Here is a 70,923-nt window from a genome sequence, read left to right as displayed (position 1 = left end):
CTCTTAGGAACTGCTGCTTTGTTTTCTCATTACACTTGCATGTTTTCAACTTCTACCCTAGTTTAGTAAACATTCTTTGCATGGAAGAAAACAGATAGTTAACTCAACCTCTCCCAGGACTTCTGAAAGAACTCAATAGCATAAATTCCTCAGGTCCTCCCTAAAAGGCATCTGTGTTTTTTAATATCAATCTGACAATGCTTTGCTGTATTGCCCCAATGCTTTACATCCCTTTTAAAACATGTCTATCAAAATTTCAGGCTTATTTCTCTTAATGGTTTTGCCAGTGCCAATATGCAAGCTAAAAAGCAATGAAATACTAACATACCTATGTCTAATTTGCATGCAGCCATTTCAAAGTCTATTTTGCATTAATGACTCCCCTCCATCCAGACTGTCTTGCCTTACCAGTCTGTCCTCACCGTAACGCAGCATGCACAGATATCATTCTATTACCTATTTACTTGCAGACTGTAAATAGAAATGCTGCATTGTGGCTGTTTCTAACAAAAGCCCTCAGCAGATAAGGATTCCTTAATCAATAGCTAGAATGAGATCAGTTCACTAACTCTTATCCTATCAGCTCTGAACAGCTAACTCTTGCAAATCACAAACTCCTGTGAAGTTGAGTACCTCTTGTCCCCCAAATCTACTACACCTACGCAATTACTTTTTCCAACCCTAGTGCTTCTACTTAAGAAACACCACACGGCTTGTTTGCTAGCATCTGTTTTCCTTTAAGCCATATTGACTTACACTAATACATTCCCATCCTGTAAATCTTTATGGAGTAAATCTCATTTCACTTTTAATATATTTTCCCTGAGACTACTAACAGGATGGCAAGCCTACTGATGAGCCCTAAACTAATATAAGCACCCAGTCCAGTGATCAGTTCCTTTCTGTTTGGCTCTTCACACATGCCACAAAGAGGAGAAACATCATTTACAATCCAAAGGCAAATTTCAGCTAAAAACTATACTTACAAAACTCAAATTACACCTGGAGTAGATAACAAGGGCTTTTTTTGCTGTAGAAGTTGTAGCACCTTTTGCACAGACCAGCAAAAGTCCTTGTGATCCTGTCTTGGGTCTCCAGTTACCCCTACAGTACAAATATACCTTCTCAGGCTGTGCATATTGTATTAGCCCTACCAGCTGGGTGTGCATCCTGAATTCCCAACCAGCCTCTACCCACTCTGAGCCTCCAGGGAAGTCATAATCTTCCCCTCTCTGATAATCCTCCCCTATCTGTTAATCTTTATTCTGCATGGGAGGAAAAAGAGGAGATGCCCTCAGGTTAGGAGACCAGGTATTGAGCTCTATTAGCAAAACCCCATAGGTCAAAGCTATTAGTCAGCAGCTGGTAAAGGAGGCTTACAAAAGGTAAGCCTAGATTTCCAGCCCCATCTCTCAGCACTGCTTTAAACAAAAGGAAATGTCTTATATTAAGCTACAGCTTTAGTTATATATATATACATATATAGCTTCTGTTCTTAAAAATTTTGTAAAAAAGCCTTTAGTGGAAGGTTACATTCAGCCACTCCATTCTATACACATACCCTTTTATTTTCTTTTTTTTTCCTCTGTACAAAACAAAACCTCTCAACTAGGATCAAGTTTGGCTATGTTTGGTTTTGAAGATTTTAAACTTTTTAGCACAGAAATAACCTGAACTCAAGCTTTTGAAAACAGCTCTAAGAGCATCTTTATATGGAAGACTTTGAATTGTGTTTCAGCAACTGGCCTCCCACTATAATATACTCTTGAATGTTGTTGCCTCCTCCTTTCCTATACTTGCCTTCATTTAAAGCTTAAAACTGTATCACACCATATCACTGTTTAAGTCCCCACAGTGCTGCAACATGGAAGTGAACAAAGTAACACAAGACAGGTGAGAACAGACAAATACTACCTTTTTCCATTTTTAATCCACAATTTTTCTAAATCTTATTTTGAGTCTCTACAATTACTCAATGTATATACTTTTGCAAGAGGCCCTGGCATCTCACCTGGAGAACAATGAGAGTTGTATCTTCCGATATACTTCACTTTCAGAAAGTAGATGATGAAAAAGGAAACAGTGCAGGCTTGGAGCACATTCAAGTGACAAGACATCTTACAAAGACTGTGGTACTTTAAAAAACTCTTCAACTGTTCCTCCCTGTTTTTATCCATTACTGTAAAGCAGAAACACATAACCACACTTATCTGTTTCCAGATAACAAATACACTAACTCAAAGAACAAAAACCTAGTCACATTATTGCCTATAAAGCTAGAGGCTATGAGGAGTCACAATGAAATGCCATACCCAGCATAGCTAAACAAGGCAGTAGTAACTATCAAAAGTGACTATTCCCCAGTCTTTAGAGCAGAGCATTATAGCTGGTAGTGGATTTTGACCATATGAAACAGTTACAGAATACTACGCTTTATCATTTCCCTCTAATTTTATAGTTAATGCAGTAACTTGGGACTGTCTATATGTAGTGGAGTCCAGCCAGGCAGAATATGCTGGAGAATGCAGTCTTCATGCTTCCTGGCTTTTGAAAACACTCAGCAACAATTACTGCAAATCATTACATGATGCTTTAATGGTGCATGTTTTAAAAGCAAAGTCAGAGCAGAAGTGCAGTGTTTTGTATCCAGAAATGATCAGGTACTCAGATATCATTCTCTTAAATCCCATACAGACAAAAATAGAAGCATGTATGTACCCCCAAGTGTAGAAGTTGCAATGATGATTTGAAAGCCAACAAAAAGATAACCATGCCAGGCCTCACCCTGAATTATGTGGTAACTGTCAATACATATTTTCCTCAATCATTCACAAAAATATATCACACACTATATGCTGTGAAAATATTTTATCAATTGCTTGCTTTATAGCATGATAACAAGCAAAAAGGAAATTACGAAGCACTTCTGATTTAGCCCAGAATAAATACACTGGCAACCTAGTTCTCCCTAGAAAATGGGAATTGAGGCTTCCATGGTAGTATTATCACAGCAAAGAATGTTTCTTTCCATTTAACAAAAAAATGAAACCAAACAAATTTTGCATTAATGAAAGCAAGAAACGGCAAGTGTTGAATATATACATAAAAAAGACAGCTTGCTTTGCTCTTTAACATCAAAGTTTAGCAGAAGCCATCAAGCTTGTGAGACACATGGTCAGCTAGCTTACTGCATCATTTCAGGCAAACAATGTAATTAAAGTGCACTTGAATCAACTCAGCACAGTTGATAAAATAAACTGTTCCTTAAATAAAAACAAGAGTGGAATAGGTTGAATACTTTAGACCTTCCTTCATTATGGACAAACTCATCTTTCAGACCTCCTCTTATCATGTATAAATACATCAGTGATATGTTATCAGTTCTCCCACAAACACAGTGAACACACTGATAAAGATGCAGGTAGCTAAAAGCAAGCCTAAAGCTATTCAGCAACCCACTCTCCATTGAAGCCCCACCATTAAATGCTCCAGCACCAGAAATTCCCCTCCCTAAAAAAACGCACCACTTAGCAATATAAGAAACAACACACATAGAGAGAACTAGGGAAAAATGTTTCTTCCTAGAGTTTTAGAAAAAATTATGAAGTAGCTTAGGGTGATATAAAAAACCTTAAGAAAATAATGAAGAAGATATTGAAAAAAAATACCTGATTATTCTCTTTCTAAAACAGGAAAAAGTACAATATACTAACCAATCTAAGAAAAACTCTACCTAGCCTACACTGCAAGCTTATATAAATTTAGAGTAATTTGGCCCAAAGCCAAGGCACTGATTAACAGAAGGGGCACATTAGTTAAAAGCAGCTGGAAAAAGACACAAATAAGTTGTTTGAAAAGAGAATGTTTACTTCATGTTACGGTTTTACAGGTTTTAAAGAGATGAGTGATATGTTTTTATAGTTTAACATATGATAAAAGTTGAATAAAGCTACAGTTTTTTCAAGTAGTAAACTATTGCTAAGGTTGTTACCATGTGTGAGTTTGTTGGGTTTTTTTTAATAGTATTAAAGAGTTGATAAAAACTTGGTGTTGTTAGAAGAGGAAGAGTTCATTTACAGGTATTTGATTTAGACTAATAATTAGTAGAATAAGGAGGAAGAATGTAAGTATGAATATTGTTGTTTTATTAGCATACAGCACACAAAAGTAGCATGTTCTAGATAAATATTCAACTTGGTTTATCAGTTTATATATTTTGGATTTTATATTAGGTGTCTTGAGATTGTTAAGAAGATCTGAAATAACAAAATAAGCATTCAAGACTGGTAATGAAACTCTAGGCTATTTGAATATATCTCTCTATTTTACCATTGAATAAAATTTTTTTTAAAGTGTGATAGGAATATACCTAGTTACTCAGGTAATAAAAACTTTTTGGCAAAAAAGGAGTCTTACTACTAGATTAGCTGTCCAGGTTGGTTTTTAAACAAACAAACAAAAAAAAAGCAGCTGTTTTCTGGAAGTGTTCTGGTCCTGTTTTTTCTTGGATAAATGGTCATAATTTCAAGTTTATTCTGTTGTAATGAAATGAATGTTGTACACTCACTAAGAATCAATCAAGGCTGACTGCCTATTTTTTAGTCTAATGTTTTTAGTCTGGTAAATAGATGACTTATATGGTTTTCAGGTTTCTTCATGAAGTCCTTTTTACTAGATAAATGCTATTCAATGTACTAAGCTTTTATTGAAAAAAATTGTAAAACTACCAAGACTTCATGAATCCTGAGTTCAGTCTCACACTACACTTAAAAGCATATGTATATTGTTTTGAATCACTCTAAAGTCCAACAGTAGTGTTTACTGCGTTATTCTAAGTTAAGTCCTATTCTTGTAATTTTTTCCTGTGGTAGAGGGAAAACTTTGTGGTACCAAGTGTCCCATTAGTTGAGTAACAGAAGTACAACCTAAGCCATGCATATGGGAAGAAAGCTTTGAAACACACTTTGAGTACAGGTAAAGGTTCAGAAATCTAAAAAGCCCAGAGGCTGATTAATTTGTTCTTTTGTGCTTGCTACGGATGAACGCAGTTTAATCACAAAATAAAACTGGGAATGTGCTCGTAGAGCTGAGGCCTCTACATTGGTTATGTGTGCTTACCTCTCCATCTAGTGGGGGAGCTGCTGGTTTTGGCTCCTGCACTAGGGCAGGCCCTGGCTGAAGCAGGAAGGATACCTGGGCCAGCAGTGGTGTGGGCTGAGAGGGGTTAGCACTGCCCTGTACACATGTTCTGTTAGCTGATATCCAAAGGTCATCTTGGTTTTGAGGCTAGAGTTGGCCACTTGGGTTTCTCCTCTCAGAAATGGTTCGGTAGATCTGTTTATTGCTTTCCAGAAGTCACTCCTGGCCCACAGGGAGAAAAGATACTCCACAAAGCAGCTGTGAACACATGCTGTTACGGCTTTTTAGAACTATCTTCTCTCTTAAGTACCAGAGTGAAGCAGCAAATGCCCTAAATTGGGATGTATATGAATGGCACACATAGCACACCTCCATCTGCAAAGGGCCTGCTCCCAAGACAAGAGCTGTGCACAGAAGTCAGTGAGACTTGCTTTTCAATGTAAAAAAAAATTGTGTAACACAAGTAAGAAAACCAACAGCCTCCAGACTAATAGTGACTATGACCACATTTCTCTTGAAGGGAGAGAAAACTCTCAGCCAGTACCATTTTGAACAAGCTATAAGTAACGTCACATGAAAATACATGATCAAAATACTCTTCAGCCTTGAAAAGGAACACCATTTATGTCACTATTTTGCTCTCCCTTTTCTGATGCTGTTGGACTAAGATGTACAAGAATACTTGTGAAATGAAGAGCAACATTATAACTGGGTCTAAACTCACTTGACAGTTTCTTACTGAGTAGTAGTGGCAAGGTGCCTTAAAACAAGACACCTCTTTATGAATCTAAACAATAATAAGTATAGCAAGTGTGCATGCTCTCTATGTTCTTTCCTGTATTAAAGAATTTGATTTGATAGCAAGTACTTGCTGCTGTAAAATTATTTGAAAGAGCAGTGATGTGCTGTCACTCTGAGCTTGACATCCTGAAACCTTGTGAATTCCTTTCTTGAGGGAAGTTTGCCTTGTTATCCAACTCAGTTTTGTTTCTGTAAGCAGTTAAAGACTTAAAAAGTATGAAGTTGCTTGGATCCAAGGTATGCAGCTAGATATGCGATTGAGCGAGTGGAGTTTCCAACAAAATGGAGATGACAAAGCATAAAAGACTCTGAAGACTCAAATGTTTTTTTTCTAAACATCAACAGCAGAAATGGAAAAAGAATAGCTAAGTCTGTTAAAATTCTGTGAATGCCAGTATCACTAAATATTTAACTTTTTTTTTTAAAGAAAGTAAGAGAAGATATTTATTAATAGCAAATATAAAATTTTCAGGCTGCTATCTTTCCTATGTCAGTTCCAGTAATAGGCAAATCCTTGTTGTTTGTTTTTTGTTTGGGAAATGGTAGTTTCCTCTATAACTGTTGCTTTCATGTTTAGATGGTTCTGAAATTGTTCTTTCTCCCAGCTTGGAACAGTGAAATGAGTGAAATCTTGGCAATGAATATTTTGTTGCAATAGGGCTACATTTTTATTGCAAAACCACAAATTCATCTCCTTGTAGGATTCAACAAATAAGAGCTTGTGCATCCAACTTAACCCCAAATCCCTAAGTAACGTAAGTTTCATGGATCACTGGGCATTCCAGGGCAAAAGAATATAAACAAAGTCAAAACACAAGTGATAATTTGTGGATAAGCCAGGCAAACAATGAACCTGCTCTAGAGATATGAGACAGGATGTCTGATCCTCTGTAGAACAGCTGTTAACCAAGGTTACAAAACGTTGCAAATCTCAAGCTGTAATGGTATGACTAGTTAAGGGTGTGAATTTACCACATCACTTGAAGTTTCTATTTTAATTCTGAAGTCCTTGCACTTCAATGAACTGATCAAAAGCCTAATCACAAATTTTTGAATGGTATTTTTTTTCTGCTGATACTAGATTAGATTATTACTTGAGTAATTACTAATTAGATACTGTATATCTAATTGTCTTACACTGTCTATATAAATGTACTGACAGTATAGTTGCCTTTAAAGTAATTGGGAAAGCTGAGAGAAAAAAGGCCATCTGGAAATAAAAAGCTATCCAATGAATAGCCAAAGCCAGCTCTGAGTTCTGACACTGTTGACTTGGAAAAAGCAGTACAGCAAAGATGCGTACAGTGCACTTGGGCCTTCCTCATGGTCAGTTTGGCTTTTACTGCCATCTACTGAAATACCAGCATCTCTCCTGTAGCAAATAAATTATGTACATCTGCTGTGTTAGAGGATAATGCAGGAGGCTGTTCAATAAGACAGATGACCCTTGTGGGTATTGGAGGTGAGCGTCCAGAGTGCCAGACACCAACCCTAGTAGACAGAGACCCTTATACTGGACTATGTCAGCCCACACTGAAGGACAACAGCCACTCAACCTCCATCTGTAATAAGGAGCTGGAAAAATCTTCCACCTCTGCTCTTTTACAGTAAACTTGTCAAGAGGCGGGCAGCTCCTTCCTGCTCCCACAGCTGCTCTGTCACCACTCCCCCTCCCAGAAAAACTAAAGGTTGCTACCAACTGGGAGCCATCATAACTTACTTGGCCAGTTGTTTTGGGACTCAGAAATATCCCCTGCCAGATCCTGGCAGAAGTCCATCCTATTTATGGATGAACCACCCTTCACTAGGCTCCTGGCTTTTCTAAAAATCTAACAACAATACAAACCTAAACGCATAAAAATGATAGAAAAAAAAAAACCACAAAAAAACCCAAAGGCATTAAGAGTTCTGGATTAAGCCAAAACATTTGACTTGAGAAGACATCAACATCCTCCAGATTTTGAGACAAAAAGACTACGATGAACACAGACTGAAAACTCATTAATAGTAGTATTGCTTGACTGAAATGAAAAAAGAGCTAAGGTAATTCACATCAAAGCTGGAACTACAACCTGAATGAGATTACCTCAAACTAAAACATAACCTCTGGACAGGAACAGCTATGGGTGAAATTCTGCCTTGGCTCTCTATTACGAGAAGGACTCTGTGAAAACCTCTCCAGCCAATCACACAGTAAGACATGTATATCTGGCAGACCATAAGGATGGGTAAAGAGTGCAGAACTCCAGACTGATAAACATCAGAAGGGCCACTTTGATACTTCATTGCTATGCATAAGCATTTGCAGTTAGACCTGCTTATCACATGACACCTTTACCTAGTCATTGTATCTCATTATATAAGTAACCTGCACAGTATTCTCCAGCCACTCCAGTTTCAGAAGGTGTTTAATGTTTTGTAGTGCAGAATCCCTACCTGTCAGTCTCTTGTTACACCTCACAGAATGGTTAGGGTTAGAAGGGACCTCTGGAGATCATCTAGTCCAACCCCCTGCCAAAGCAGGTTCACCTACAGCACGTTGCACAGGGTCGTGTCCAGATGGGTTTTGAATATCTCCGGAGGAGACTCCACAACCTCCCTGGGCAGCCTGTTCCAGTGCTCTGTCACCCTCAAAGTAAAGAAGTTTTTCCTCATATTCAGATGCAACTTCCCATGTTTCAGATTGTGCCCGTTGCCCCTTGTCCTGTCAGTGGGCACCACTGAGAATAGTCTGGCTGAATCCTCTTGACACACGCCCTTAAGGTATTTGGAAGCATTGATACGATCCCCTGTCTTTTCTCCTCCAGACTAAACAGACCCAGCTCTCTCAGCCTCCCCTCATAAGAGAGATGCTCCAGTCCTCTCATCATCTTTGTAGCCCTCCGCTGGGCTCTCTCCAGTAGCTCCTTGTCTTTCTTGAACTGGTGGGCTCAGAACTGGACACAGTACTCCAGGTGTGGCCTCACTAGGGTAGTGTAGAGGAGGAGGATAACCTCCCTCGACCTGCTGGCCACCCTCTTCCTAATGCACTCAAGGATACCATTGGCCTTCCTGGCCACAAGGGCACACTGCTGGCTCATGGTGAACTACTTGTTCACCAGGACTCCCAGGTCCCTCTCTGCAGAGCTGCTTTCCAGCAGGTCAACCCCCAACCTGTACTGGTGCATGGGGTTATTCCTCCCAAGGTGCAGGACCCTACACTTGCCTTTGTTGAACTTCATGAGGTTCCTCTCGGCCCAGCTCTCCAGCCTGTCCAGGTCACACTGAATGGCAACACAGCCTTCTGGTGTATCAGCCACTCCTCCCAGTTTTGTGTCATTGGCAAACTTGCTGAGGGTACACTCTGTCCCTTCATCCAGGTGAATAAGTTGAACAAGACTGGACCCAGTACTGACTCCTGGGAAACACCACTAGCTACAGGCTTCCAACTAGACTCAGCACCACTGATCACAACCCTCTGAGGTCTGCCATACAGCCAGTTCTCAATCCACCTTACTGTCCACTCATCTAACCCACATTTCCTGAGCTTCTCTGTGAGGATGTTACAGGAGACAGTGTCAAAAGCCTTGACTGTTGAAGTCAAGGAAGACAACATCCACTGCTCTCCCCTCATCTACCCATCCAGTCAGGCCATCACAGAAGGCCATCATCAGACTGGTCAAGCATGATTTCCCCTTGGTGAATCTACGTTGATTACTCCTTATAACTTTCTTTTCCTCCACATGCTCACAGATGACATCCAGAATGAGCTGTTCCAGGGATGGAGGTGAGGCTGACTGGCCAGTAGTTTCCTGGGTCCTCCTTTTTGAAGACTGGAGTGACACTGGCTTTCCTCCAGTCCTCAGGCACCTCTCCTGTTCTCCAGGATATTTCAAAGATGATAGAGAGTGGCTTGGCAATAAGATCTGCCAGGTCCCTCATCATTCGTGGGTACGTCCCATTGGGGCCCATAGATTTGTGGGTGTCCAGTTTGTCTAAATGATCTCTAACTTGATCCTCCTTGACCAAGGGAAAGTGTTCCTTTCTCCAGACTTTCTCTCTTACCTCCAGGGCCCACAATCCCTGATGGCCATCTGTCCTGGTTTCACTGGGATTTTGTTTCAGTTTGTTGCCAGCCATAGTGATCAAGGCCCTTAGCAGTTAAATGCAGGGCAGCTGACCCTGGCTGGCCCACAGGTGTATTTTATATCATTAACAATCAAGTTCACTATAAAAGGGAGGGCTTGGTGGGGAGAGGTGGGAGATTGTTTTTGTTCTTCTCTCTTTAGGCCTCCCTTTTTCTTCATTGTTGGTGATTGATATTCCTGGACAACCTGCTGCAACCTGTAGCTAAGTATACTTTTGTGTGTTTTGTGTTAGCATTTATATTGGTTTCTTTATTTTTATTAAATGTTTAATTTTAACCCATGAGTCTCCCTCTTTTTCCTAATTTCCTTCCTTGGTTGGGAAAGGGACATTGGGTGATAAAAAACCTGTTATTGTTTAGCCCCAGGTGTGGGCTAAATGAAGACAGTTTATTTGGTGCCCAATGTAAACAGATCACCTGGGAGAACAGTAGACTTTTTGCTCTAAGGGTCTCGGAGGGTTGACGTTTTCACAGATTTGACTGTTTTTGTTATGAGCATTCATTATGTTGGTGTCAGTAGCAGGGTCACTGGGTGGACTTCTCTGGGGTTTGGTTTTACATTTGCTTTTGTGGTGGCTAATCAAATGTGTGGCTTTACCGCTGTTTGTTACCGCTTTTGTGCGGTTTATCATTTCCAGGCATGGACTTAGAGGTATCACTCTGCTATGTTGTTTGGCATTGGTTTATAGCATTATAAATTCTTTTAGAACTGTGACCATTTCTGATTTCTATGGAATGGGAATGGGTGATGTGTACTTGCCTTTTCCCTCGAGGCTGGTCTCAATGGCTTTTGAGAATTTTGAATACCCATGGGGTGTTTCAACCACCATGCTCATATTGTCGGGCCTTTTGAATGTCTTTCATTTCTTGCTGTTGCTTAAACATTGGTATGAGTGGATACTGCACAGCTGCTGCAGCCACTGTAACGAGCCCCACAGTAGCTCCAGCCCCTACACCAGGCATCACAGCAGCTCCAGCCCCTATGACAGACCCTGCAGTTGCCCCAGCACCCACAGATACTCAGACCCTGCTAGTCCCTACAGCAGACATCCCGGCTACCCCAGAGGCTATTCAGGTTTCTGTACTGGGTACTGCGATTAAGCAACTCCAGGAAGCACTTGCTGCAATTACCTAGACCTTGGCAACAAGGGCTGCAGCTAATCAGCCCCCAGTGATGGGTGATGCAGCTAACCTAGGGACTCAACCAGTGCTGGTATTGGTTGCCCCTGTACAGAAGACAAAAACCACAAAAAGGGCAGGTCGTGATGGCTGACCAGGGACATCAAAGGGGGAGGTAGAGGTAGAGATAACCACAAAGAGCCATAGGTAACCACGCAATCCCTATCCCTGAGTGAGCTGCGAGATATAAACAAAGATTACAGCCATCATGAAGGCGAGCAACTTGTTACTTGGCTGCTCTGCTGCTGAGATAACAGAGCTGATGGTTTCTAGTTAGATGGTAGAGAAGCCAAGCAGCTGGGACCAATGGCTAGAGAAGTGGGTATTGATAGGGGTCTTGTAAGTGGTGCACAGCCCCTCAATCTCTGGCAGCGACTTCGGCGAAGCATAAGGAAAAGGCATCCCTTTAGGGATGATGTCATATACCACCCAGGCAAGTGGACAACCATTGAGAGAGGAGTTAAGAATCTAAGGGAAATAGCTGTGCGGGAGCCGATTTTTGAGGACCTGGATGACCCACAGACACCAGTAGATCCAGATGCACTCAAAGTTACCGGACCCATGTGGCGTAAGTGGGTACTGAGTGTGCCACCATTATATGCTAACACATTAGCATTATTTAGATGGGCAGATGCCGACACACCAATGGTGGGCGATATGGATAATCGTATGCAGCAATATGCAGACATCTCTTTTCTTCCCCATGGGCCAGTGTCTCTGCTGTGGGAAAACCATCTGACAAATCCACAGAACTGCTTGGTGAGGTGTTGAAATTGTCCCAGATGGAGGACAGACCCCGCTCCCCACCTGCACTGCAGAATGTCTCAGCCATCAGGAGACAGAGCTCGCCTGCAAGACCTGCTTGGGAGAGATGGTATACATCACGAGGCAGCCTGTGGTTTTTCCTGTGCGACCATGGAGAGGACATGAAAAAAATGGGATGGAAAACCTACCTCAGCTTTACGGACACGTGTACATGAGTTGCAAGGTGAACGGATTAGGAATGGGGCTGCTTCCAGGAGATTTGTTGCTCCAGTTTCCAATGGGAAGCTCTCCAGACAGTGTAGGTGGGCTTTGGATCTCTATCTACCAAACGTGAATAATGGGGATCAAATCTATGTGAGCTGCTCGAAACAAGATGTCAATAATGAACACTATCCTCAGGATTAGAGGGGCCCTGCCTCCAGCCAGGTGGAGGAGAGGGACAGCAGTGTATTTTGGACTCAATGGCCTGGCACATCAGAACCACAGCAGTATAAGGCTCTAGTGGACACTGATGCACAATGCACCATAATACCATCAAACTATAAAAGGACAGAATCAATTTGTATCTCTGGCATGACAGGGGGCTCCCATGAGCTGATTGTATTGGAAGCTGAAGTGAATCTGACTGGGACTGAGTGGCAGATGCACCCTATTGTGACAGGCCCAGATGCCCCATGCATTCTTGGTATAGATTACCTGAGAAGAGGGTATTTCAAGAACCCGAGGAGGTACTGGTGGGCATGGTGTAGCAGCCATGGAGACAGAAGAAATTAAATAGTTGTCTACCCTGCCTGGTCTATCAGAGGACCCTTCTGTTGTGGGGCTGCTGAGGGTCGAGGAGCAAAAGGTGCCTATTGCCACTACAACAGTCCACCAACGGCAATATTGTGCTAATACTCACTGATCCCCATCCATGAGCTGATCTGTCAATTGGAGAACCAAGAAGTGATCACCAAAATGCGCCCACCCTTCAACAGTCCCATACCAGTGCGAAAGCCCAATGGGGAATGGAGACTAACTGTGGACTATCGTGGCCTAAAAGAAGTCACACCACCGAGTGCTGCCGTACTGGACATGTTAGAACTCCATTAGGAACTGGAGTCAAAGGCAGCGAAGTGGTGTGCCACGATTGACATTGCAAATGTGTTTTTCGCCATTCCTGTGGCAGTGGAGCGTAAGCAACAGTTTGCTTTCACCTGAAGGGGCATCCAGTACACCCGGAATCGACTGCCCCAGAGGTGGAAACATAGCCCTACAATTTGTCATGGACTGATCCAGACTGCACTGGAGAAGGGTGGAGCCCTGGAACACCTGCAGTACATCAAAGACAGCAGGATAAGTTTTTGAGAAAGGGGAAAAAGTAATTAGAATCCTTCTAGAAGCTGGTTTTGCCATCAAATGTGCTAAGCTCAAGGGACCTGCAAAAGAGATTCAGTTTTTTGTGATCAAGTGGCAAGATGGCCACCATCAGATCCCAATAGATATAACAGCCATGTCTCTGCCAACTAACAAAAAGGAGACACAGGCTTTCCTAGGCGTAGTAGGCTTCTGGAGGATGCACATTCCCCATTATAGTCAGATTGTGAGCCCTCTTTATGAAGTAACTCGAAAGAAGAATGACTTTAAATGGGACCTTAAGCAACAGCAGGCTTTTGAGGAAATTAAACAAGAGACAGTCCATGCAGCGGCCCTTGGACTAGTCCAGATGGGACCAGAAGTAAAGAACGTCCTCTATACTGCAACTGAGGAGAATGGTCCTACCTGGAGCCTCTGGCAAAAGGCACCAGAGGAGACTTGAGGTTGACCCCTAGGGTTTTGGAGCCGGGGATACAGAGGATCAGAGGACTGTGATACTCCAACTGAAAGAGAGATACTGGCAGCCTATGAAGGAGTTTGAGCTGTCTCAGAAGTAATTAGTATTCAGGCACAGCTCCTCTTGGCACCGATTGCCAGCGTTGAACTGGTGGACAATGCAGGAGGATGGGGAAGTTAAATGTGTACCCCAAGAAGATTTGATTCTGGGCAAAAATAATCAGTAACTTGAACTGTATGATGCTGTCATTTATTACAGTGAGAATCACCCCAGATCATGAACATGGGCTGCACCAGATACACCAGCTGCAAGATCAAGATGCAATACAACATCCTGCTGTGTCCAACTTCAACAGTGCATGACACAGTACTGAGGCCTGGGCCTGATTTGCCAACTAAGTGAATCCCACACCAATGTTTTTCCTGCCCTAAGAGACTATGATGAGAACTGGAACCCACAGACTTGGACTGAATTGATTTAATGGACTTCTTGGAGAGATGGCCCATGGACTGGAGAGAGTATCTGTGTGTGGATGTGTATGTATGTTGAGGGATGGGGAAAACAGTAGTGACTTGATGTAAATGATATAGAATAAGGGGTGGAATCCTGTCCTGGTTTCACTGGGATTTTGTTTCAGTTTGTGGCCAGCCATGGTGATCACGGCCATTAGCAGCTAAATCCAGGGCAGCTGACCCAGGCTGGCCCACAGGTGTATTCTATATCATTAACAATCAATCAAGATCACTATAAAAGGGAGGGCTTGGTGGGGAGAGGTGGGGCTGTTTTTTGCTCTCCCCTCTTCTGGCCTTCCTTTTTCCTCATGGCTGATGACTGGTATTCCTGGACAACCTGCTGCAACCCTGTAGCTAAGTATACTTTTGTGTGTTTTGTGTTAGCATTTATATTGGTTTCTTTATTTTATTAAGTCAGTTTAATTTTAACCCATGAGTCTCCCTCTTTTTCCCAATTGCCTTCCTTGGCTGGCAAAGGGACATTGGGTGAGAGAAAAGCTGTTATTGTTTCACCCCAGCTGCGGGCTAAACAAAGACAATACTTCTGTAAAATTACCAATTCGTTCTGACCTAGAAAATAAAGAGCATGCTTGGCTTACCTTACTTGGCATGTCCTATGTTCTCATCACCATATCATTGCAACAAGCTCTCTTGGGAACACTGGTCTTTACGCCCTCTCTCCACACAGATAACTGTGCCCTGCTGCACCAATGCAGGTGGTCAGTATTTTCTCCAGTTAAGATTTCAGACTTTCATTTTATGAACAGAAAATAAGGAAGAAAGCTGTTTTTCACTTAACATTTTCAGGGGCCAAAACTGACAATTCAAAAAATTCAACTTATTTCAAGTTACTGCTTAAGAAAAAAACAAACAGGTCCCTGCAAGACTTAAACCAAGTGGCTCATTTCAGCCTTTACTAGAGTAATTACAACTAAAAGAAACATGGCACTTACATTTTCACAGCAGAACAAGCATCATAGAAAGCAATGGGCTACAAAGCTATAGCAATACAGTGGAAAAAAAAATAAAATTAAATAAACCAAAACCAAAGCTTGCTGCTGACATTACAGCTGCTTCTATGTGGAAACCATAGCTTACAGGACAGCAGAGTGCAACGCAGAGGCAGAAACAGCATCATTCTATGCTCAGAGAACTGGGGGACTGTCACACCAAATACGGTATCATCTAATTGTGTCCTAAGCCAGATTGAAAGCAGAAGGTGGGGAAATGAAGGTGGGTTATTCGTCCTACTCTGTTCCCTTCTTCCAACACAGTAGGCAGTTGATTGCCTCCATTCAGACAATGGCTGCACAGTCACTGAGCCATCTGTGCCTCCATTGCCTGCGCTGTCCATTCTGGAGCTGTCTGACTTATCTTCTCCAGCAGGTTGTTAACCTGGAAACACAGTGACTGAATCTGCTTGTCCCAAGTTGGCAAAGCTTCACGAGCTGCAAAAAAAAACAAAAAACAAAACAACCCATACAAAACAAAGTGAGTCTTAGCAATTTGCTTGCCTTTTCAACTGCAACCTTTTCTTCTACCAGTGCCCTCACCTATCTCACAGAGGAAGGCTTCCTTGCAGCTACATCATGCTCATTTCCATATTCAAAAGCTACAATGATTTTGTCTGTCTGTTATAAGCCTAATTCCTGCATAGCAAAGTAAACCTGAACAGAGAACTTCCTGGTGAACCTGTTCTTACAAGGAGACTGATGCAATAAATTCACACTTTCCTATAGCTAAGAGAATGCATAGTAGGGAGGGTGGGTGAAGTGTGGTCCTCCATTCAGGCAAACTCTGCCACCTCCTGGCCACAGTAAGACACAGCAAGCTCACTTCAGATGGAAGATACTAAGAAACTTAATTTCCTTATCCTGGAAGGCAGCAACTCAAAAAGCTCACTCTGGTGCTAAAAAAAAAAAAAAATTTCTGTGGTCGAACTTACTCTCAAAATGAACAATTCCATCAATCTGATCAATGAATCCATTCATGCGACCCTCAGTTATCATCTGAGAAGCTATCTTTTCTGCCTGAAATAACGAAGAGAGAAAGATGTTAGAAACTTCTTCCATTCCGAAAGAAGTTAAAAATTATTAAAACTTAATAGTCGTCATGGGCTTTTTAACATCTTCACACATTGCAGGGGGAACGTACACACAATATTATGAAATGATGAGTGGCATCAAACTCCACTATTGTTTATTCCACACTGTGTACCTTTCCTTCTCATAAGATGTCCTAGATATTTAACCTTCCTCATAATATAGAATAATTAATTATTTATTTAATTATTTCCTATTATTGAACTAATTTTCTTAATATTTAACACAGCTACTTTCTCACATCTCTGATGCTCCTTGTTTTTACAAAAGGTGTAGAAAACTGATACCTTAGCTGCAGGGATCTCTAGTAATGCTCCAAGCTCTTCAAAAGTAATGTTGTTGTAAAGTTTGCTTGCAGATAGTAAGTTGTGTTCAATAACAGCTCTGTCCAGGATACTGGAACCTTAGGGGTTAGATGAGAAAAAAATCCATTACTATAAGATTGAAATACTTGGTTTATGTTGTAGAGCAGATGGAAAACGCTTTTTTTCCCCAGGGTTACGTCCAGATGCATCTGCCTTGCATCAGTGTTATGTCATGCAGAAGAAAGTGAACAAAAAGAAATGGATGGCGTGTGGTTGATTTTAAGACAGGTAGCTTAAACCCTTTTATTTAATTTCTAGAATGATCAACTGGAGCCCTTGATTTTGCTACAAGACTCAACATCTGAATTGAGGGAGTTTGACCTCCTGTGATCAGTCCCTAGCTTGCCAAATGGAAAGACCATTGCTTTTTTTTTTTTTATTCATTACAGCTCTCAGGGGTACAATTAACCTCTCTCTTACTGTGCTTGTATGGTGATAAACCCTCATCTAATTTCTCTCTTCTTGATTTAAAAATTTAACTGATTTGCCCCCTAACCTCCAGTTGAAGATAAGCACATTATTAAATACGAGCTAACCAGCATTCTTTAACTTACAGGGACAAACAGTACAGGTTATAAACAGATTGATCCAAGGAAAGGACTGCAGCTTATTAAGTACGTTTAATCAGTTTTCACACCTGTGATTGCACAGTTGTTTATTTGTCCTTAATCAACAAGTATCATTCACTACAAAGGTTTTCCTGATTAAGAGGTATTCTACGCTTATTATTTTTCCACTTCAATATTCTTCTAATTCAGAAAATTGAGACCACTGTGTTTAGGATTCCAGCGAAGTCATTACTTCACATTATTTCTCATTGTTCAGAGGTTCCAGGAAGAACAGAGCTAATAAGATGTCACTGAGGTGGATAAGAAAACAATCTGGAGACAGTGTGAGGTCCAAGTCATCCCCTCACTATCTGTCATCTTCCTGTCAAGCCAGGAAGCAGTTCAAATAAATTTATCACCTGAACAGACCATTTACCTATATGCATGTCACGTGTTTCGAGGCATCCTATTTATAACAGTGTCTTAGAACCAGAGAAGCTCAAAAGGACAGAGACTCAAAGTGTAAGGCAAAGTTAGAAATACCAGGAGGCTGTCAGTGAAGAGGACTGTACGTGAACAGAGAAACAAGATTTTTACAAGTTATCTTCTATAAGAGTATTTCAAAACCTTAATAGCTGATCAGAAATATGAGCTATGGCTAAGATTTGCTATTAAACTATACTCATGAGGGTAACATGCTAGAGAAATAATTTTAAAATAATCATATAAAGAATACTAAATTCTCTTCCATTGCACTTCTTGACTGCATTGGGCAAATCTAACTCCTGTGGATGAACACCTAGCATTATCAGGCTTTAGAGAAACGTACCATCGGCTGTAGTTGCTTTCTGGTGAGGCATTAGCATAGCTGCAAACTCTTGCAGTTGATTTCCACGGATAATTCGGTCGAGATACATTTTCTCCAAGATCCCATAGGCTGCAAGCTGCTGGCATCTCTCATCCTTGAAGAGTGTAGCAAGCATGCGAGAACGCTGTTGTCCTAGGAGTGTCAAGAATTCTCATAAATGATCACCAAAGCATTGAGTATTTAGAAGTAAACAACAGAAAGTTATCACCTTTTTTTCTCAATACATGCAATTAACCAACAAAGCTCTACCAAAGAAGGAACTCGGTTGTGTCATTTCAAAACACTGTTTGCCACTGACTATGTTCTGCATCTTTAGCCAAGATGCCACCTTATCACTGGCAAAGACACAGAAGTACTCCAACTCTGAGCTAACAGTATGCCAACAGATAATTTTGACACTGTGTTCACAATTTTGGATTCCTCACCAAATCTTAGTGACAAGATCCCTCCCCACAAGTAATGCACAAGCTGACTTGCTTCAGGGTATATGGGTATACAAAATACCTATGTTGGGTCTTTTATACAAAAATGTAATGTGTATTTTACCTGCTGATGCCAAAATAGTACAATGCAAAGCGTGCTTCAATGCCTCCAGTCGCTCAGTTTCATGGACTATGCTCTTATAGGACAGCTCATTGTATCTTTGGGCAGCCTCAATGAACTTTCTTCTGTAATCAAGAACTCGAGCATAGCAAACCTAGAAAGAAAGTATGTCTCAGAAAAAGAAAACTAACAGGGGTTGCTGCATAAAATAGGTGTGTATAAATCGCCAACATTATCAAGTGACAGCTCCCATAAATATTGCTCTAGTGCATTTTAGGGAAATCTGTGTCTGATTAGCTTGACTTGTAAAGCCCTTGCTAAAGTCTCATGGAAAGAAATTGAAAGGGCATTTCCCAGCACTAATCACATGTTAAACACCGCAAATGTCTAAACGTCAGAAACTAAGTAAATGAAATATTGTACAGCTGATATTCCACTTATGGAAGCTTCCCCTTCACTACTGACATTGACAGCTAGCACTTAGGTAGCAATTTATGTATTTCAAGTGTTTGCTTTTCCCCTTCAGCACTCTTAACAGCATCTGGTATTTCTTCTCTCCCTTCCTTTGTGCTTTTCTAATGCTTACAGAAAATATTTACACTTCCAACTGAATGCATGCTTTAAAACATAGCATGGGGGAAGAAAAAAAAAAGGGAAAACCAACAAACCAAAACCACCACACCCTGTGTTACAGCTCATGGCACATCTGCTTTGTGTTGTAGAATTTTAAACACCACCACACTTGATTGGTACTGTCACACTATAGTTAACACTGCTCATCTCAGTTACTAAAATGGTTTGAAAAATCAGTGCATGAACTATGTACACAGTAAACCCACAAATAAGCAGAAAGGTCAGCAGTTACTTTACTACTTGAGACTTAAAGCTACTTCTATGGATGGGACTTACTATTTAGTTACTGTTGGGGGGGGGGGCCCTTCAGTTGTCCCTAACACTGGATGCGATTTTTTCCCCCTCTTAGATTTACAGGCAAATGTGGAGGCATTTTCAACAATATTTCAGATGTTTTGAAGCCTAAGTTTTACCTTCAATCAGTAAACCTGGCATTTAAGGAAGCTTTACAGACTTATCTCCAAATCATAAGGAATGAGCTGTTTAATTATTGCTAAGATGTGGCTCTCAAGCTCCCAAAACCATTTAGAAGCTTTTCTCTGTCTCTTTTCTCATTATGAAAGTTTTAGTGGCATTGCATCAAAACATCTCAATGTGGAATCATCTCCCTTCAGAAAGAGAAAGCAATAAAGCAAGTTAGACAACCTTATAATGGATTTGCAGCTGTTCATTAGTTGATTCATTCTGAAGCAGGGAAGCTCGATTAATATAAGCTTCTGCTTGAACTGGGTCATCATCCTCCAGATACAGCCTGGCAATTTTCAGGTACGTCTCCAGTTTATAATCTACATTGTATTGTCTGCAGAGAAACAGAAAAGCAAGTGCTCAGAGTTGCTCCACAACTACCCTTGCTCTTAGCTGTTCTAAACATACATTATGATTCTTAAGCACTTGGCAACAGTTTACCCTGCTTTCTTCTTCCCTAACACCAAAATCAGTGTGCTCTGTTCAAGGTAAGGAAATTTGAGATGAATGCCAATATAGAACTGGCTCCTACAAACACCAGCAGAAATAATGCTGTCCACTAAGACACAAATATACTCTGTTTTTAGTGACTTGGAAGTTTGCCATAAGTGGTGAGCCACTTGAGTTAAGAAGCAAACATGCAGTGGAACAAGTAGGTGCCGAACAGGCAAAACCTACAGCGATTCATTCTACATGCATACAGAGAAAGAGGACAGAAAGAACAGCCAAAGTAACAGCATAGGTTCTAGACTTTAAAAAAAAAACAAAACACAAAACCACAAACAAACAAAACTCCACAAAAAACCTCAACTGTATTTGTTAATATCCAATTTCAAACTATGCCTTCATTTGGAACTGTAAAGGTGAACACATGGAAGAACTGCCACTTTTCAAGAACCTTTCAATAACCTTAGAAGCATTTTTGTAAAATACTATCAAAAAAGCTGCTTATCATCAAGGCTAATAAGTGCAAAACTTCTGGTGCAGCATTTTGACCCACTAAACTGTCTACTGTAACGCACAGTTATCAAGCTATACTTTTGTCATCCGGCAGTAGTTCTGGCCTGAACTCCTCAAACTCTGGGAAAATATGCAACTCCAAAATTCTCACTTCCTTGTCTAGTTAAGTACAAAAGGGAGCAAGTATATTTAACAACACAGCACTGTCTAGTACCATACTCACTTTTGCCCTGTTTCCAAAGGGATCCCCACCAATACTTGTGCTGCATTTCTCCAGTCTTCTTCTTTCTCATAGATTGATGCAAGATGTTGCCTTATTGAAGCGACCTAAACAATAATAAAATCAATAGCAAATGCTATAAAAGTTGAATGGTTCTGTATTAACTTTCACAGTATTTGTTCTTGTTCATGAATCCCCTCAACCGATACCCCAGCTTCAGATACAGCAACCTGCATGCACACAACTCTTCCCACGCAAGGCGTTCTGTGTGGGACTCCTGGATCAAGCTTTAATACCAAGCTTTTTAAATATGAGTGCTGATTTGGAGCATTTCCACTTAAGTCTGTGACAAGATAAAAGGAGTTTATCTTCAGGGAGCGATAAGTAGTAACCTTTATAAAGATTTTAAGATGAAATGAGGCTTTCAAGAACTGGAGCACCAAGATTCACAAGGCATTTCTTGCAGTTGTACCTCATATCATGCCTGTGAGATATGAATGACGTGAACTATGATTAGATCCTAATGCAGAAACTTCTACTTTGTAGAGCAGCTGTCAGCAGGTAAAATATCAGTGCTTACAATGTGGGTTTTATAAGCAGAAGTGTGGTTAAAAAAATCATCTGAAGTCTTGGATTTAATTTATGCATAATCATTAAAACATATAGGCAAGTATGTTCAGTTAAGACTTAGAGTAAAAGCTGCTTAAAAAGATGAAAGATAAAGAGAAGCAAATACAAATCATGACAGAAACTGCCTTGCTTTTCTTTTCAAATACTACACCCTAAAGGCTTTTTATACAAACATCTGTAAGAACTCTCAGATGATGGTGAATACTCATACAACAAAACCAAGAACTGAATTGAAAAAGAAGTGCAGCACATTCAGTGGTTAAGTAGAACTGGGATTTCAAGACAACATTTTTTCCCAGTAAAATGATTATGGCTAAAATACACACACACACAGAGATATTTATTTTGAAACAAAAGCTGTTTGTCAAGATGCTTCTCTCTTTACATCACCTGCCTGTTCCATTAGTTGGGTAAAATGCAATACAATAAGTACTAGCCTGTCTCTCGACAGTACCTCCGGCAGCTCAAGTATTGTTTCATTGTAAGAAGCCATTTTCTGTTAGCAGAGGAATTACATGCCTAGCATGCTGATGAAGAGACAAAGTCTGTATTCTTTGCACGGTCCTAAATACTCTCTGCATTTAGCTCAGGTTTTGCATGTACAGGAATGCAAAATTGGACTCTAAGTAGGAATATCTGTTTTGAATAGCTTTTTTAAAGACTTAAAATAGCCAGTAGATAAAGCAAAAAAAGCCAAAGCCAAGCCCACAAACCAAAGACCCCTCATCATCGATCTCTCACCTGCTCTTCAAATGAAATAACTCTAGGTTGTATCTTTTCCAAGGTGAAGTGGTAAATTTCTTTGGCCGTGCTGTCAGGAAGACTTGGAAGATGGGTACAGAAATCTGTCAGTAGCTGACGTGAGATTACTAGACTGACATTCTCATTCACCACTGGTTCAGGGACGCATGGAAGAAAAACACAAGATGGATGCAATGCTTGTCAGTGCCTTCACTGAAAGGGATCATTTGCTTTTATATTACATTTGACTATTTCAGTTTTTAAATCTGTAGCCAAGTGAAGGGTTTTTTTTTTTTTCCTTTGTTTTTAATAGGTGATTCTTTTTCTCTCAGAAACAGTTTGTTTACACTAGAGGTCACCAGAGTTCTAACCTCTGACAGTTAATAATGAATTTCGCACTTTGATTTATAGTTTAGAGAGATGTTTCATTCTGAATCAGTGTTCTCAGTTGCTGAAACATCTTGGACAAAGTAAACCTTTAGGTTAAATTTCACTACGTTTATTCTCAACTTAAAAAACCTACAACAGATATAATTTATAGAGGTATTCAATAAACCAAACATCCAATACAACACAAAAAAAACCCCTAACCATTCCTTCTTGACAGTTTTTCAAACTAACTTGAGATGGGGGAAGAAGGGGGTTGTTAGTTTAAATACCTGGCATCCAGTATCAATTTTAGCATTCAACAGAGACTATGTTATCACCTTCCAACATTGTCACGCTGACAGGTTGGAAAGTTATTATAACATACAAAGCTTACAAGACCATTCTCCCTCAACTTCTGAATGTGGCAATGATGGTTCCTCTTCTAGTTGTGTTTTGAGTTCCAGTAGGACCAAAATATCATGTATTTACATAGCCTCACATAGAGCTAACAAATATGCAATCCCACAGACCACTGGCCTTCACTCCGTGTGCAACCGATTATACCAGATGCACTTACTTGCTTCTACAAAAGCTTTCAAAGCTTCAAGTTGTTCTACACCCGACAGCTGAATGGCTTTTTCCAATATTTGACGGTATCTGTCCACAGATTTAAAAAAAAAAATTAAAAAATCACTCATAGGGCACATTGTTTCACTAAAAATTTCTGTTTCTCTGCTTATTTTCTATGTCAGAGCCCAACTTTTGCTTATATTTTCTGTACCTTTGAGGTGACATTTTTTCAAAGTGTTTGTGCTCAAATGTCAGGAACATTCAGCTGGAACTGGTATCTGTCTCTTTAAATCCCAGGACTAGATACTCGGATAACATAGCTCATTATTTTGTTATCTATGTGCAATTTGGAAGGTTAAAAAAAAAATGTCCCTAGGATAGTGCACAGAAAAAGTAATGAAAACTATATCACTCATGGATTAATAAAGTTAGTCAAATGTCCAAAATGCCACACTCAATGAGAAAGAGAAACACTGTTGGGAGTGGAAGGTAAACAGTATGTTATAGCCACTTGACATGAGCACAGACACAGACTATGCATTTTTAAGTGTTCATTCCCGCAAAAATAGCGACTCCAGTTTTCATGCTTCATAAAGCTAATTAAACTTTGCCTAGGCCATAACCTCAGTGTGTACAATACTGATAAAGTACCACATTCATGTCGAAGCCACATTTTGGGGGGAACACTTCCAAGTTTTTACACGAAACTCCTAAAAGTGAAGCAATTCCTCTAGAGAACAAGCAACTACAGCAGGATTCGAGAATTTCAGTTGACTGATCGACATTTGGACTGAACCCTCGGGGGAGCGAGAATCTATGTGACACATTGCACTGCGAGTAGCGCAAACCCCACGGTTTGCCATCCAAAATACGCACCTAATGAAAATAATAATAATAACGGAGTTACTGACATATCTACTGCAGTCGAGGAAAATAAATTCCCCGACCTCTCAATTCCGCGCGGCCGACGCGCAGGCAGCCGAACTCCGAGGCGCGGCCGGCAGACACGAGGGAGCTACGGCCAAGGGCTACGGCCCCGCGCGGGAGCGTGCGCTCGGACACCGCCAACACCGTCAGCACAGCGTCGTTAGAAATGAAAAATAAACTAAAAATAACAGAATCATGAGGTGAAATCTTTCTTTCTTTCTTTATATTTAAAGAAGCGCGGCCGTCGGGCAAGAGCCGCTTCGCCCACCCAGGGCCCGGCAGCCCCCTATCCCCCCCCCCTCCAACGGCCGTAACCACACCGGCCGCTCACCCGCCTCGCCCCGCCATGGGGAGGCCGGCGCTGGCACTCACTTGCCCGCCAGGTCCTTATGAGAGCCGCTGGAGTTCATCAGCTGCGCCAGGTCCTGCCTCACCGCGGCCGCCATCTTCCCCGACCCGCCGCCGTCCCCCCGGCGCGTCGCAGACCTCCTCCTACCACAGAGCCCCGCCGCCGCAGGCTAGAGGGGCCGCCGCGCGGCGCCGTCACGTGGCGGGAAGCGTCCGCGCGGGCAGAGCTCGGCCGCGGCGGTAAAGCTCGGGCGGGCCGTGCACACGCCTCCCCCCAGGGCCGCGGGCGGCACGCACAGAGACATATACGTGTATGATAGCGCGTGGGCCTGCGCGCGCGTCAGCGGCCTCAAAGCAGGGCAAGGCTGGGTCCTCCCCGACTGGCGCGCGCGGCCCCGGAAGCGGGCGGGCCCGCGCGCGTGGGGCGGGCCCGGAAGCGCAGGGCGCTGCGCCGGCTGTTGCCAGGGCGGCGCGGCGCAGTATTATGGGATGCGGCGGGGGAATGGCGCGGGGCGCGTGATTTTGAACAAACACGGCGGCTTCGTTGCGGGTGCTGCCGCCGCGGCGGCCGCCCAGCGCGGTAGCGGAGAGGAGAAGGCCGGTGGCGGCGCGAGGCGCAGAGGGCGTGCGACGACGGAGAGAGGCATCGGTGGCGGCGAAGGAGGAAGAGAGCCCGCCCGCCCGGTGAGTGCGAGGGGCGGGAAAGCAGCGGCGGGAGGACGAAGAAAGGGATGCGGGCACGGCCCCACTGGCGGGGAGGGAGCGGCGGAGCGCTGACAGCCGCCTCCCGCCGGGAAGGCGCAGGCCCGGCCCCGCTGGGCGCGCTCCCCGCGACGGGGCGGGCTCCCGGGCGGCTCCGCCGATCTCCCTAGGCTTACGGAGACAGCCGTCCCGGTCGCCCCTCTGCCGCGGGGGACGCCCGCTCGGCGGGTGTCTTCACCGCTGCTCGCTGAGATCAACTGTGCCCAAAGCTGCAGCGGAGCGGTGGGGTTAAAACGAACCCGGGGAGCGGCGGGAGGCGGGCGGTGAGTCTTCCTCCTCGGATCGGGGGTCTGCGGGACCCGCCGCCGCACCCTTCCCTGCCGGTCCGGAAGCAGTTGGGGTTTGGCGGCAGGGCAACTCGGGGGGGACGCCCCGCGGGCGGGGAGGAGGCGGGGCGGGGCGGGGCGGCGGGGGCAGGTGCGGTGGGGGCGGGCCGTGGGGGGCGGCAGTGACGGGGTGAAAATGGCGGATCTTTCGAAATACGGTGGCGGCTGCTGACGGAGCCTGGCGGCTCTCGGCCGCCCCCGCGCTGCCCGCCGGTGAGGTGAGGCCGTGGGGGGCGCGCGGGGTAATGGTCGCGGGGGAGGGGGGCGGCCATTGACGGCGTCGCGCGATGCCAACGTCGCAGCCGCTGGGGTTTGCCTCGCTGGGCCTGGGGCCGGCGGGGCCCGGCTCCTCTGGCTCACGGGACACCTCATCGGCGGTGGGCAGCCCTCGGGGCCGTGCGGTCCCAAGCCCCTGGCTGTGGTGACAGCGGGACGCGGTGGCGGCTGGCTTAGGCCCGGGGACGCGCTTCTCTCCGAACGTGCCGGCGTGGGCCGCCGGAGGGGACCGGGCTGCCCCCCGTGGACCTGCCGGGACCGCGCCGGACTTGGTCCGGGGTGAGGACGTCCTGCCTTTTGTCTGCAGGGACGCTCGCTCGGGCTCTGCCCTATAGAGCGGGGTGCGGTGGAAACGGCGTAGGGTGTTTTCCACACTAACTCACACAAGTGCGAGGGTGTACCTGTGCCTTCAGCGCGCTGCTGCACGGCCGTGGGCAGCCTGCGAGTTCGAAGTGAATTTAGCTGGACCATCTTTTGGGATAGTCCCAGCTTCTCTCTTCATTGCTCTTGCTCATTACAAGGTATATTGGCGGTCAGAATGTGCTATTAATTATTTATGGCCTTGACTTTGAAGCACATCACGTACTAATTATGTAACATTTGATTGCGGGTTTTGAGTTCTGGAAAGCACTGCAGCATTGAGAGCATGTGAAACTGTCCACTGGAACAGAGTGTGAAGAGGAGGAAAGCTCTTGGACTTAAGATTTCAAGTGAAGAAAGAACGGATATTTAAATGGTCTTTCATTAGGTTCATCCTTCTGAACAGTTGCTTGAAATATATTACAGTTATTGTAGAAAATACTGAATATAGAAAAATAATTAGGAATATTCTTTGCAATGTTTACATAAAGCTGGCAGTAACAGGCAGTGCCTTGTGTGTGGTTAGCCTGTTCACAATAGCTTTTTGGCTTATTGTAGGCAAGAAGAATAGTGGGTTATCAGCTGCAAATATTTATTCTGTCAGGGGAACCCTTTCCTAAAATAAAATGCATTAGATTTGTCTTTTTTTTTAATCCCCAAGACATCCAGTTTACATATGTGTCAGCAAGTGGTAACTGTTGGTTATGTGCCTTGTACAGACTTGTATCGACCTACAGAGAGATGTACAGCTGTATTGCTCTGTAGGCCAAGCACTCTTAAAGGCTGTCTTGGAGCGTATGTTAGAAAATACAGCCCAGCATCTCTAATGGGTTAAAAAGGTACTTCGTGCTTGTTGTAATGTGGTAAGTTTCAAAAGTTTGTTATGCAAGGTTGATTGTTCAGATTATGTATCAAGAACTATCTGCTGTTGTTTGGTTTGCTTATACTTCTGTGATGTCCAAGCTCAGATAGTTTGTAACTGAATGTTCAGCTAGAATTCTCAAAAAGCTTTAACTGGTTTCAGGTTGAGTATCTTGCTAACCACAGGTAAATTTGAAGTGTGGCGATAAAGAGTGCTGTCAGATTTCGGCCTTAGAGACATTGTTATCTGACATGTTGGGGTATCTTTTATTTTAGGTTTTGAAAAGCAGTCAAAGCCCCTTAGATTCTTTTCCCTTGCACTTGTTTGAAAAATATTTCATGGGAGAAGAATAAAAGTAAGGTAGATTGGGGGGTGGTGTTTTGATTTCTACTTCAGCAACAAACTGTTCTTCCTTATCTGTCAATTGGTCTGCTTGTGCTTCTGTTTCCTTCCTGTACTATAGAGGTAGTGCTTTCTTACTTCACAGGCTGTCAAAAGCACATTTTAATGTCCTACAGAATGTCCTGCATACTACAGTGGTGGGATTTGTAACAAGTACCTAGGAGACAAACTCGATGGTTGTTTGGTGGATTTTTTTTTTTATTCTTAGCTACAGGAGCTCCAATAAGAAGTGGAAAATGTTTCTTGAACTCTTGATTCAAGGATTTGTATTTTGCCATTTTGCCAGGCCTTACATTTGAGTAGCTTGGTTCCCTCAGTTGCTTGGAAAACCAGTAAGCAGCAGTACAGTCTGTGACTGGGCTTGCTCACTTGACAACATTAGAAAACGTAGAAGTTTTTCTTGCATGAGAAAGAATGAGACTGCTGGAATAACCCTTTGATCAATGATGGGGGCACATAGCTACATGATGTGAGAGATGCAGGTTTCTCATGTTCCAGATCCAGATGTAGATTAGTGGCTCCTTAACTCTTACAACTTGTGTGTTGTTCCCCTTCACAAGCCATACTTCTGCAATTGAACATGTTGCTACCCACATGAGGGTTATGGCCTAAGTTCTGGGCTCTACTGTGATCTGTTGTACGAGTTCCAGGTACATACCCAGTCCCCATCTATATGGTCTGGCTGATATTTTTTTTTTTTTTTTTTTTTTTTTTTAAATCTGTTGGAGTAACAGCAGTTTCTACTGTGGGCTCAAGAAGCCTGTTTGGAGAATGTTTTAGAAACTTCTTCAGATGAATCTGTTGTTCCTGTGAAAAGTTTTTCAGTTTTTTGGGGTTTTGATGTTATTTTTGTCAAAAAGTTCCCAGTGGTCTCAGGTCTGCCTGCATAGCTTTATCTGCTCCCCCCAGCCCCTGAAATATTTGAATGAAACAGAAGACACAATCTGCAAACAAGTGAAAGCTTTCTGTTTTAAAATCTAATTAATTGTTAATATTCTAGTGTCTAGGCAGAGCTTTCCTGACAGCTTTTGTAGTTTTGTACTTGCTCTCAATGTGTTTTTCTAAGTATTACTCTCCCATTTATTTGGGAGAAAATGTGGCTATGCACTGCAATAATCCCACGAGCGCTTGTTGCTGCTTTGCTGGTGAGGAAGATGGCTCTGCTCTTCCCTGGCAGCTTCTTCCTCTTCCATGCTTTCCCCTTCTCTTGTGCTTTGTAAGCACTTAAGCAGCTACACATAGACCACACTTAAAGACTGATCTGCATTAAAACTAACCTGACTTTTGCTCTAGGTTGGAGTGAATCTACACCAAATGGCCTGACCTTGTCTAGTGTGGTGCCACCACTGAGAGAGTTGGTTGTACTCTTCCTCTTCCCTCTGTGCAGGGAGTATAAATGCCAAGCTGGGAGGTGAAGGACATTCCTGGGTTTCCCCAGCCTCCTGACCCAGCTCTGTTGGCTGTGGTGCGATTCCTTGGTGCCGTTCTGGTGCTCATAGACTTTGAACTGAGCTGTCTCAGCACACTGACCCACAAGAATTTGCTCACTACTTTGTGGAGTAGTTTTCTTCCTGGGTTGAACACAAGCATCAGCAGCGTTGAGAAAGCAGGGCTGTGACAGCCCACAGCTTGGTTTGGATGGCTAGCTTTAACCCAGCTCAGTTCCTTCATCTGGGCTGCCATTGCAGCTACATAAATGTTTGTTAGCACAAGGAGGAGGGAAAATGTTTGTATGGAAATGAATAGGCAGATGCCAAAGGAGGACAGGAGATCTTCAGCAGTAATGCTGGCTTAATATGCACAGGGAAATGGAGTATAAGGAAAGTAATGCTGCTGATCATGTGCAGACAGTGGGCAAAGTAGCATAGGATGCTATTTGAAATAACAGTGCAATAAAGGTATTGCTAGGATGTTTTTCATTGTAAATCCTAAAATACCGTAGCAGGTGCTTGTTTTATTAGTATGTAATTGCCAGTTTGTTGACAGATAAGGTTTTTTAGCTGTTGGTTTTCCTTTTAAAATTATAATGGAAGCTTAAATTACACAGAACTTGCCCAGGGAAGAAGGATCTCCTCATAACTGATATGTGGGCAAGTGGTTGGTTTGGGTTTTTTTCTTCTGACCGTTCTTCAAAACAAAACAGCTAGCACCTCTGTTACAAACTTGGCAGTGGTGGCATGAGCTTAACCTTTCTTCCCATGAAAAAAAAAACAAAACACCCAAAAACCTTAACTGTGTAATGTAAAACTCATGTCTATACAACTTGATAACTGTTACTTTAAACACATAGGAGTTGCTCATTTGCGTACCTTGCCCATTCCTCTGATGTGCTGCACACAGTTGTATGTACGGTGCATCACGTAGGGAGCATTCACTTAACAGAATGTAGAAGAATGGGAGGGGAATGGTGTGTGTTGGTTGAGTGAATTATGGTTGCCTTGGGAACTATTATTTTGAATTTTGTGACTATAGATGGTTAAATTTGTGGTGAAGGACACCTGATATTTTCTTAGTATTCCTTGTAACCGATGACGAAAGACTAGGTACTTACACTAGTTATGTATTCAGCATTTGATAAGGAGTAAGGTGGGGGTTTTTTCCTTGCTATAGCTTGCCACTTGTATTTGATAAATCTAGAACCGTGATCCTCTGGGAAGCATGCAGACAAACTGCCTCCATATCTTGTCTTCTGTAGAGAATGGGAAAGAGAATGGAAATTATTTTGTCTGTGTTCCACACGCATATTCTGTTACTGTGTTAAAACAGTTTGCTTTCACTCTGCTGTTACATATGCAAATATGGTGAGTTTGCAGTCTTAGATGATTAATTTTTCCACTGGCCTTTGTTAATTATAGCTTTTTTGCGGATTATTCTTTTTTGGTTTCAGGATGTATTTTTTTAAGGCAATCTCTAGCTCAGTAAGCCTAAACAAAAGACACTGTTGAAAAAATGCAGTGCTGAGTGATTTTGTAATTCTTTGCTTTATGACAAAACAAACCTTTCAATTTTAGAGACAAAATGTAGAGTGTCAGAAAGAGTAAGAAAATGGGGAATGCATAAAATGAATGACACTATTTAACCCATTATTGAAATGGTGGCAAAACTGAAGAATGGCAATTAATTAGGAGAGTTGTAGTACAGCAAGACTGCCTACGTGTAGTTGTGGTCTTTTGTTTGATAATATGCCAGCAGTAGGGGATGAATCTTAGGTACACATATGGTTCTGAGAAGGCTTTTCTAGCAAATGGGAGAAAACATGTCCAGTTCAAGAGTTTCTTAAGGACTGCATTTCTTATCTTTTTGTGCCACTGATCTTTGTGAATTTCAGTTGCCTGGAATAGTTGATGTGTGCTTGTATGTACTTGGCAAAAAGGGATGGGAGAACACAGCAAACGAGGAAATGAAATAATGTGTTCTTTATTTTGTTTTGGTTATAAAATGATCCAATAAAATTATTTGTTTCTCTAAAATTTTTTTTCCTTTGAAATCAACTTAGGCAAACAAGTGACCTTCACTTCAACTGTCGCTTGTTTCTGCTTTGCATAGGTAGGTGTGACATAGAATGTCACTTGCACTAGCAAGCAGTCAAGAATCTGTGGGAATCACAAGCCTTGTATTTTTATGTAGTGTATTCGATCTCCTCTTGGAATAGTTTTCTTCTGTTTTCTGGGTTAATGTCTGAAACATTAAATGAGGAGTGGGTTTTTTCTGCTTGCAAAGAATAGTTCTAGTGCCAGTGCTGTGAACTGGCCACAGCAGAGGGACCAGCAAGGCTGTAGTCGATTTAGCACCTACGATATTAGCAAAGGTTGTCACTTCTGTTTCCCGTGAAGAAAAATGTCAACATTTGCATATGAGCTATGGATTCTCTTGGGAGAGGCAGAAAACATGAAAGAAGGAGGCTACTTGTGAATTTTTACCATTGCTACTGGAATGACTGGGAAAAATAAGAGCTCATTCTCTGTTGAACGGGAAGGTGAGTTTTGGTGTTATGTCAGCAAAAAGACATAAGTTGAATAAAAAGCTTTGACAAGTTGGTTGTCCTGGATTCTTAACAAAAATTCTTAATGACATTGTTATCACGAGGTGTTACATTTGCTTCTGCTTCTAATATTTGTTTATGGCTGCAAAATAAGTTGTCCTTGGAAGAGAGTTATCTCTTAGCTGTCCAGATAATAAGAATGTAGACTACCCTCAACAATGCAGATGCTATACAAATTTGCACAAACTCTTCCCATAGTCACTTATAAGTTATATTGCTGCTGCTCAGTTGATTTTGATAGCTCTGTGTCAAACTGTACAGTCTGTTCGGGTGAATGTCCTGAGCTGGATTCTGGGGCAACTTACCAAGGTTCTGAGACACCCTCTGATTCAGGTGGGTCCAGCTCGTTGTGGGTATGTCGTGCTTTAACACAGTGGAGCAATCGACTAGGGCAACTGAGTCATAGCAGGTAACCTGTCAAGGCTACAGGTCAGCTTCGATGTCCTCTCATGTATAACAACACAGTTTATGTCCACTCTCCAAAATTATAAATTGACAGTTGGTAAATGCTTCTTTTGTGTATACAGAGTTGTCTTAGATGTAGTAAAGAAGGAAGCTATGAGCTAGGTGATCTTGCAACATGAAAAAAGAAAACAACTTTTTCCATGGAGAAACACAATTAAGGCTTTGCATATAATTGTTCCTTCTCTTATTAATTCTGAGAATGAGATGAACCTACTGGATCCATTTCAGCCCAGTGTTGTGGTGACTTTTCCAGTTGGTGGTAGAGCATGTTTGCTGTGGAAGTCAAATTGGGAAGGGTACCCTGTAAGGACAGAAAGGGGTATATTGAGCAGCGCAGAGGGTGCGTGCAAAGAGATCTTCCTTCCAGGTGGCCTTGATATGCTGTCTGGAATAAAGCATCTCTAGGGATAGAGTAAAATATCTCTCTGTGTTGCTTTCATGATACTGACAACAAAGGTTGTAAGAGATAATGTGTGGTCCTAGTCACTGAAATGCCTCTCTCTGGCTAGTCCTGTCTGTAAGATTTATTTTTTTTTTTGAGGTGTTTATCCAAAAGCTTAACTGTTGGTTTTCTTATGTACACCTAATGAAACTTACCAGTTTGTTTCAGAAGCTCTTCAATCTTTTGATTGATAAATGAGATGATAAATGATAATATTTTGATGATAAATGAGACTTCAGAGGTCTGAGAAGACGGCATTTGAAGTGGCCCACATGGTTCTGGAGCAGAGATGAAGATTTCACTGAAATTCACATTTCTCCTGTTGAATTGATCTCTTGACTCAAAATCTTTATGTGGAATTTCATTCCACAAAAGCCAGTCAACTATTGCATAATCCTGGTTATTTAAATAAGTTTTCCCCAAAAGGAATATGGAGTGCTTTATCTGGAGATTGAAGTGGGAGGGAAGGGGTAATAGTGCTTTTTGGCATTTGAACCAAGTCACAGTTTGCCTGCAGGCGAGCTATTTATCTTCAGCTCAGTTCTTCTGCAAGTAAATATATTCTGTACTTGTTAAGTGTTGTCATGTTTAAGGCTGGTAGAGCTGCTGAGATCTGCAGCTAGAAGCGTGTTTTCTGGCGAATCACTGCACTATAACTGTTTGAGCTATTTTTGCTTTTCTTTCAATGCTCCATTGGACTCAAAAATAAAGAAAGCTAACTTAGATTTCTCGGATAAGTTTAAAAAGCAGTAGTGGCCGTAACAGCTTTTGCTGCTGTCCAAATCTTGACAGCACTACCCTGAAAGCATTGCAGTTTATAGTCTTAGATTTTTGTCTGGTTTTCATCTCTGCATTCTTCTAACTTTGAAAAGAATCATATGATTGCATAAGGAATTAAGTTTTTAGGACAAACTGCTTTTCTGTGCCATGTTAGCATATTTTTGGAAATGAAATGCCCCACTGAAATCAGTGTATGTGGTTTTGTTTCATTTAGAATGAACTTCATGCATTGTACCTTCTCACTGGGCAGTGCTGCTGAAGTATGCATGTAATGCATCACATAATCATTGCGCTTCCTGATTTGCAAAGTCTCAATAAAATTGGTAGGTTATGATTCTGTTGTGATAAACCTTGTTCATAAATTCAGCGCTAAAATGCATTCTTGCTGAAATTGCTGACACCAAGCCTAATCTTAAAAGGTGTCCAATATGATAACACCTGTTAAAAGTCTGTGGGGAACTCAATATCAAGCCTATCATGGCAGTTTTCATGCATGTTGTTTTTAAGAGTGTTCTTGGTGTGATATTGCTGTGTGTTCTGAATTCTGCTGTAGCCCCAATTCAAGAGGTGTCTGGAATTTGGAAAGCAAGACCTTTATTTCGAGCTATATTTAAAAGACTGAAATCTGCGTTTCTGGGGCCTGGTGTTAAGTACTCTTCACATTTGTTGTTTTTTTCAAGCTAAGTTCGCTACATACATATCATTTGAACTTCAGATTCCTAATGTTTTAGTTTTGGCCTCATAAACACTGCAGAAAATAAAATAATTTGAAGTTATTTTAGGGGTTATTTCTTTTGGTCTCACCACAAAGTTTGCATAGAACATAAGGTTAGAAATGCTTCATTACATGTAAAGGCCCTGGAATCTACAAACATTGGATTGTTCATGGCAGTGAACACCTTCAGAATGTGTTTAGTGATTATAAGAATGGCTCTGTAGTTTTGTTTTTCAGCTTTTGTGCTACTGTATGTTATGAAAATGACTGAAACTGGCATGCAAACGCAGGGAAGGGTGAAGGGAAATGTTTCGATTGGTTTCTGTTTTATTTTTAGTTTGCATGAAACTGCTTGAAAGTAGAACATTGTTTACAGTTACAGAAAGCAAACTGAACTTTGAAGTGTTCTGCTGCGAAGAATGTTACTTCCAGTTCTTTCGTGGAAAGCTGCTATGAGTAAGGTGTATGCTAAACAAGCAGTGTTTAAAACTTTAAGGTTACCATGATAAAGCAACTTTCAGCACTCTTTTTTTAAGAGAAAAGGAGGATGTACAGATGTGTATGGAATCTGTTTCTGTGGTCTACAGCATGCATTTTTTGGTAATCAGAGTATAAATGGCTATCTTAATTACTTATCTGTTTCTGCAGCCTTAGCCTGGACATGCCAGTCATTTGAAAAACATACACATATCGATGTTCTTTTACTTCTGCAGAGCTTTGCACTGCTAAATCGGTGGGCAGCATTCGCATAATAGTAATACTTTCGCTCTTCAGTGCACTCTGGAATTTACTTAGTGCTGGTGAGGATTAGGCCCTTAAAGGGCACTAAGTAGTTATCGAGAAGCAGATTTATCATCAGCTTGCTGATCCTGGTCCCTCTTTAGAACAACATGGAAGTCTTAAGTTTTTAGCTTGCTGTGAGCCACAGATAGCAAATGATGAAAGTGTCAACTGATGATTATGAGGTAGATAGATATCTATGCAAATTTGAAATGTAGATATGGCTTGAAATGCAGACTAATATTAGTAAAATAGTATGTTTTTGCCCCCCTTCTTAGTGGACATTTAACTAGCATATGAGAGCTAGGTAACAGCTGTGAGCCATGCATGGGAAAGTAATTTGACCTTTAAGTGGTTTAGTTTTCCAGATACTAATGATTCTGGGTGAGTGCTTGGAGTTTTGTTGAGTTTTTTTCAGTAATACTACTTAGTACCTCAAAATGGCTAGGTGTTCTTCCTTACTAATCTTGTTTGGTAATTGATGGTACATTTGGGCAATGTAATATTTTCTTCTTGTAGTGAAAAGGGGGTTATCCAATCCGGAGTTGGATATCTGAGTGTTTTAAAATGCTGGTTTTCTAGCAAGCAATGCAATCACATGTATGTGTGATGTAATTCGACCATTTACAATTTGTATGACATGCTGTTTTCATCAAAAACTTAGTTGTGGCTTTTTTGCTCTTTTCTCTCTAGCTTCTGTTTTGCCTGAAAGGTTCTCTGTGACTCATGGGGATTTTTGGTTATGTACTATATCTAAGGTCTTTGTTAGTTTGATTGTAAAAATTGCTTTTGTACTCTGTGTGTGTAATCTAATTACTGTGGTGGCATGCTGTGATTCCTTGTATGTGAGAAATAATTTTGATGTGAAGAAAGCAGCTACAGGTCACAGAATAGCTGAGTCTTGCTTTATTTGTAAGTGATTGCAATGAAGGAAGAAGATGCGGTCATGTTGCATGCGTCACTTCTAAAGCTTTGGGTATGATCAACTAAAGATTTTTGTGGTGGAGGCAGTGTATTTCATATCAGTATGTAGGTAAAACATTTCTGGTTTGAACACAAGAGGACATGAATTTTTTAACACTTAAGTAAAAGATTTTTTTTTTTTTTTTTCAGCACATCTACAAAGAACATCTTCTGTTTGTTCCTCTGTGGTTTTTTTTGACTCATTGTGTTTTAACTGTCCTTGTCAATATTTTGTAGTGTTATATGTCAATGAGAGCAGCATGGAGAGCTTAGTAACTGTTCCATGGTTGAATAATTGCAAGATGCTTTTTTTTTTTCCCCTCCATCCCAACAGCTGAAATATGAGGAAGGGGAATGGGAGCAGGTGAATGAATTGCTACTGCAGTGTTCCATTGGATCTTGCTTGGATCTCTCTTTTGTGGCAGCTTCCAACTACTCGCGGCCTTGTAATTTTAAACTGCGTAATCTCTAAGTATTAAGACCAAAAAAATGTTGGGTTTTTTTTTCAGCTCAGCAGCTTCCTGGAGTTTACGTATTGCCACTATCGCAGAGGGCAGATAAGCAGAAGCTGAAAAATTTGAAGAGCATTTAAGCAACTATTGGTGTTCTCCCTTCCACTTTGCAAATTATTAGGCATACGCCTTGATTCTCTTAAAAGCTAATAATGTCTTCTTTACTGATCTTCAGAAAAGACTTGGCCTTTTGTGGCACAAAGATCGTGTGGAGATGCTCATAAGTCCCTTAATGCAAGGATTCTGATTTTATGTTTTTTGGGAGCTGCAAAACTGTATTCTGCATTACATCCCTCAGGAAGAAAATGTAATAATGAATATATTGTCATATTTCCATCTTCCTGTGGTTAGCGGTGTAGTAACTAGTTTTGCTATTCTAGGCATGTCCACAATTTATCTCCTCGACAATCGCCCCAGTGGTGGTGACCTCTTGAGGGTAGGGATTTTTTATGGTGTTTCATTGTTCCTCTTCATACTTCTTTTTAAGGGTTTTTGCAGTTCCTGGCTCAGGAAGTTGAGAGTATTTGCCCTTGCTAGCTCTTAATAATGCTGCGCTTAAGCGTGCTTCTATCCCAGCTTTAAAGAACTACTAGCTGCTGTATCTGGCAAAGATTCTTGGTTTCAGTGAGCATTTGCTTATCATGCAGCAGTTTTACTGATCCCAAGAGAATCCCTGCTGGTTTAGGGGCTGTGTTGGACTTAATACATTTATGAAGCTTTTGATTTTAGGGTAGGGTCTGTTGCACTTCAAGATAGGTGCTCATACAAAAGCTGTTACTGATTTGATTTCCCTATTTTCTGTGAAAGTGACACTTCAGAATTTCGTTTAAAATGGACACTGCCAATGACTTAAGGCAGGTCTGGTCAATGTTCTTGAACCTGTCAAGTTTTACCAGAGTCTTCCCATGGCTGACCATCACCAGACCTGTGGTGTGTACTGAGAACGGGAAGGAGACTGCTAATGGGGCCACAAATGGTGACAAGTCCCTTGGTCCACTGCTTCATTGTGATGACCTTGCTGACACGCAGCACCATCCCAGGACATCCTGTAAAGTTTGTCTCAGCAGCCTTATTTGTCAGTAATCTGAATTTCTGACAGTTTTCCTTGCAGTACGTAGCCTCACTGATGATTTTGTAACATATCCTTATGGAAGTGCTGCACTCGAACTGCTTGTGGTTGCAGACTGGAAGGTTAGCTCTTCTTATCTTAGTGAAATGGGACCATTTCTGGAGATGTAATAAGATGCAGTTAGTTACTGTAAAATATAGGCATTGTTATATCTTGCATTTTGTTTACTTGTTTGCAGATCAGTGTGCTTTATTCTATTGATTCTTTGGATTTTTCCTGTTTAATGTGGCTGCTTTGCATGTTTTATCAACAAACGTGTTGATATAATTGATCTCAACACTTTAACAGTGTTAGTTTCTTAAAGATTCTGCACTGACATACTAGTGACAGAAAATGAAAAAATAGATCAAAGTTCACAGGTACCTGTCAGACGCCGTTCTGTATTTTTGTCAGCAATGATGGCATTTTTTATCCTCTTCCTTATAAATCCCTGTTACGCTTTATGACATAATATATGTATATTCTTGGGGTTGAATATCAAGTATAGAGATCTCTGCTATGGGTAAGATGATCAGAGGTGGTTCACTCAAGCTGAGCTTTTGTCCCTGTCTTCCTCCTAACAGTGCTCAGCATTTTTCAAAGTTGTTGCTCCAAGGCTTTGCTGACTATATGTTTTAGTCTCTCATTTTTTTTATATGTGTTTGGCTGGTTGGGTGTCCTGAGCTATGCTGGGACAGTCTTTTTCTGAACAAATCTTCATTACATGAATTTCTTCCTGAGCTTTTAGTTCAGTTGTATGGCCATTATTTTGTAGGCTAAAATTATCTATTTAGTAATCTGATCCTAGAATTTTTGTGGATTTCTTTGGTCTGATAGTGTGCTTATCCACTTCCTTGGTTTAGATTGTTTTTTCTTCAGGTTTTGAGCTAAATAAGCGTAAACACTTACTGATGCATCTTTTTTGGAGGTTGTAGGTACAGCTCTTGCATTATCAAGTGACTCAAAGCATAACTGCTGAAGCGAAGGAAACTTTCAAGTCTTTTTATGTTGTTAAAATAATTCTTTACTCTGTCTTGAAGGTCTCAAAGCTGTTCGAACCTCAAAAGAGGCTGGCATGGTTTTACTGTTGGAAATCACTTTAGTAGAGGAGCTGGAAGAATGGAAACAGTGCATGTTTGGTATAAAAGCATTAGAAAAAAATAAACAGCTGAACTGTTGAGAAATCCTGGCTAAATACCTACAAGTAAAATCTGCTGGGATGTTGAAGCTGCCTTTGATGACAGCAGCCTCTCATATAGCTGAGATTTTCATTCTTGCGTTTCATATGTCTATTTCAGTCATTTCTAATAAGCAATGAAGAAATAGAACATGTGCATTGTGTTGTTGTTCTTTTCTTGACGTTGTTGATGACACTAGCCTGAATATATTAATGGAAGCCAACTGTAAAATGATGAGACCTAATAACTGTAAAGTTGTCCAATGTGATGGCCATAAGCTGTTGATCCGGTAACCATATGTAATGTTTCTTTTAACTTCTCAGTTTCTGATTCCAGACTTGATGTAATATATTTCTTTTCCTTCTGCATTCTGACTTGCAAGTGGTTTGTTTGAAGTCAGAACACTATTTAAAACCCTGACTCTGTGCATTTTAATATAAATATCCTTTCAACTAGATCTAGGTATTTCATAACTGTTTACTACTTTGTGACATAACCAAATAGTAAGAACGAAGACTATAAATAACTGTTGAACTGTATTACTACTTAAATACATGCAAATACTTCATGGTCATACTGTTAAAAGATACTAAGAATGACCATTCTTTTAGGGAGTAATGTACAAATGCAAGCCAAAAGCAAGTAATTTAAAATTATTTGTCGTTACTGAATCTGGTGACTTTTTTCCACTGTCTGATTTAGATGATTCCCTCCTTTTCAAACATGGAGGCAATCATTATTTGGCTTGCGGTTGACCCTAGGAGTCTTAACTTCTGGATCCAAGCCCCTTGTGCTTGTCAATATAGAACAGGATGATGGGAGGGTGGGGGGGGGGTGTCCAAAATAGTTCAAAGTTGTACGAATTAAGACACAAGCCCATGCAGGTTGATGGGGAGATGATAAAGCAACACAATTCAGGAGGAGAGCTAGTGGCCTTAACATAGGCTGAAACAGTCTGCTTTTACTATTCCTATTTTTGTGTAATCTCATATGCAGTTAACCAATTTGACTTTAAGACATCAATGTGATACTATTACTAATGTGTCCTTAGGAGTAAGCTGTTTTGTCTAGCACTAGTTACCAGAGCTGGCATCACTGCAAGCTGTACTGGCATTACTTTGGAAGAAATGCTTTCCAGAGGAGGTATTTCTGGCAGTGACATCAGATAACTTTGTGTCTTTAAATGTCTTCCAATAAGTGAGCTGTGTGTGAGTTTGACTGTCGGTCATCTGAACGAGTTCTTTCACAGCTCAGGCTGCTTGAGTGTCATGGCAGTTTGATATGGGTTGTACTCTGGAGGCGAGGGGAATCAGGATGGCACCCTTGACAATCAGGAGTGCCATGGGCTGCTCCAGCACAGCCTCCTGAGCTCAGCATGGAAACTAGGTAGATTATAGCGGGGTTTTTTCCCCATCCTTCTACCTCATGGGCGAAATGCAGCTGTTCTGTAGTTAGCTGCTGTGCAAAATGAAACCACGGTGACTCCAGAGGAATCAATGTCACCTTGGCATTTGGTCAGTGTTTTTAGTGGCATAGTTCCTTAATGATGAATGTCGCTTAGTACGAATAACTCGGCTCTACTTTTCCTAGCAAGCAGGAAACTGAATTTGCAAGGATCCTGTCCTCTTGAGCTCATAATGAGTACTCGAGAGTGTGTACACTCGACACATGCAGTGTGCTTGCCTGTCCAGTGCCCAAGCATGCTGATGGGGTCAGCAAGTGGGGAAAATGCCTTATTAAGCTGACCTGGTTTTAGCCTCTGGCTGATAGTTTTAGTAGGAATGGTAGATGTGGCTGTTTCTAGCAATGTCTTTAAGGTTTTTCAAGTGGGAAGTGACTTTGGCTTTGAATCTCACTGTAGGTTGTTTGGTTTTTGGTTTTGGGGGGGGTTTTTTAGTATAAATCAGTCCCTCTTTCTTGTCAGCTTAAAAAAATTCAGTTTTCTTTCAGATGGGGTGTTCTTTGTTTTGTGTTTAGAACACATTTCAAATTAATCATGAATTTGGGCATTATATTTTCTTATGAGTATTGAGGAAGAAAATATTGAGCTGTTCTTTTCACAGACAGCACAGAGGAATTATCTGTTCATCTTGGAAGGGCAGGGCTTTGGCTTTGTCCTGGGGTAGGTGGGCTGTTGATTGAGCTTGTGGTGGTGTTAAAGCCTGTCACTATATAGCTGTTTGTTTTTCTGAGATTTCCAAAATGAGGATTTGGCAAAAATGAACCCTGGTACATCTGGTATGGATAACCAGTCTCTTGAGGCAAGATAACCTGCTAATCAATGTTGACGTGTATGAGAAAAGCCATGTCTCTGTTTAGCCTGCACCCAGAGCTAAACAGTAACCAGTTGTTCTATCACCCAATGTCGCCTCTCCAGCTGAGAAAGGGAATTGGGAAAAGGAGGGAGACTGGTGAGTTGAAATGGAAAGAGATTTAATAAAATAAGAAAACCAATATTGATACTAATACAGAGGACATAAAGTTATACCTAGCCCATCGAGTGGTGGCAAGTCCCTCCAGAGATAGTGATTGTTGAGAAGAGAGGAGAAAGAGGGAGAGTAGAACAGAGCAAAAAGCTCCCCCCCATCCCCAGCAAGCTTTTCCATTTATAGTGAACCTGATGTTAATGTTATAGAACACAGCTGTGGGCCAGCCTGGGGCAGCTGCCCTGGCTTTCACTGCTAATGGCCTTGATCACTATACCATGGCTGGCCACAAACTGAAACAAAATGTAACAGAAAAGTGATTCTATAAATTTTATCCCCACGAAACCAGGACAAGCCATTATCATCTGTTGGATTTTTAAAGCTGTTTAACTCTTGCTTTATATTTCAGTAAGCTTAAATGTCTCCGAACAAGGTGCCTGTATCCTGGGGGGGAAACACTGCTTTTTGTGTGCTGTGTTGTCAAGAGTGGACTGGTAGTTCACAGTAAGTCAGTGGCTTGATTTGACTTCAATGGATGATGTTGAAGAGGTTTGATACAAAGTTTTACTGAGAGTAAATTCAGCTTAATGTGTTATGTTTTGGTAACAGTTTTTTTTCATGATATCCCTTCTGTGCATGCACAATACCTTCAGTCTGAAAAAAAACAGCTGCTACTATATTTTCTTGTTTGGTAATATTATTCATAAAGCTTTGAAAATGTATGTTTTCTGGAAGCCAATAACGTTTTAAATATTATTGCAGTACCTCCTCTGGTGATCACTGTCACAACTGCTACAATGGAGGTGGTTTCAGCAGAAGTCAACAGCTTGCTCCCTGAGGAAATAATGGACACTGGTATAACTCTGGTGGAAGATGACAGCATCGAGGCGGTTATCGTGTCATCGCCGATGGGAGATTCCATTCCCATGGAAACAGAACTGGAAGAAATAGTGAACATAAGCTCCACCAGCGACTCCTCAGCTACGACTACGGCCACAGTCACCACAGAATTGGTTACTGCACCCAGCAATCACTCAGGCGACATGACAGTGAACACCACAACGCAAAAAACTGATGTGAATGCAGTAGTAAAGCCTACCTTTCCAAGTGGCCTCCATAAACTTGGTGCTCAGACCCCTGTCACTATATCAGCCAATCAAATTATTCTGAACAAGACTGCTGATATTAAAATAGGCAATCAGAGTATTAAACCAGATGGGCAAAAGCTAATTGTAACAACTTTGGGCAAGTCTGGCCAACCTATCGTTTTAGCATTACCCCACAGCCAACTCCCGCAGGCACAGAAGGCCACATCCCACCAAGCCCAAGGTGGAGACTCTAAGGTACAAGGCCAGCAGATCAAAGTTGTTATTGGAGGTCGGTCAGAAGTGAAACCTGTTGTTGGTGTCTCAGCTTTGACACAAGGAAGTCAACTGATAAACACTGCGGCCCAGCCTTCTGTTTTGCAGACCCAGCAATTAAAAACAGTACAGGTAAAGTGAGTTATGCTGATGAAACATCTTATTTGTTACTGCAGCTGTTGTCCGTTTCCTTCACTGATTGACACATGGTTGCTTTCAGGCTTTGCATTTATTCCTTGTATTAAAAAATACAATGCTTTTTTAACCCATGCTTTCATCTGTGGATGCATTTACTGTTTTATGCCCTTTACCTCTAGCTACTGTCTAGAAACTTAGGATTTGCCTCAGAGAAAGTGAGCTATTAAAATTCAGGAAATTGAGGAGAATTTTCCCATTATTTTCATTTTATAAAAATAAGTTATACATGCTTTCAGGAAGACTGAATTGAACTCTATATGCCTATTACTCTTTATTCAAAGTGTATGCTGCTTTACTCCTTTATGAAGGAGTAGCTTCTGCCTATTAGTTTAGTTTGTTTAAATAAACTCTCTGGAAAAAACCTTCCAACATTTGAAAAAGAATATAAAGGTTTATCGTGTCTGCTTCAAATCTAGTTAAGCTTGTTAATACATACTGATAGACTAGATGCTGTTGTAAGCTGGACACTTCAAAGTCTTGTTCCTCATCTCTTGCATGGATCTTGAGGTATTTGAAACCACAGAGAATCTGCTGGGATCTGAAAATGTGTTGAAAAGACTTGGGTTATGACCCAGAGGGTCTGATTTTCATCTCATATATGGCAGAACTAAATATGAGTGACTTTGTTCTAGTTGGCAGTGAGGCAGAAATAGGACTTCATGAAAGTGAAGAAAAAGTAGAACTTGATGCAGGTTATGATGGAAATTAAACTCTAAGTATGCTAATAAAAAATAATTTGCTCCACATGAAAAATTACAAATGTTTAAGCATGTTATTAGCCGAATGGCAAGTTCCCCAACTAGTATTTCATGGCAAGCAGATGTGACCAACTCTCGAGATAAGGGCATGTAGTGACAGGACAAGGGGTAGATTTAGATCAGATCTTAGGAAGAAATTCTTTACTGTGAGGGTAGTGAGACACTGGAACGGGTTGCCCAGAGAAGTTGTGGATCCCCCCTCCCTGGAAGTGTTCAAGGCCAGGTTGGATGGGGCTCTGAGCAACCTGGTCTAGTGGAAGGTGTCCCTGCCCGTGGCAGGGGGGTTGGAACTAAGTGATCTTTAAGGTCCGTTCCAACCCAAACCATTCTACGATTCTAAGATGGTTTGTTTTAAAGCTGCAGGTGATCCCTGCATAGATTTCTGGTTTCTCCTTTTTTGTTGGTGCATCATACCTGTGGAAAACATGTTTAATAATGGCTGTTTGAAACATATCAGTTTTCTTAAGTGACTTTTATTTTTGTACCTGGATCATTAATGTTATGGTTGTCGTTATAGCTTTCAAAAAAGGCTCTGCTCTTGACTCAGCATAGGAACATTTAAGAGTCAATCAGTTCCTGTTACATGGCTTCAGTTACAGGAAACTGAGGAGAATGACTTAGCTGTGATGTGCTTTTGCTTTCATGAGGTGACCTGTGCCATCAGTGACTGAAATACAGTGACTTGGCGATTGACCTCTGCTGTTTGTCATTAGGAATTTTACAGGTTCCTTAATAGAAGCTGTTACAAATGGACTTGCATCCATTTGTAAATCTAGTTAATTGCAGTTTGAGTAAATTCGTTTTGTTGTGGTATCTTTTTATTAAACCTTTGCTTCCATTTGCAAAACAGATTGAATTGTTAACACCTAGCATTTCTTTTTTCCTATAAGGAGTGCAGGAAGTAGAAATGAAAAGCAAGAAGGCAATGTTCAGTTGGTTATAAGTACCCGGTACTGCAGGGAAGATGATTGTTAGCACTTCCCAGTGCTTTTCCCTGTAGGAAATTACTAAAGTATCAGAGGGATATATGAGGCTAGGCAAGAGATACATGGTCTACCCTATCATGAATGGCAGGGGAGGTAACTCACGCCTTGAGTTCCTGGCTTAGAAAATGAAGTCATGCATTTCCCCATCATCCTGAACAAGCCTCTTAACCTTTCAGTGAGTGGAAAAAGAAGCTGTGAATGCCTCCCTGCCTCCCAAGGGTCTTGTGTAACTTACCTCGTGTGGCTTTGTGAATCAGGTATTTCAGATGCAAGGCAGCACAGCAGTTCGACTTGGTGATTAAAAGTTTATTGGTAAAAGATTAGATGATTCCAAGAGCTCTCTTCAGTTCTCCTTACGTCCTCACTGTCGTAGGGGCTTTGCAGGCAATAGAGAAACTCAATTAGCCTTGCTGTAATCTAGTTGTGGCATTTGAAATCTCAGCACTTGAGAAAAGACATAATTGATAGAGATGAGCAAAATGTTCCTTGGAATCTGTCTCCCTCTCTGATACAATTTTAGAGGTCTGAGGCTGTGAGATGTAAAATGTGGCAGGACTTTGGGCTCCATCTATATCCAGAGGTTTATTACTGTCCCTTGGCAGCTTGTCCTGATTTAGTTGAAACCACTGCCCTGGATGTGTGGACAAAACTACTGGGGAAGTGCATCTGCTTTCTGCCTGCGTACAGGCTTAAAAACAATGATGTGCCTGCTGTGTACTACTTTAGTCCAAGTGCATTAAGCAGCAGTTTGGCCTTGCAGATGACTCTCACAGATGTCCAGACCCATCACCATTGCTGTCACTAAGCTAGTCTAACTTGAACTTGTCTTGATGTGGTAACTGGCTCTGTGTTTCAGCAGTTAAGTCTGTACATCCATAGCATTGTTGCTACCATGGCAAGACAACTGCTAAGCCATCATTGTGGCTTCACTTCATCATGGAAGAGTGACCTGGTGCACTCCCTAACCTCAGAGCAAACTCCCATTCCTAGCTCAGTCTCTTCATCTCCTCTGAAGTACACTGTTCTCTTCTATTTCTAGAATCTCTGATTTTTCATATTATGCCAAATATAAATTACATAGGGTGTGGCTACATGAACAAGCTCCCATGAGGTCATCTAGGGAGTAGATTTATAGTATGATAGCTCCTTTGTGGTAGCTGACTATGTGGATATTCAATCCAGCAGTATATGTGAGGATGCATGTGCCTTTTTCTGTATGAATAGAACATGATTTGACAGCTGAAAACAAAGTCCAGCTGTAGAAACTTGCTAGTTCATCTTGTTTAGTGGAGAGTGCTTAGGAAGACACAAATTGACCCTTTAAGTAAAGATGCCTGCAGATAAATCTCTTCACCTCTGCAGAGGGAAGGTTGGTGCGTGCTTCTAATTAGGATAATTTTCTTACGGAAGAGCTTGTATCCACAGGAAATATTTTTTGCAGTCTAATTCAAAGTAACTTGCAAAGAGCATGCTTAGCTTACATAGGCAGAGGATGATTAACTCATTTGCTAGATCTCCTTCTTTGTAGATAAATGGTTCACCCAAAAAGCAGGGGGGGATTTATCTGAGGTGGATATTGCAAGTTGAGTCTGAGGGAAGCACGGCTACTTGTGTTGACCAGCTATTGGTTTAGGATTTTTATGTTTTTTCTAAAATATTTCATGTTAACGAGAAGCTAGTACTTTACACGTATTTATGTAAGTCATTTAAGCACATTTACTGAATGTTACTGGGAAACGACTGCTGTTGTCCAGAGCTGGCTGTTGATCACATTCTGAGCCAGACTTTGCCCTCGCTTCAGAGAGTAAAAGCAATAGCAGTTGAACTACAATAATACCTTATGGCAGGGTAAGATTAGTTTCAGCAGAACAGATATCTCAAATCAAGCAGATGAAATGTGGGGAATTTATTAGAAATTAAAATGTGTTCAAATGTACAAAAAAATTAACTGATAAAATGCCTGCTCATCTCTATCAGCTGTGTATGTGCTAAGAGAACTGAATCCTTGAAATGTTAAAATGGCTTTGAGTTAAATTTGTAAACTGGGCTATGAATGAAGCTTCCTTCTTCAAACAACTTATTTTTCAAGGTTTTAGTGTTTTTTTTTCTTCTCTGTTTCATTTTAAGCCTTGACTATTGTATGCCATCTATAAAGCAGCTAATGTGGCCTGGGTGCAGCATATTTGGGCAAATGACCTTCACTGGCCAATGGTCTGAGGTGGAGGTTTCCTCTGAGGAACACTTCTACTGTAACTGTGAAGCAGTACATGGCTTCCTTTAAATGAGGTCTTTTTCTGGCACTGCCTGGTGTCAGAGTTGCTCATTGCTGGATTCCCTTGGCTGGGCACAGCTCAGGCATGCAGAGGCAGTGTTAGCTTTCCACGGGGAGCTGGAGGGCTCCAGTGCCATATCTGGGGGAGCTCTGGCTTCCCTGGCCATGCCACGAGTGCGCTGCTGGGAGCTGAAACAGCCTCACACATGCTCTTTGCAGGGCAGCTGGGGCATTCATTATGAGCTACTGAATACTTCCAATGTTTTGGCATCGCTCTACTGTAAAGAAGGTGTTTTCAGTCAGCAAATTCTATAAATAGGGATTTTTGTAGGAAACCATAACATCCAGCATACTCAATCGCTTCATTTAAGCACTCACAACTTTCTCAGGCTGTTAAAAGTAGCTGTCATCTCTGTATCTTTGTATGTCAGTGAGATTTCTCCGATTAGCTACTTGAATGACAAAGGTGGTTCTGCGCCTTTGAGAGGTGACTCCTCACATGGATGCCAATGTCATGCCTCTCTGATATTGCTGGAGTTGGTGGCTGGTGCCCATGGGATATAACTGGACATGTGTGGTAGAGGAGAGGCAGTATGAGCCTGACCTGTGGGATGGGTAAGTGTAAGGCCTTCAGTAATGCCTTCCAGTGTGCTCACTTGGACTCAGGGAAGATCCTAGCAATAATCTGCATCTGCAGGCAGCCTCTGTAGTCAACAGGTTAAAATAGTCTTTGAAAGAAGTCAAGCTCCTAATCGAACTATTCACCAGCTAGATGCCAGTATATAGAAACTATTAGGATAAATGCATCTCGTAGATAACTTCTGTCGGTGTAGAAAAAGGGGAAAAGTCTTGTTTAAGACTTTTAAGACTATAAAACTGTGCTTATAAAGATTTCAAGTTGAAGTGATCCGTTTCATCGAATTGCATATATATGTTCCTGGTCCAGCTGTTTCAGGAGACTGAACCACGGGAGGTAAAAAAGACCCCCTTGTACCTGGATGTAGCCAACTGATTCGTTCTTGGCTAGTAAGTACCCAAAACTTTCAGGGACTGATGATCCATGTACTTTTTGAGAACTGTTGCAGAAGGCTGTTTCCCCATTTGCAGGATAAAGTGTGCTGCTATGTCAGAATAGGTCAAGAGATGTTTCAGAGCAGTAGTTGTCATATTTAAATCACTCTAGGAACAAGTTTTGTCCTGGTTGGCTGAAAAAGAAGTAGCTTCAAATATTGAGAGTTGTGCATGTAATTTTAACATTTTTATATAGACCAATGGCATGTAAGAAATAATTTCAACATCTTGAAGATGAGGTATGTTTGCACAGAGACATATCTTACAAAAAAAAAAGCTGTAAGGGATTTGGCTATCCTGCTTTGATGGCTGGTTTTCTGAAGTGGTATGGATGATATCCTAGTTCTCTACATAGTGAGAAATGGGGGTGAAATGTAAGAAAAGCAATTATTCTTCTAATTATGTGTGCGAGTATTGCCTTTTTTATTTTCTAATGTACTTAACAATGCAATAATTTAGATCCAAAATGCTCAAGTTACTTTAGATCTTTTTTCCTCCATCTTTCAGATTGCAAAGAAGACCCGAACCCCAACTTCCGGCCCGGTGATCACCAAGCTGATCTTTGCAAAACCAATCAATAGCAAAGCCGTTACAGGGCAGACCACTCAAGTGTCGCCAGTTGTTGCAGGTTGTACTACTTTGACTTGTTTTGCTTTACCATTTTTTAAAGGCTGTTCAAAGAGATGGTGATTGTAGAAATTTTTCTGTCTGGATGGTTTTACTGTAGCTTCTGTTGAAGTACTTCAAGCAATTGGAAACAAATCAGCAGAGAATTTTGTGCATAGAAGCAGATAAACGCAGTTGTTGGTACCTTTACACTTTGCTTGTTTAGAATTATCTTTGTCATTGTAGAGTTTGATCATTTTGCGTTTACTGTAAGATCCTTTTACTTTCTGGAGCCAGAGAAAAGGCTACTCGATAAACAGAAAGTATTTGTAGATAAGTTATATAAATACATAGGGGGAAAAGTAGAAACATGCTCTTGTATTACTTTAATCTGCTTATAGTTGGACTTTAATGTAATACATGCAATTAACAGCAAAAATGTTTGATTTAAAAAAGTGAATAAAGCTGTGTTGTTTATGTTAAGTTGCTCACCTACTTCAAAAATAAGCATCGCAGAAGAGTCTAAGAAAGTAATTGAGGCAAATAAGAAATGGTTTGTCTCTTTGGAAAACCAGTCTATGTTTGTGTCCTTTAAAAAATTAAAGGAAAAAACCCACAGTGTAATCACTTTTTTATTATGGCAGTGGAACTGATGTGTCCCTTGCTTAATGCATCATTGCATGTATGCAAGTAACATCTGAGACATGTAAATTATCTCAAAAGGACAAATGTAGGAAGCCAGAGTCGTCTTCAGAGCTTTGAAAGATGTCTTCAACTGCTTCCAGATTGACCAATCCAAGTAGGCCTAAAATCTTTTCCACATATTTAAACAAATTTGTTAAGCCTTTACAGAGTTGGGACTTGAGCTGGTTTTAAAAAGAATGCAACTGTCTCCTGTATTCAAAACTTTGATAGATACAAGTGAATGGCACATAACTGAAACATAATCTTTTCCTTGTGTTGTAAAACTGCCTGCACCCTGAAACCCAATTTGTGTTTCAGGTGAAAGAGGGATTCCTTATCCCACTCCATGGTTTTTCCCCTTTCTCAAACAATTCCCTACCAAATGTACAGACCTGTGAATAAGAAGATTGCTTCACTGTGTTTATAAATATTTGAATTAAGCTGTTTGTGTGGTTAAAAAAAAAAAAAAAAACAAAAACCAAAAAACCACAACCCAAAACAATTAAAAACCCCAAAACAAGCCACTTGGAGCTGCGTTACATTTTCATCTGGCAATACACAAAAACTGGTAAACAGTGAGGAACCACAATAAAAATAATACTAACAAGAGCATGTTTTTAAGTTTGCTGCCTGCAGAATGAAGGGAAATGTCCAAATCAAAACATACCTACATAATATTGACAAGCAGATATGTTAAAAAATAAACTTCCAACTTTTAAATCAGTATGTTGGAAAATCAAGAGTACCTGTCCCTGAGCCTGTGAGCTTCACTGGGAGGTGAAGATGCTTCTGTAATTGAGAGGGAAACCTTTTTAAGCATCTGCCTTCCCTCTTGCTATCACAAACAGCCAGCACAGTTTGCCAGCTTTGAGAGTCTGGCATCATTTTGGGGAAAATGTAACGTGTGTGTGTTATGACTTTGTATGCGTGTTTTTACAAATCTGATACATATTTTTAATTGCCTGGGAATTTCTGCAAACTGAGGTGGAAGTTGTAAATTTGAAAGACTTGTCAATATAAGCAGCCAGATTCTGTTTAGGAAGCTGATGCCAAGGGGCACAGAGGGGATGTAGCGAGAAAGGGAAAGCTGTCACCATGAAAAAAAAACAAACTCAAAGCATTGAATGCTGTAGATGGTAAAACTCCCACAGACACTGACATTTTTCAGGTTGCATGTGGCTTTAGCAGCTGCTGGCAACTATCTGCACTGTTACTTAGGCTGTACAAAAGTGAAGGTTATTTTAGAGCATGTAGACCTCGGAGGAAGGCAGCTTTCCATGAGGATGATGCTTTTTCTTGTTAGTTCCAGTTGACTTAATTGTCATGCCACTGGTTGGTTTTGGATGGAAAAGTTATGCTGGTGTTTGTTTCTTATTTTGATAAATGTAGTACAAGAGAATGGGTGACAGAGAAGCTATGACAGAAATTAGTCTGAGCCAAAGCGCAGCAGAAGAAAGCTCAGTGGTCAAGCACTCTTTAGAAAGAAACTTAAGAAGTATGAAAAAAAAGAAAAAAAAAAAAAAACTGTTTTCCACTCTGGGAGTTTTGCAATATTCCTAAGACTGATTTTGTGATTTGGAGCTGCTGGTTTTGATGTTTAACCTTTTTTGATGTTGTAAAAGCAGATAGCTTGTAGAGTTGCACCACCACCCGTGTTTTCACAGGAGTGTCATGTATTCTGTTAGGCAGTGAAAAAAACAACCACCAACACAGAGAAGAAAAAAAAAAAACTTAGAGACAGACCAAACACCTTTTTCTTGGTCACTGTAACACAGCTCGTTTCTGATGGCTGAGATTTTAAAAGGAAGCAGCGCTCCACAGATGCTCAGTTTCTTTGTACATTGGCAGCAGCCCAGGGAGTTCCTAGGAAATTGCCTGCTGGCTGGGTGTTTGTGCGCAGCTCAGGTGTATTGGAGGGCTGCATGCTTCAGGATGCTGTCCTGGTTTTAAAGGATTTTCATCTGAGTGTCATGGAAAGCTGAATGTAGATTTCAGAAAATCTCAAAAAATATTTCAGCTTTTTTGAGCCTGAGTGAACTGTCTTTTCATTTGCAATAATGCCAATTATTTTCTTTGTTGACAAATCTAACTTAAGGAATGCCGATGTCCTTCCTATCAGGTAATACACTCTTAGAAGTAGGGATCAATTCCACAATATACAGAGAAAACTTTGCTTTAAAAGTTAATGTAAATGGAGATAACTTGAGCTGATAATATCTTCATTGTTTATAGGTAAGGTTATTTCACAGTCTGCTCCAGGAACACCACCAAAGACAATAACGATCTCTGAGAGCGGAGTCATTGGATCATCTTTGAGTACAACAACACAACAGACACCAAATAAAATAGCTATTTCACCACTCAAATCCCCTAATAAGGTAAGGACCTGATTCTGGCTTCAGCCTTCTATCCCTCGTGCATAGTGGTCTGAATGGAGCTCTCTGTCTTTGCTACAAGCTGTTTATGATCCGGCCGCTGCAGAGTCTCCGTTGCGTGTCACGATGCTCTGCAGTAATGGCCTAAGCTAGATTTTTTGTAATTGGCTCCCTTACTGTGGTTTTAATTAAATATGCATTATTGCATTAGTTTCCTATTCCTGCCATTTCTTGCCATTCCCTAAGCATCCATTCCAAGAGAAGCTGTTCTCTCTTAGCCAAGTGCTCAAACAGTATTTTTTTTTAATGCCTTCATAAAACATCAACAGGCTGTTTAAGAGGAGACCTCAATGATGTTAATAAGTCATCATTTATTAACCATTGCCTGCTACTGCATAGATAATTTAGTCTTCCCTAATCACATCTGAAGTAAATGAGATTTGCAGTGGTCCTTGACAAATACAGAGCTGGAGATGTCACAGGTGGGCAATAGATGGAAAAGGTAACTCATCCATCATAAGCTGCATTACAGATGAGCGTCATGGTGACACTTGTATTCTAGACTTGATAAAATTGTCTTGAGAAGAGGAATATTGCTGGAGAAGGCAAGAGTCGGGGGAGTGGGACAAGATGCATAGTGCATGCAAACTAAATATCATGTATAAAAACTAGCATAAGAGTAAAGAATTCTCTCGGTTCACCTGTGCTTTAGCTGTGTAATGTTATACGAATAGAGTGAAGGACTTGTGGTTGAGAATTACTAGTGCGTGAAGCAATATGAAAAAGAAGTAAAAAATACCTAGAATCAAAATTAACAATGAGTGGGGGTGAAAAGACTCCTTAGGGTTACATCTTGAGTTTACTGTATCTTAGGGTTACATCTTGAGTTTACTGTATATAAGTAATTCTAAGTATCTTTTACAAACAAATGGTTTCAAAAATTGGGAGTTTTCTTAAAACATAAAGAAGGAAGTTTAGAACAAAAAGTGGAAAACCAGCCCTGGAAGAGGTGTGGCTATATAGAACAGAGTATTCAAACACTGCACTCTGCAGAAATGCGGTCAGAAGACTGGATCTCTACGGGAATCTGGAAAGTAGATTTGAAAACACTGATGTTCTTACACTTTGGCTGAATAAGTAGTGTTAGGTGAGATTTTTTTTCCCACAGCTCTCCTTTAAAATTTCCATTTATGATGAAATAGTCATAAAGCTGTTACTCAGAAAATCCATCCTGACAATACTCAGGCTTCAGTGGGGTAGTTTCCTAAAAAAAACCAACCAAACAAACAAAACCAAACCAAGAAACAGCAGCAGTGCTAGCTTTCTGAAGGGACCTTTTGGTGCTGGAAAGCAGCAATGCCTTGAAGTTTACAATGTGTCTATGTACCTTTGTTGAACAGTGGGACCCATGTGAGTTGCGATTAAATACAGCACCCTTGTTCACAGAAAGAACTCTTTGTACTGGTGGAGAACTGTACTTTCATGAAGAGGGACATGTATATGTACAGGGTCTTGTATCCTGTGCAGAGATTTAAACTGCTTCTTTGTTTTGCTAAGCAGCTAACAGTGGTGTCAGTGGCCTCCCAGCCTTCCAACTCCCCCCAGAAGACGGTGGGCGTCCCACTGAATGTAGCGTTAGGACAGCAGATCCTCACAGTGCAGCAGTCAGGGCCCTCCTCCCCTGGGAAGGCAATAGTCAACCACACAACCGCCCAGGTACAGACTGACTTTCCTTTGTCTTCTAGCGTGCCTCTGTCTCATCGCTTGCAGGAAACTGGAGTGTTGAACTGCAGATTGGCAGTGGTCAGTCCCAAGGTGTTCTTGTAATGTGTTTGCTTAAGAATTGGCAAAAGCATTGCCTTGAGGAGCACGCACTTCTCCAGTTGAGAGGTGCAAACCATTGCAAGCCTGTACAAGGGCATGCTGTTACAAAGAGGCTTTCCAACCTGCAAAGTCCCACTTAGTGTAAGCTCTTGTCTCTGTATACTGAATCTCCTAAGTCATCTGAAAGGCTCCCTATGACACAAGAAAGAGTTCTTTGGGTGATTCTGTCTCTTCTAGCAGTGTTTCTGTGCCACTGACTAGTGCTGCTTTCCAGGTGTTTCTGAGGTCTGCAATAATGGAGTTCATATTCTTGTGGTAGAGATCTGCATAAGCAAGACACCATGGTTTGAGACCTACAGAATTAGGAATTACTAATTTCCTGTGTCTCATTTCTAGAAAAATGCCAGGGTTTTTCTATCTTAATGTCTGTATTCCTGTACTGGTAAATATGAAGGGCTGTGTATGAGTGTAAATAACCAGAGTGGATACAGCAGGGAGTGGACACAGTTATATGTACAGCATGAGACCAGAGACTTGGACAGATTTTGCCAGTATCGTCTTACCAATACAGGTGATAACTGGAATGCTGATATGGGGACATGGACACCAGCATGGCTTTAATTTTTTTTTTCCCCAGAGTAAAACTGGCAAAATTGTCTTTCTGAAACAGTTGTTAAAAGGTTAAGTCACTCTAATGTAAGCACCCTAAATGGCAAAACAAGGATGGCTGTGTGGTATACTTACTGAGTTCTGATCTAAAGCTATCTGACACAACACAAGGATTTCACCGATCTTCACTGGGCTCAGGAACATGCCCTTAGAAGAACTGTCTCTTGAATTCTACAATTTTCCTAGTTGTCCTTGGATGGCAGCCACTAACTTTTGTGCCAGAGGGAACTTTGCACATGCTGGTCTCCCTGCGATAACACTTAGGCTGTGACTGTGGTTGCAGATAGTGCTTACTTTGAATTGCTCTGGGTTGTTGAGGTTTCAGTATATCAAAAAAAAAATCCTGACAAAACACCTTCTTTTAAAAGACTGGGCTTGTGTTTCCATTGAAATATGTGCAAGTTGAGATTTCATTCATGTAGTTGCTGGGGAGCTGGGAAAATACTGTCAACTAAACTTAATACTAAAACTTAATGCAAAGGACAATGATACATTTAATATTGATACTAAAAGATACTGAGAATAAAAAGCTGAGCTCCAAAAGAAGTTAGATGGAAGGAGAAAAAGGAAGAATAAACCAAGGTTTGAGGTTGTCAGCAAGACTGGAAAAAGAAGCCGTTATCAAACCAAGTACTTATGAATGTATATAAATAAAATAAACGCTTGTTATCAGTTTGTAGTTTGAGAGAAATTGGAAAGATGAAGTCTTGCAAATTCCAGATGTACTGTTATTCCAGCTGTGAGGTAGCACAGGTCTGCCAAACTCCCTTTCTTTCCCCTTTTTGCTTTTTTTCTTAATAAATTTGTTTTCCTACTCTTCATTGGCCAGTGCTGTTCAATATCTTTATAGATGATCTAGACGTAGGGATTGAGTGCACCCTCAGTAAATTTGCAGATGACACCAAGCTGGGTGGGAGTGTCGATCTGCTGGAGGGTAGGAAGGCCCTACAGAGGCATCTGGACAGGTTAGATAGATGGGCCAAGACCAACGGCATGAGGTTCAACAAGAACAAGTGCCGGGTCTTACACTTCGGCCACAACAACCCCATGCAGCTCTACAGGCTGGGGGAAGAGTGGTTAGAAAGCGGCCCAGCAGAAAGAGACCTGGGTGTGCTGATCGACAGCCGGCTAAACATGAGCCAGCAGTGTGCCCAGGTGGCCAAGAAAGCCAATGGCATCCTGGCCTCTGTTAGGAATAGTGTAGTCAGCTGGTCTAGGGAAGTGATCGTCCCTCTGTACTCGGCACTGGTGAGGCCGCACCTTGAATACTGTGTCCAGTTCTGGGCCCCGCACTTCAAGAAAGATGTTGAGGTGTTGAGCGAGTCCAGAGGAGGGCGACCAAGCTGGTGAAGGGTCTGGAGGGTCTGACCTATGAGGAACGGCTGAGGGAGCTGGAGTTGTTCAGCCTGGAGGAGAGGAGGCTCAGAGGTGACCTTATTGCAGTCTACAACTACCTGAAGGGAGGTTGTAGTGGAGTGGGAGTTGGCCTCTTCTCCCAGGCAACTAGCAATAGGACAAGAGGACACAGCCTCAAGCTTCGCCAGGGGAGGTTCAGGTTGGACATTAGGAAGAATTTCTTTTCAGAAAGGGTTATTAGACATTGGAACGGGCTGCCCAGGGAGGTGGTGGAGTCACCATCTCTGGATGTGTTTAAGAAAAGACTGGACATGGCACTTAGTGCCATGGTCTAGTTGACATGGTGGTGTCAGGGCAATGGTTGGACTTGATGATCGCAGAGGTCTCTTCCAACCTGGTTGATTCTGTGATTCTGTGATTGTTCTTTCTTCTTTCATTTCTCAGCTTGTGCCCTCTTTCTCATAGAATCATAGAATGGTTTGGGTTGGAAGGGACCTTAAAGATCATCTAGTTCCAACCCCCCTGCCACGGGGGACACCTTCCACTAGACCAGGTTGCTCAAAGCCCCATCCAACCTGGCCTTGAACACTGCCAGGGATGGGGTATCCACAGCTTCTCTGGGCCATCTGTTCCAGTGTCTCACCACCCTCTCAGGAAAGAATTTCTTCCTAAGATCTAATCTAAACAATGTCTTCAGCTGTCAGTTTGTGGACTCTATTCCATTTCCTTCTCAAGGGCTGCACAGTGATTTCTGTGTATTCATTGCAGACTGTCTTAATAGGATGTATCTGTACACACAGGTAAATCATGCTGCAGTCCAGCACAAACAGTTCTGCAAGTTCTTACCATGTGTTTTTATTAGTAGGAATATTTCTACGTTTGTTCATTGCTTGATTTTGAATACAAACTGAGAAATGTTCTCTGTGGCCACCTGAAGTGTTCTTGGCAGACATGGTATCTGGGGAAGTGGACTGAGTCACCCTAATCAAGTAAATATTGGTAAACCTGGTGTTTGGTGTAGAGCATTAAAAATGGAACTGAGTTTGCTCTGAGCTGTTGAGAGGCATTTAATCTCTTTGCATCTGTTTTACTTTTGAAAGCGAAAATGGGGATAACTGACTTGCTTCTCAAGGATATGAATGGATTAAAGAGTTGCTTACTAACGAATTGAGGAATAAACATGCTGATGTTCTTTCTGCCTTTGTACAAGTAACTTTGTGCTGTCTGTGTTGGCTTAACAGGCTGTGAAATCAGCAGTGCAGACCATTACTGTAGGAGGAGTGGGTACATCTCAATTTAAGACAATTATTCCCTTGGCAACTGCACCCAATGTTCAGCAGATTCAGGTACCTGGAAGCAAGTTCCATTATGTCAGACTGGTTACTGCCACAACAGCCAATAGTTCAACCCAATCGGCCAGTCAAAATCCCAGTACGAATACACAGCCTCTTCAACAGGGTAAGTGCTGGTGCTAACGTATTGTGTGAAGTAAGTTTTTTGGGGTTTTTTTTCTTGTTTGTTTTGTAATGATTAAAATGAGTACATAATAGAGATCTATCAAGACTGCTGGATGCACCTGATTTTGTGGTAGACTCCTCTAAATTTCATATTCTGCTGTTACCTCTGGTTTGTATGTGGAAATGTTCCTCCGTTTCAAATTGCTCTGTAATTGGGCCTGAATCCTTGGAGCATTTTAGATTGCTTTGCCCTAGTTTACCAGCTTTGTGGGTGACTCATGGCAAGTCCCAGATCCTCTGTATGAAAGGTGTGAAGCCAAGACAGACCACAAACACATTGCCAAAACTCCTGCAATGTGAAGATCCTTCCATGTAAAGTGCTTTAGAAGTGCCAGATGTTTCTGCTGGTTTTTGTCCATGCTTTCTGGAGCTGTGATGGAATAAAAGACTTCAAACCAAGCTGTGGTTTTTGTATTCTCCTCTTGCCAAAGAAAATCCAGCATTCAGAGGAGCTCTGAACCCAAGCTGGTTTTTAAGCCATAGCTGTGAAACGTGTGCACGCACTCTTGTGCCAAATACCTGTTTACAAAGGTGGTGTTTAGATATAAGTGTTATGTGCCATGAGTTTGGTCAACTAATCTCAGTGCATAGTTACAGCATTCAGTACCTTTGTTTTACGCGCATGTGAAAGTCTGGAGGACTGAGCTGTGGACTTTTGAGTGACTAGTGTGTGTTAATGTGATGTTGTTTCTTGATACTAGCGAAGCCAGTGGTGGTGAACGCGACCCCGGTGCGGATGTCTGTTCCCATAGTGCCAGCACAGACTGTGAAACAGGTGAGCTAAATGTAAAAGGCATATTCCTGACTTATTTTGGCTGGACAGAAAAAAAAAGTCTGGTTTCAGCACTGTAATTAAAAGTTCTATTATTAAAAGTGCATTCTCAATCAACAAAACAATGATTTCATAAAGACCTCTTTTCTCCCCAGGTAGTGCCCAAACCGATCAACCCAACTTCCCAGATAGTTACTACTAGTCAGCCCCAACAAAGACTTATTATGCCAGCCACTCCACTGCCACAGATACAGCCCAACCTCACCAACCTCCCACCGGGCACTGTACTGGCACCGGCACCTGGCACAGGAAACGTCGGGTATGCGGTCCTTCCAGCTCAGTATGTCACACAGGTATGGTGTTAAACCAGAGATAAATAAGGGAATAGTGCTGTTGTGGAACGTACTGCCTTCCTCTTAAAGGTTCTTGCTCCCCAACTGTCACCTGACACTAACGGGACAGACAGTTTCTTTTAGGGATCCTTGGCAGAATGATGACAGCACTAAATTTTAGTTACAATTAAAGCTTTATTTTCTTAACAGGATTTTTTGATTAGCATAGAATTTATAATTAGCATAGCACAGGATTTCTACAAGCAGATTCAGTATAGTGCAATTTTGTAAGTAGCTTAGTACAGAATTTATAATAGAAGTTAGTTTATGATTTCTAATCACCTAGACCCTCTGCAGATCAGGTCAGATCTTAATACATGGTTTGCTTTATCAATATAACAATCATAATCTAGAGTTGAAAAATCATATAAAAGAATATGAGTCACTCAGTACTTGGAGGAAGCAGATGCCTGTGGAGGTGTCCCTGGCCACCAGGGGGTCACGGGTCTCACTGTTCAGCAGCAATTCTGGTCCAAGTTCCTCACTTAGGACTTGTAACTGCTTGATTTTACAGACAGTGCTCTGTGTGCTGTTATGCTTCCCTGTTCTGTGACAGGGTCATCACCACTGCCTGGTTGTCCAGCTTCCTGAGACCTTCATGGCCAGCAGGGAAGGGAGTAATCAGCCTAGTGCCCAGGAATCTTGAGGCCAGTAGTGAGGGGAAGAAGGAACCTGTTTGGTTTGTCTGCTTGGTTCACAGGACCTTCAGGGCCTGATAATGAGGGGAAAGGGAACGAATATGTGACCCGCTCGGTCACAGAGAATGTCTGCTTGCATTATAAAATGGTGTTAGTTATGCTAACCACATTACTAGGGATCAGGAGCAGGGGGTACTAGTCACATCAGCCCAGGTCTAGGGATTAGTTTTTTTGCTCTTTGCCAAGATCTGACCAACATTCAGAATGAAAAGGAGAATAAATGAAACCTTCTGCTGAAGGCTGACCAGCCAGTCTGTACAAACAAGGACTCTGTCAGCTCATGGCATTACTGGTACCAGCCTCATTTCTGGTTCACTTCTGGTTTTGTCACAGCTGCAGTTTGACTCTGAAGACTCTTACTGTGTCCTTCCAGTCCACTTCCACAAATCTTACCTTAAACTAAATAATAGCATTTCTTGGACCTCTTCTCGGAGGTTTTGTGTTCTGGACACAATCTGCCCCCTTTGGCCTGACCCCAGTAGGTCTGTATCTTGTTAAGTGCCAATCTGTCTTCAGAACCTGTCCCAGCAGGAGAAAATTGCTGCGCATAGGTAATACAAAAGAAGGTAGCCCAAACCAGTGTCGTTTAGCAGGTTCTTATGAGGTTTTGTTTTTTTAATGCAAAAAACAAACTGTGGGTCCAGGTATGCAGAGAAGTTGGAATGTAAATCATTTTACTTGCTTTTATTTAATTCTGTAATAAGTGGCTTGTATATTAAGAAAGCTAGTAAAGTAATTTGTGCAGGAAGCGATCCTGCTCTATTAGGGACAGGGTTGCTTAGGAAAAGAAGGGGGAAAAATGAGCGTGTTTTTAGGAGCTGGAACTGCTTGTGGTCTGAACATTTCTGTGTGTAGACTCTGTGTTATCTGTATGGCTGTAGACACTGTAATAGAGAACAAAAATATACTCTAAAATGTTTTTATGCTAAGTATGGAGGCAGGAGGTTGCTGGCTGGTCCAAGTTCTACAAAGTCTAAAACTGTGCTTACAAGCATATTATTTTTATAACAATATCTGGAAAGCTAATTAAAAGACTAGCTACACATTCTCTTGTGTATACTTTAATTTCTTTTATGTTACACATTAACCTTTTTGTTTTGTTAGCTACAACAATCATCGTATGTATCTATAGCAAGCAACACTGGCTTTACAGGGACATCCAGTATCCAGTCCCAAGCACGGCTACCATTCAACGGGTGAGTGTTTTGCAAAAAAAAAAAAAAAAAAAAACAAAAACCACAAACCTGCAGTATATGCTGCTAAATGAGCATCTTCTTTCAGTCCCATTATAAGGAAGGGTGGGAGCTGAGGGTTGAGGTGTTAAAGTTTGGTTTGGGGGATTTTCCAAGAAAATCAAGTATGCTGTGGTGTGGTTATTACCTCTCACTAAAAGACATGGATCTGTCTGACAATTGAGCCAGTCACGTGATCAAAGCTGTATTTTCCTTTCTGTTTTTTTTAACTCGTGTGTTAAACGAGGAAGTTGACCTGAAAGCTCCTTGTTCCTCATTCTTCATTTTGCATCAGCACCTGGGAGCTACCGGCCTCAACTATTTCTTGACATTGCTAGAAAGAGGTGCTGGATGATATAAGAGCTAGATGCTTAGCACATGCAGAAATACAGCCAAACAGCAAAATGGAACTAAAACCCAAAATGGATCCTGATAGGAGGCTTTGTATTTTTTCAGTCTTGTATTTTTCCTTTAAGGATGAAAATAACAGCTAACGTATTATTTTCCCTTTGCCAATCCAGCAGGCTTAGCTGTTCTGTACAGTCTTTTTGTGCTATTGTTTGCTGGAAATGGTAAATGCCAAGGTCCTTTTTGTTGCTGCAGTGTCAACTGATGCAAACTAATCCGAAATCCAGATGCAGCTATTCAAACGACTGGGTTTGATTTAATCTTCCTGGTATTACGTGCAGAAATTGCTGGATAGGGATGGAACGAATCTCATCAAAAGCGATTAGTGACACAAAATCCGAGTTGTAAGAGCAGTTAAAGACTCTGTCTGATATAAAATTTAGCTATAAAGTGAATACAGTGTTTTGGCTTGCTTTCCCATTATTCTGGACCTTTTTTTTAAATCCAACTAGAACAAAAGGAAAGGCACAATCATGTTGTGCGAACCTTGGTTGGATCTAGTCCCCTTGCATGTAGAGGGGTTCTGGGAAAGTTTTCCCTGACTCCAGTTTTCAGTTATGATGCTTCCTCTAGCTCTAAGCCTCGTTTCTACTTTAGGCATGCAGCCAGATTTGCAGCAAATAACCTAGCTCTTTCTGGGTTGGAAAGGCACTTTATAAAGGCACTATATATAATAGTTACTTAAACGCAGCCAGCCAAAAACCTAATGCAAGGGGAATATAAAGATTTTTTTGAAGTTTTTATTATGAGCTATTTAATTGAATTTAAAATAGGAAGAAACTGATAAAACAGTGTGCATTTATATAAATGCGTTCTTTTCCCCCTACAGAATAATTCCTTCTGAATCTGCAAACCGCCCTAGGAAGCCTTGCAATTGTACTAAGTCTCTATGTCTGAAATTGTAAGTACAGCTTGGTTCTGGGGGTTTTTTTTAAGCCTTATTTTTGACACCACAAATTTATGCCAAGTATCAGAATATAATGTTTTTAAGTATGCCAGAAATGTTACATCTAAATGCTAATTTAAGGTTGCTGTTGATATTGGTGGAGATGTTGCAGTGCCTGTATAATTTTGCAACTCCTGTGAGCTATACGCACCCTAACGCTTTATAAATTTCTAACTTTGCGGACTTGTTGCGTGGTGGAGCCAACTCCACTCAGCAGCTGTAGTTGCACTGTTGTTGCTATGAGTGAAATGACATCCAGTGGTATCATCAGTGGGCATCTACTCTATACCTTGGTGAAGCGCATCAGTAATACCATTCTGTATCAAGTACTTCAGAAAAATAGGGCTGTGTATCTTTTCTTCAATGACTGAATAGTCAAGTGATTCTTCATTGACAGGTCTGAGTCTTGCTCATCCTCATCAGATATTATGGTATTCCATTCAGTGTCTTTGTAAGAATTTGACGTAAAAGCATTTTAACTGAGGAGATGCTATGTTTCTTTAACTTAAGGCAAAGTCAGTTTACTGATTTTGGGACAATAACAGGAGGAGATACTGAAATTAATCTGTGGTTCCCTGAATCCTAGACAATGAAGAGGAAATCGGTGGTGTGCTACTCAAGGGGAAAGTGATGCAACAGGATTTGAACCCAAGTTAAGAAGTGTGTTTAAACTTTTCGGCTTAAGTTTCTTTTCGTGTAATGCACCCCACCTCTATGTGGGGAGGTGTGCCCTGTGCTTCTTCCTAGCCTCAAAATTCTGTTGCACAGAAGACATGGTAAATAGGAAGATGTGTAGCTGTTTTTTCAGATGTTTTACAACATACATGACTGACTTCATAGTGCCAAATGTATGTTAGATGCTTAGGGTTTTCCACTTATTTTAGTCTTTGGTGCTTGAATGCTCTAGAAATTCTGGAAGAATAATGGCATTGCTGGTGGTGCTCTGCACCTTCAGAATGCTGTTTGGAAACAAACTTTTATTGTAAATCACTGTAATTATATCTTTAAGTGTCTAGGCATTGGTGCAGAGCAAATGGCTAATTCACTCTAGCAAAGGTGCTTTCTCACTAGTAAAGCTTCCCGTCTGGAAGGGGAGTTGCTTTTTCTCAAATGAATGTTGAAGGTAGGCACATAGCCTATTCTACAAAGAAGAGAACTCGGAGAAGTTATTAGCTCACTGATGCTCTGGGTTGATGCTGGTGCTGTTTGTTTTGGAAACCAGGACCACTCCACTACTGAATTTTAAACAAGACAGAAAGGAGAACTATTACAGGTTTTTAAAGCTTTTGATGTAGTTTGTCCCTGGGACCATTCAGGATGCTAAAAATCCCCAAAATGCAATTAAACCAGATGAAAGGTTGTAGTGGATTCCAGGGCAACCCTAATCTAGTTCTTGTAGTGTTACCCTGGGCAAGCAACAGGAAGCCAGTTTTGCAAGGGGTTTAGGCTCCTAAAAATGAACGTACGCTCCCAGCAGGATTTGAAAAGCAACTGAAGAGGATCAGCAGTTTCCATCAGCTATAGCTGGAGGTGATACTGGAAGCACTGAAACGTGCCAGAGTTTGTCATGGCCCAAAGCTGTGTTTGAGCTGGGGATGAATGTGGTGCTTCCACGTATCAGATCTGTGGGATGGTGAGATCTTGTTTTTAGTGAGAGGTAGCAGAGGTACATAAGAAGCATGGCAATGTGATTGGCTTTTCCTGTCAATGTTTTGCTGCATTTTATTCACATACTTGTCCCTTTAAAAAGTCACTGATAACTACATCTTTATCCTCATTCAGATCCTTTCCCTAGTTACCTGTGCTTCAAAGCCTATGAGGTGTACCACTTGGTATTCCTTTTCTATTCTTCCACCCCCGCTTTGGCAAACTCTGCTTTGGTTCACAGCTGCAAACACCTTACGGGCAAAACTAACAAAAAAAGGCTCGTTGCTGTGTTAGTCAGTTTGACCGTTGATTGGCACTTCAGTCACTTGCCTTTTGTTTTGGTTGTATGAGAGGTTCTGAAGCCTGACTTGGGTCAGGAACTGGCTATGAAGTGGCTGTGGCAGGATGGCCCTCAATATATGGGTCAGCCACCCAGGAGTCGCCCTAGAAAAAAAATCTCATTAGCTTCTCTTGCTGCGATGGGGACCTGTGCTATGTGACCATCAGCTCAGACGGACACCCTTGAGCTATACCTGTGTCTTTAGATAGTAACTAGACCTGCACTAGAGGATTTAAGCCTTGCAATGAGGCTGATACCACCTGTACATGTGGAGTTGAGCATAGGGTGACCCTTACCCTTATTGGTGCGTGTGCATATCTCCAGACTAGGACCTTCTGTAATTGCCATCAGTACTAACGCCGATGTAATGTTCATGTTTACAAATGCCTTCTGCATCTTCTGTTTCAGGTATTGTGATTGTTTTGCAAATGGTGAATTCTGCAATAACTGCAACTGTACAAATTGTTATAACAACCTGGACCATGAAAATGATAGACAAAAAGCAATAAAGGTGAGGGGCCTCTTCCCCTGCCCCCGGGATGGAAGCCATCTAGCTTGTGTCTTCTGAAGCTATGGCACAGGGCAGAGTGCGTGTATAATGCCCTGATTTCCTCCCACATGTGTGAGGCTTAAGTTCTATTATTGCACCTCTAAATTCTGCTCCCCACATGCAGTGACTGACCCTTTGGGTCTGCATTGACAGGCCTGCCTTGACAGAAACCCTGAAGCCTTCAAGCCCAAAATAGGGAAAGGAAAGGAAGGAGAATCGGATCGGAGACACAGCAAAGGGTGTAACTGTAAACGCTCGGGATGTCTCAAAAACTACTGCGAATGTTATGAGGTACAAAGCATTATCTTATCTTAAAGATACTGGATTTTTCCCTTTAGTGCTGCGACTTCTCTGATTTGCTTTGTCTCTTCTTGGTATTGCTATAGAGTTTTCTCTTCTATGTTTTCTATTGCTATAATGTTATCTCTTCTAGCAGTTTGCAGGTAGAAAGCCATGTATATGGCAAAATTGATCACTTCTGTTGTATAAGCTTAATTTTAAACTATGTAGCAACTTTGAACTCAGGCTTGGATTTGTCCTTTACTGAAGAGCAGTATTTCCTAAAGAAACCTACTGCACCAAGTCCCTAGGAGGAGTTGAAGCAGCATCCCACAGATGCTCTGGGATAGAACATGTCTGTGGAAGACAAAAGCGAAAGTTGTTGTTGCATCAGCTAACTGATCAGACTGTGACTGTAGAGACAGTGGCAGACAGACCTCTCTCATAACTCAACCACCTAAATTCCACTGGAAACAGGTTGATGAAGAAAGGGATGAGTGGGAAACCATTGATTTGCATTTGATTCAAGTATACATTCTGGGAAGGCATCTCAGTTTGAGGTGAGAATTTGGACAGAAAACTACTACTTGGGGGTTTCTTCTAGTGGCTAATTGATAAGAGATTAAAACAAGATCTCCTTTTTGTTGTGGCTTGTCATAAAGGGAGTCAAGGTTGCAACAGGTTTCTCATGTTTTGTTTGTTTCTTTCAGGCAAAAATCATGTGTTCTTCCATATGCAAATGCATTGGCTGTAAAAATTTTGAAGAAAGCCCAGAGCGAAAGACATTGATGCATTTAGCAGATGCTGCAGAAGTTAGGGTCCAGCAGCAGACCGCTGCGAAGACCAAGTTATCTTCCCAGATCTCAGATCTGCTGACAAGGCCAACACCAGCACTCAGCAGTGGTGGTGGGAAGTAAGTTAATGCAGCACCCTGTCTCAGTTGCTTCTAATGTGTTTTTTTTTCTGATGTATATGACAGGTATGTCCCTGTCATCTTTGAATGTTATCTGTGTAAGCAGTAGAAGCAGGAGCACTCAGGTGAATGGAGCTTTTTTGATCACACAACTGTGCTTTCTGTGGAACCTAGGGTATGCCAAGCTTAGCTGTGTTCAGTTGTGTAACTAAACATTGTCTTCTTGTGGTTGCCCATGTGCTCACAGAAAGCATGAAGTACAAGTGTCCCATTTACTTGAGAGGATGTAATCCTTGAGCTGCCATTATAGTAAAAGCTGGAGAATTGTTCTATGTACCTGGGCATTTCAGTCTGTTTCAAAACATACATCATTGGAGGCAGGCACCAAAGCACAATGAATGGTCCACTAGTTCATTTGACTGTAACTGTGGCTCCCTGTTGGTTGTCTAAAGACTCTTGGAAGCAATAGGACAAATGAAATCTCATCAGTCCTTGTGCTAAAAAGTTGCCCAGCCCTGGAGTTAGGTGCATTGTGTGTTTTTGCTGAGTGACTGATCTTTCTTTGTTTCAGGTTGCCCTTTACGTTCGTAACCAAGGAAGTAGCCGATGCAACCTGCGAATGCCTTCTCGCACAGGCAGAGCAAGCAGAAAAGATGGGCAAGTCAAAAGCTGCAGCAGAGCGCATGATCCTGGAGGAGTTTGGACGCTGTTTGATGAGAGTCATTAACTCTGCAGGGAAGTCCAAAAGTGACCCTTGTGCCATGAACTGCTGACTCGTGCACATGAGCCACAACGAAGCGGACTGAACAGAACACTTAAGGCACAGGGACACTTTGTTTGGCATAGAGGATTTAATAATATTAATTTGGTGCTTGCTGTAAATTGACCTGCGTAAGATTGAAACACGAAAATCTTTTATAACAAGATGTAGAGCCTTTTAAATCTTAGCTAAATCCTCTTCTACTTAAGACAATGTCTAAAGGTCAATTCTTCTTCCTGATGTACAGCTTTTACCTTGGGTTTCTTAAAAATTAGATGTGTTCTTCCCTTTCCCCCAGAATAATTGCCTGAAGGGCATATATAAATTATTATAATTTATATTATTTACAGTGTGTGGAGTTGCGTACCTTTGTGCATACAGCAAAACACAGGTGATGTCAACAGCCAGCTGACGCTTTTGGTGACAGGCCCATAATAAGGAGGTATCAGTGTATCCAAGATAGTTCTGAAAGTAAGTGTGTAAAAATAAGCATCTAAATGGAAGGTAGCACTTGTATTTAGGACCTGGCACAGCATGTCCCTTTAGTGCACAGAGCACTGTGAAATACACAGGCAGTAATACAGAGGGGTTGCTTGCAGATTTAGCGTTGGGCAAGTGGTGGAGAATCTTGCTGGAGCAGGGCCCCAGAAGTTTCGAGGTGAATGGAATTAATGGCAATTTTTTCTTAGGAATGTGGCTGAGAGCTCAGATGTTTCTTAAGCTGAAACCTGAAGGCTAAGACAGTGGCCTGTTCTTAGAAGTGAGGAAAAGCAGCCATGCCACGATGCCAGACTGTCTGCCCAGTGTACAGTGTTACCAAAGCGTGCATTAGATCGATGCTGTTGCTTAGGTGAAGCTTGGTTTTTCAGGGGTCTGCAGCAGCCTAATACCTTGCTGGAGGCAGAGCTGTGCAATCTGTTGTGTTTTCTAGGATCAAGCTGTAACCCTGGAAAAGTGTTTAAGTCTGAGACGCTGAGGTCACGGGAGACGGTGGAACCATAGTTGTCTTAACAAGGACTCGAGACAATCTGCATCCAAATTGACTTGCAAACACAGGTAGAGATCATGTTCAGCCTGGTTGTGGTTCTTCGGGATGCTGCTTCTCTGTATGTTGGCAATTTACTTGGCGTGAGGTTTTATTTAGTGTTGTTTAGAATGACTGAGAGCATCATCATCAGAGAGGATGCTAGCACAGAATCAGAATTGCTACCAAAACAGACACACAGATCCTTTTACACAAAGCAGGGGGGCAGGGGGAATCAACTATAGCTGTGTACAGAGTAGGATTTTTTCAGTATTTGTTACAGGCAATCTCAGATCACATTTTTGATAGTGGAACACATTTGCAAAATTAACCTGGTAGGTTACTTACCTACCATAAACGTCAATAACCATGTTTAATCACAGGCATTTTTATTATGTCTCACTGCAGCCTGAACTAGCTAGGTTTTCCCAAAAGGGATTTTGTATTCCTCATGTAAAACTGTAAATACAGAGGAATGCAGCAGAGCTCTTCCTCCAGGTTTTCTAGCGGGGCCAGGCTGGGGAAAGGTAGGGGCTAAGCAAACCAGCAGCAGAGCTAAGTGCCTACATGTGTGATGGCAATAAGATGGGAGGATGCTTCCACTCCTGTCTTGACCCCGCAGTCCTGTGCACTGAACAGAAGGCCCTTTCTCCTTCACCCTTCTCTGGTGCCTCCTTGAAATGCCTTGGGGTCACAAAGGGCCTGGGAGGCAGCCAGCAGCAATGGCAGGCCTGTTGAGTGGCCACTGCAGACAAGGTTTGACCTGCCAGTCACCATCTGAAGGGCCCTGTCTGCTATTAACATCTCCCTGAGCATAAATGGCAAGTATATTTGTGCAAGTCTCTGAAAAGGGAATCCACCTCTCGTGTAAGTAAATACCTTTTTTTTTTTTTTTTTTTTTTTTTTCATAATTAGGACTTGGATTTACTAAAAAATCAGTGCAGTAACTTTACATGTAGATAGTGCGGATATTCAGTTTACTTTAGTGACCTAATATAGTATGTCCAGTAAGATTTGTATAAATGTAAATTAGTGTAAGTGAATAAAGTAACACCTACTTACGTTATTTTTCAAACAGATTGCAATATGCCTTCTTTTGTTTAGACTTCAGTCCATGTTAATTTTGTATATATTCTGTGTCTTACTTTAAATCGCACCTTTTGTGATGTGTATTTATATACAGTGTGCAAAAACACTTGTGAAATTTAGATTACAGTTGTAATTATGTATGATGGCATTGCTTGAGACTATTTTGCTTGTAAAGACTTTGAAGGTGCAATCAAATGCTTTTAGTTCTTCTATTTTGTTTTGAACAAGCTTTCTCAAATATTAAGCTTGGATTCCTCTCTCCCTTCTCCCTGGTGTAGAATGTGTGAATTGGTTTTTGTACTTCCTTAGCCATTTGCATCAAACTGCTGGACAAGATTTACAGTCAAGTTCATCCAGTTACATAAAAACAATTGAGAATGGGGTAAGGGTTCATTTTCTAGTTATGTTTACATCTGAAAGTAGAAAAATTAAATTTATATTTACTAGACCTATTCAAAGAATACACTTTTCTATATTGTACAAATAAAAGTCAGATAAATCACAAAGAAAAATAAACATTTATACTATTCTGTAAATATGATTTTTTTTTTTGCACTCCTTTCCTTCAGAACTGACACATATACACAGAAGATTTTCACTGAAACATCAAAATAAATCTCTTAACGCTAGGCCCATTTCCGAGGCACATACTGGCTTGGATTTTCAGTATGAGATTGAGTCCTACCAGAGATAAACCCTTGGTTACTGGTGTACTGCCATGCATAGCAATTCGTGGCACGTTGTGGCACAGTACATAAAGGGCCAAAATGTGTCAACCAAGCCAGCACCAGGTAGTTGAGCCCACATGATAATTTCTCAATTTCTTTTAAACTCTTTAATGCGAAAGCATAACTGTTTTCACGTGCCCTGGCTGGACAAGAGTTAGTTTCAGACTGAGCAGAAAAGCCATTCTGCAGTGCTCTGGAAGCAGCAGAGCGCCACACAGAACTCGTTGAGGACCCTGGGCAAAACTTTGAGGCAAAGCTTTGTTGAGAGCCTTCAACTGCTTGTTAGCAGGATGCAATGCAGTTTTCTTGTGGCATTTGTGTCTTTCTATGTCTCTCTTGGGGAGGTGGTTTGTGAGCAGCTTCTTTGGAGCAAACTGTGTGAAACCTCCACGGGCTGGCATGGACAATGTGCAAAGCTCTGTTACTCAGTTGCATGAAGGAATACAAGTCAGTTAAGAGAGCTTGTGGTTTGTTTCTGCAAAGTAAAACGTGGTTTTATTTTTGTGCATTCAATTTCTACGTTCGCAGCTTGGTGGTAAACGTAGTATACGATCAACACTCAGGGCATTTTAGGACCATTGTTAGGATGTTGAGCGAACGAAAGATGTTACTGGACTGAGCTTTTACCCCCCCGCGAGAGAAGGCTGTCGATTACCTTAGGCTGCAGTAGAAGACTGAGAGAAGGAATGAGGTGCTCAAAGTGACTTAGGAGTGGGTTTGTATGGACTTCACGGAGGGTGTGGTACTAGCAAGAGTGAGGCTGTTTGAGAGAGAGATGGTGAATGTCTGAGCAAGGAGTTGCTGGGAGGAAGAGAAAACAGTGTCCAGAAGACACTGTGGGAAAGAGTGGTGCAGAAAATCACTTGGTCGCAATTGTGGAGCTATGAATGAAACCTGACAGTTCCTGCAGTGTGAGTACAGCCAGCAGTATCTGTGGTGGGCAACAGCACGTCCGTATTTTTGGAAAATAATGGCAATTGGTACAGGGTTCCTGTAACAGCTGTCAAGCTTTCTTATAATATTGGATAGCTTTGTTAATTAGATAACTGCCACACTTTTTCTAATGATGTGCTTTTGCTGAGACATCATCCTACCAAGCCCTGTAAAACCTTCTCAACATCTCTTGAAAACCTCAGTCATCAATATTTCAGTGAATTACAAAAGGATGTGTGAACTGTGGTGGTCATGGGTATGGGCAGATCAGCCACAGGAATACACAGTGCCCGACATCAGCCTGTCTGTGCCACGGTCTCCAGCTCAGTTCACTGATAAGCAGCAACTGCACAAAACCCATGAGAAATTCAGACAGGGAAGCCCTGGGCACAGCACATCTGCCATGTTCACAACTTCACCCCAGCAGCCACGAGCTCATGCACGTCTTCATGCAAGACCTTCCTGTTCAGGAGGAGGCTCAGTATGAATCGAGCAAGACAAGCTCCCTCCAATGTAAACAGGAAGTGACAGCAGGCTTATGTCCAGCCGAAAAAAACGCACAGCAAGGAAGTGCCTGTTCCCTACAGCTCAGCTCATATTGGGGCTGGAGGTTTAGGCACTGCAAATGTTACAACATTACGTGAGTGCAACCAATCTACCACTGAGATTTCAGCAGCATTTTGCCAGTTGTCCTAAAAATTGCATATATATGGGAGGGAAATAGTTTCCTGCAGAGTCTATTGTAGCTGCAATGACTCCATGGCAGTGACAGCTTCAACATGGGTTTTTGCATAGGTAATTGGACTGGGGAAAGAAAGTCTAGAGGTTTTGGTTTGCTACGCCCAGCAGAGAACACATGAAGTCAAAGCAGAGCTTGAGGAATTGAGTGCAGCAGCTCTTCTCCCACCATGAGTAGGATGATAAGGGGAGGAAGAAGAACCCAAACTGAGCAGGGACAGTTTTGTCAAGTCACTGGTAGGCAGAATAGCACCCTGGATATTATTCCTGCCCTGGGACGCAGTGGATCACCATTTTTCATCCCATCTCCAACATGCAGCTCAAACAGAACTGAACAGACAGAGTTTGTGGGAAATACTTGGCTTCCATTTCTATAGATGCAGCTGCTGTTTGGGATGGCAAAGGGAAGCCATTGAGCAGCAGCTATCCCAAACTTTACCTGCTATTCCAGGTAAAGCACTGCATACCAAGGCAGCTTCCTTGCCACAAAAATGAACTGACTGAAAAAGCCTGTCCTACTTGGTGGCATCAAATCTATGATTCAAGTAGTCAGTGGAAACAACATCTGAAAAGGAGACTGCCTCGTGCCCTGGGCTGCAGGACACACGCCAGCTCTGGGAGGACGGAGCCATGTGGCACAGTTTTAGTGGGTGACTTCACAGGGCCACGTAATGGGACCTGAAACGCTCGCCCTGCTGCAGCACACCCATATGCTGGTGCCTGGGGCTCCTACCCAGAGAGGAGAGTGTCACCACCCCTGGATGCTGCTAGGCA

General features: G+C 41.7%; 2 protein-coding genes across 9 annotated transcripts; one reads left to right on the top strand and one right to left on the bottom strand.

Moving 5' to 3' along the window:
- Positions 1–15,222: 15,222 nt before the first annotated feature.
- COPS4 (COP9 signalosome subunit 4) lies at positions 15,223–24,927 on the bottom strand. 2 transcript variants are annotated; one of them, XM_068402780.1, is made up of 10 exons: positions 24,649–24,927; positions 23,357–23,436; positions 22,411–22,562; positions 21,043–21,146; positions 20,040–20,193; positions 18,765–18,915; positions 18,180–18,350; positions 16,725–16,840; positions 16,281–16,365; positions 15,223–15,783 (listed from the first exon to the last, which is right to left on the bottom strand). In XM_068402780.1, the coding sequence occupies exons 1-10, from the start codon at positions 24,720–24,722 to the stop codon at positions 15,650–15,652; spliced, it is 1,221 nt and encodes a 406-aa protein (XP_068258881.1). In that variant the 5' UTR covers positions 24,723–24,927; the 3' UTR covers positions 15,223–15,649. The 2 variants fall into 2 exon arrangements, with proteins under 2 accessions (XP_068258881.1, XP_068258880.1); XM_068402779.1 differs by lacking the exon at positions 23,357–23,436 and having other exon boundaries at positions 24,649–24,737.
- A 140-nt stretch (positions 24,928–25,067) lies between these two features.
- On the top strand, positions 25,068–67,567 carry LIN54 (lin-54 DREAM MuvB core complex component). 7 transcript variants are annotated; one of them, XR_011048359.1, is made up of 14 exons: positions 25,236–25,308; positions 41,786–42,516; positions 48,177–48,297; positions 51,192–51,337; positions 56,425–56,641; positions 57,402–57,475; positions 57,628–57,825; positions 59,667–59,758; positions 61,032–61,103; positions 63,544–63,646; positions 63,839–63,976; positions 64,675–64,877; positions 65,449–66,108; positions 66,569–67,567. XR_011048359.1 is itself a non-coding variant. In XM_068402773.1 (13 exons), exons 2-13 carry the CDS (start codon positions 41,821–41,823, stop codon positions 65,648–65,650), a joined length of 2,262 nt encoding a protein of 753 aa, XP_068258874.1. In that variant the 5' UTR covers positions 25,236–25,308; positions 41,786–41,820; the 3' UTR covers positions 65,651–67,567. The 7 variants fall into 7 exon arrangements, 6 of the variants coding, with proteins under 6 accessions (XP_068258879.1, XP_068258874.1, XP_068258877.1 ...); XM_068402773.1 differs by having other exon boundaries at positions 65,449–67,567; XM_068402776.1 differs by lacking the exons at positions 65,449–66,108; positions 66,569–67,567 and adding an exon at positions 64,442–64,524 and having other exon boundaries at positions 64,675–64,837.
- The last annotated feature ends 3,356 nt before the right edge of the window (positions 67,568–70,923 follow it).

Source organism: Nyctibius grandis, chromosome 6 (genome assembly GCF_013368605.1).
Source record: "Nyctibius grandis isolate bNycGra1 chromosome 6, bNycGra1.pri, whole genome shotgun sequence".
NCBI classification, from domain to species: Eukaryota; Metazoa; Chordata; class Aves; order Nyctibiiformes; family Nyctibiidae; genus Nyctibius; species Nyctibius grandis.
The sequence above is the reverse complement of the archived record's forward strand: the minus strand, read 5'-3'. Positions and strand labels throughout refer to the sequence as shown.

What these genes read in the sequence shown, in the direction of transcription:
- COPS4 (XM_068402780.1), bottom strand. Translation starts at nt 24,722, where the DNA reads ATGGCGGCCGCGGTGAGGCAGGACCTGGCGCAGCTGATGAACTCCAGC. An exon ending in CATAAGGACCTGGCGGGCAA is followed by an intron (nt 23,437 to 24,648) that starts GTGAGTGCCAGC and finishes ATCTGTGGACAG; the next exon opens with ATACCGTCAAATATTGGAAA. An exon ending in AGCTGCAAATCCATTATAAG is followed by an intron (nt 18,916 to 20,039) that starts GTTGTCTAACTT and finishes CTTTCTTTCTAG; the next exon opens with GTTTGCTATGCTCGAGTTCT.
- LIN54 (XM_068402773.1), top strand. Translation starts at nt 41,821, where the DNA reads ATGGAGGTGGTTTCAGCAGAAGTCAACAGCTTGCTCCCTGAGGAAATA. An exon ending in AGTGTCGCCAGTTGTTGCAG is followed by an intron (nt 48,298 to 51,191) that starts GTTGTACTACTT and finishes CATTGTTTATAG; the next exon opens with GTAAGGTTATTTCACAGTCT. An exon ending in CAGCTCAGTATGTCACACAG is followed by an intron (nt 57,826 to 59,666) that starts GTATGGTGTTAA and finishes TTGTTTTGTTAG; the next exon opens with CTACAACAATCATCGTATGT.